The 52,082-nt window shown below is 31.7% G+C and overlaps 1 protein-coding gene and 3 long non-coding RNA genes across 4 annotated transcripts; 1 reads left to right on the top strand and 3 right to left on the bottom strand.

Moving 5' to 3' along the window:
• Positions 1-24,536: 24,536 nt before the first annotated feature.
• LOC130674681 (uncharacterized) lies at positions 24,537-26,261 on the bottom strand. The gene is made up of 3 exons (XR_008991098.1): positions 26,103-26,261; positions 24,858-24,971; positions 24,537-24,713 (listed from the first exon to the last, which is right to left on the bottom strand). It is a non-coding gene; the product is annotated as an uncharacterized LOC130674681 (long non-coding RNA).
• Positions 26,262-31,482: 5,221 nt separating this feature from the next.
• Positions 31,483-36,519, bottom strand: LOC130674931 (uncharacterized). The gene is made up of 3 exons (XR_008991174.1): positions 36,370-36,519; positions 32,396-32,503; positions 31,483-31,665 (listed from the first exon to the last, which is right to left on the bottom strand). It is a non-coding gene; the product is annotated as an uncharacterized LOC130674931 (long non-coding RNA).
• A 3,248-nt stretch (positions 36,520-39,767) lies between these two features.
• Positions 39,768-43,187, bottom strand: LOC130674939 (uncharacterized). The gene is made up of 4 exons (XR_008991181.1): positions 43,037-43,187; positions 41,514-41,630; positions 40,554-41,422; positions 39,768-39,925 (listed from the first exon to the last, which is right to left on the bottom strand). It is a non-coding gene; the product is annotated as an uncharacterized LOC130674939 (long non-coding RNA).
• A 3,896-nt stretch (positions 43,188-47,083) lies between these two features.
• On the top strand, positions 47,084-49,821 carry LOC130674368 (PGC-1 and ERR-induced regulator in muscle protein 1-like). Its single transcript, XM_057479680.1, has 5 exons — positions 47,084-47,492; positions 47,724-47,804; positions 47,873-48,457; positions 48,747-48,911; positions 48,998-49,821. The coding sequence occupies exons 1-5, from the start codon at positions 47,202-47,204 to the stop codon at positions 49,190-49,192; spliced, it is 1,317 nt and encodes a 438-aa protein (XP_057335663.1). The 5' UTR covers positions 47,084-47,201; the 3' UTR covers positions 49,193-49,821.
• The last annotated feature ends 2,261 nt before the right edge of the window (positions 49,822-52,082 follow it).

The raw sequence follows: 52,082 nt of genomic DNA, 5'->3' as shown, positions 1-52,082 counted from the left end.
CAGTGGATAGCATCAAAGACTTTAAATCGGAAGGATGCAGGTTCGAGCCCAGCAGTCACCGGGATTTTTTCATCAATCAAAATCATGTATACTTCCTCTAAGTAATGATTCTAATACATTAATCACATTTCGGATCTAATTACAAGTGTCTTATATTTTTTTTCGCAATATAATATTTTTTTCACCGATGAAATCAGTGGATTCCCATATTCACTTTTCAATTTAGTGGATTCTCATATTCACTTATCAAATCAGTGAATTCCAATAATCACATATTCATTTAGTGGATATTCACTAATTCTGCGTGGTACGATTGTAGCATTGACAATTAGTGAATATTCACTTGAAATTAGTGAAAAATCACTTATTCATTTTTAGAGAGCATATATATGCCAACTTATAAGTTTGCATATATGATTATAAATATATATAATACATGTATTAACTTATAAACTTACGTATATAATTAATTATATTAAAGCTTACTATATTATATATAAGAAAATATATATCGTTTTTGGCCACTTATATGGTCCCATATTGATTATATATTTATCATATATGGTATTTTCATGCGGGTAAAATTTGTCAGTTGGGTTCCAATAAATAGACCAAAATTTATTTTGCTTAGTCGAGTGTTAAGCCGAGCTCTAGATGGCCCTCGGTCTCGGAACGCGATCCGATCGGATTTTTTCTTTGTCACTAGAGCATAAAAGAATCGCGGAACGGAAAGCAAATTGAGCAAAACGAGGTAAAAAAACGTGGCACGTATTTTATATAAAAGAGATCACAGAGACACACAAAACGGTTTTATCTCGACAAGAGTAGCAAGCATACCAGTGTGAATTTTTCACCAAGGATCGTACGCGTTCCGATTGTGAATCCCGCTCCCGCGGCATCCTTTAAATCCTCGGACCGACTATCTGCCAGCCAAACAAATAATAATAGCACCGATAAAAATAAAACAAAGCATAAGAAGAATGAAATGCGCAAAGATATCCTGACAGAGAATTAAGCATCCGTAAAATGGCGCAAGAAACAATAAATACCTTTTCGCCAGCTGCTTGCACTCTATTCCCTCCAATGCTTCCGTGTAATTTCACATATTTTTTGAACCCACTTTACTTGATCCTGCCTCGATTAAACTCGACTCCTGCTCGTGTACCAATTTATATTTTTTGATAAACGGAAATAACGAGGAAAAAGTTCTCGGCCGATCAATTTTAAAATTAGCGAGGGCTGAAAAAAAGCCTGACAAATTAGCCAGAGTAGGGGCCAGAATCACACCGAGACACCTCCTTCCCTCTAATTTGGCTTTTTATCAGCCTGTGGGTTCGCTGCTCAAGCTCTGAATTAATTCCTCGCGGTGATGGCTCGCAGATGAGAAGACCAGCGATGGCGGGGATTAAAATTAGCATCCGGTCATCAAATTCAGCCTGGAGGCAACTCAATTCAAGGGCGGGTTCGAGCGTAGGTTACTAAAACTAAAACTCCTCCGCCAAGTTTAAAACCTACGCCCCAGCAGTATCTCCGAGTAACAAACTCTTTTTTGTCAGTAACTACTATGTTGGCGCGGGTTTATTTACCCGGTTGTTGATGACAGATCGTCGCTCAAAGACAGCCGCGAGGTTAAAAAACCTTCTCTGTACAATTACCCAGCAGAGTTGTTAATATTATGCCAGGCTAAATAAATAAGCTGCTCACTGAGATGAATCATACATCGATTTCTTATTCACTCGCCTCTTTTTAATACCAAAGACATGAGCAGTCCGCGGTCGTGACCAAGACGACAAAACACGCCAGCTAAATTTCATTAGAAAGGAACACGGTCCTCTAGGTGGTCGCCCAAATGGAGACAAGCCCACGCCCCAGTTTCAAAACCTCGCTCTCTTAATTAATTACCCCTACTATGACTTGCTGACGTTACAATCTGGACCCAACCCATACTCTCTAAAAATGAATTAATAATTTTTCACTAATTTTAAGTGAATATTCACTAATTGTCAATGCTACAATCGTACCACGCAGAATTAGTGAATATTCACTAAATTAATATGTGAATATTGGAATTCACTGATTTGATAAATGAATATTCACTAATTGTCAATGCTACAATCGTACCACGCAGAATTAGTGAATATTCACTAAATGAATATGTGAATATTGGAATTCACTGATTTGATAAGTGAATATTCACTAATTGTCAATGCTACAATCGTACCACGCAGTATTAGTGAATATTCACTAAATGAATATGTGAATATTGGAATTCACTGATTTGATAAGTGAATATGAGAATCCACTAAATTGAAAAGTGAATATGGGAATCCACTGATTTCATCGGTGAAAAAAAATATTATATTGCGAAAAAAAATATAAGACACTTGTAATTAGATCCGAAATGTGATTAATGCATTAGAATCATTATTTAGAGGAAGTATACATGATTTTGATTGATGAAAAAATCCCGGTGACTGCTGGGCTCGAACCTGCATCCTTCCGATTCAAAGTCTTTGATGCTATCCACTGCGCTGACCTACGCATGTGATCGCGTGAGTGTAAATAGTATATTCGTTATGATACCAAACAATAACTGATGAAGAAATAAAAAATCCGTGATGTTATGATTGACGTACTCTTCATATAAATATATTAATGTTCTGTACTTCTATTTTTTTTTATTTTAAAAGTTTTTTTATTAAAATTTTTAAAAATAGCACCATAATTATTAATTATATTTATATCTAGTAAAATATTTAATTATTTGCTAGTTAAAGTTACTAGTGAAATTGTGAAATTCATAAATTAAGAAGTGAATAACAGTTTCACTTGTAGAAATCATAAAATATCGCTAGTTCAGTAGTGAAAATCACTAATTTGCTAGTGAAAATTATAGTACTAAATTTATTAGTGAGAATTCACTAATTTGTTATTTAAATACACTGATTATGAAGTGAATACTGCTTCACTAACGTAATTGATGAAATTTTCACTAATTCATGTTTAGAGAGTAGCCCAGGCTTTTTGCCAGAAATGGCCCCACCTAATTAATTAGCTGTCATTATTCATTTGCTATCTCACTGCAATTGCTGATAATTGTCCTATCGATTACGATTACGATCAACAGCTGGCAGGATTCAGCTCGATCGAGTCTTTTAGCGAATTCCTCACGGATCCGTTCGGCGAGCAGCTGAACCGAGGATCCACGAGCTAAAGACCCTCTGCGCGTGATGGCACGACCAAATGGACCCGCTAAATGTCACATTCGCTCGATTCCCATCGGCAGACCTTCCTCGAAGGCATTATGACCAACGGTTCTTTTTTTGGCCACCAGCCAGTACCCGATCCACCACAAAAAGCTGTTACTTTTTGCTCAATGAACTCACGAATCGATGTCACCAATTTGTTATTTTTTCTAACATCGTTACAACTTGCAGGTTTGCAGGTTCGCAGATCGGAAAAATTGCTCGCCAAATACAGGATTTTTTTGTCAACGTACGAAAATCATTACACTTAAGTCGATCGTTAATAATGATTAATGAATGACAGAAGAGAACATATGACGAAATGCTGCTCTCTCAAAAAGACCACCCAGACTATTTTGCTCTGGTAAACTACTCGTGAAGGAGAGTCTGTTCTGGGAGCCCGTGAGATCGATAGTGGGTTGCGCCCACGCTCGTTCCTCTGTTGCCCATCATCTCTTTCTATCTATAACCTATACATAAATAAATCTCCATACATATTAGCATGACCGTGTTCGTAGCATGTGAGTGGTTTGGCGAATCCCCAAATGAAAAGAGACCCACCTGAGTGCAATCGCCATTAAGATATCGGGATAACCTCTGGCTCACCGACCGAATTAGAGAACTACTTGCGAGGCCTTTAATTGAACCACTGAATAATGATCCTTTATTCGGAGATCCGGCTACCGGCTACTGTTCCTGGTGGTCCCAGGGTGCCCAGTTGCCTTTTTTCATCTCAACTTGCTAAGGACACCGAGTAGACGAGGCCAAAAAGGACTTTTACACTCGTTGTCTCTGTCCGGCTCACGGGATTTCAAGGCTTTTAAACCAGCGATGACGTCTCCTGATGTCGAAGAGACCAAGATTAACGAGTCCACTTGTACACATCATTTTTCAAGATAGATCTGCTTGAATTTTCTACCCTCGATATTTTCTCCTGTCATAAGCCCGTGTTTTGATCCCAAATAATGACAAGCTTGTGGATATGTATAAATATTATAATATTAATGAGATATATATGTGCCGGGCTGAAGGTTCTTATTAAGTGTAAGACGCCCACTGTGCTGAGCAGTGTGATCGAGCTTATTGCGATAAAATGTTGATATCAATGAACAAGGGAGTTGGGTAATTAACGAATGAGATGCTTGTCCACCCATCGTCGACTCCTTATATTTAATTTATCGCTTTCTACACTTTATTGGACAAAGATATTAAATTAAACTGAGGCCCCCTATTGCCTCATTCCAATTTCTGTTTTTTGATTGCTACTTTTATTGCTTTTCTCCCGTTTAATTTTTTTGTATCATATAAAAATTTTTTTATGGCTTCTTATATGTTTACACAAATAGTATACTAATATAAACATATATATATACATATATTTTTATGGGGATACTTTTCAAAGTCCAGTTTTCTCGAACTACTCCTGAAATTTCGCTGAAAAAATTAAACTCTGGAAATTTTCGGGTCGAAAACCGAAAATTCGATTGTTTACTACTAATTTCCGACTCGAAATAAATAATTTGATGATACTTTCACTCAAATACACATAAATTATTACGTAAGAATGATTTCCCAATGGATTTCGAGTATGAATATTAGGGTGGTCGTTAAAAATTAAATTTTCTCAGCCGCCCTATAAAAAACTTCTTTTTAGTGAAACAATACCTGGGGAATTTGGTTTTTTCTTTTTAAGTAAAAAAAACACGTGCCGCAGGACGATCAAAGTTCATTTTTGGATACAATCGCGTTTTTTGGAAATATCTCATAAAATATGCAGATTAAAGGAAAAAATCATAGGAACAATTTTGTAGGAAATTAAATTTTTGACAAAAAAGGTCATGTTTATTTTTTTTTTAAAATGTGTATTTATGAAGATATTTTGAAAAAACTTTTTTAGATCTTATCAATTGAGCATTTTAAGGATTACAAATGTTTTTTTTAAATATCTCATGAAATATGCAGATTAAAGGAAAAACTCATAGGAACAATTTTGTAGGAAATTAAATTTTTGACAAAAAAGGTCATGTTCATTTTTTTCATATAATGTGTATTTATGAAGATATTTTGAAAAAACTTTTTTAAGATCATCAATTGAGCATTTTAAGGATAACGAATGTCAAAAATAACGTTTTTTCTTAAATATAGACAACTTCGTAACTCGTAACATATCAATCATTAATGCCTGTTATAGTTTCTATATATTTGAAAAATTTCATTTTCAAAATTTGTAATCCTTAAAACGCTCAATTCATAAGATCTAAAAAAAGTTTTTTCAAAATATCTTCATAAATACACATTTTATAAAAAAAATAAATAAGACCTTTTTTGTCAAAAATTTAATTTCCTACAAAATTGTTCCCATGATTTTTTCCTTTAATCTGCATATTTCATGAGATATTTCCAAAAAACGCGATTGTATCGAAAAATGAACTTCGATCGTCTTGCGGCACGTGTTCTTTTACTCAAAAAAAAAAAATCCAAATTAAGAGGCCATTGCGGAGAGCAGCGTCGAAAATTTGCCAGGAGAGGAAGAAGCCAGAAATTATTTACTGCCTCGTGAAGTTGATGACTTCGACACTGCGTCAACAGGATCAGTGTTGAAGTGTAAGAAAACGCTACCGGTACTTCAGATAATTTGGCTGCGATGCTCCAAGAATTTTTACAAAAATATCCTGCAGGGATTCTACACCAGGATTCTGCACTTAATCCGAGAAAATTTAATTTTTAACGACCCTAATAAATATAATAAAAAAATTTATGAAAACAGAGGAATCAATTAGCAGCTTTTAATGTTCGATAATCAGGTAATCAGGTGCGTAAAATTGAATAACGTGAAAGCGGCTTAAGATTGTGCGATCGTGCATCATACAAAATGTTAAATAACCAAGTGCACATCTGACATTATATCCACGCACACACACCTCGACATATAAGTGCGCGCGTGCCAGGTATTAAATCATTGAACGCGCGAGATGGTTAAGCCGGTTTTCATATCTAGATCTTTCCAGTAAAATCATTATGAATTATCATCAATGCTTACAATCATCATTCAAAACATTTTAAAGTAGTTACACCTTCCTTTCAACTACAGCATCCACTCAGCTTTATTAGTTCTAAATCATAGAGCGAGCATCGATTGATCACGATCCCGATCCCGATCCCGATCCCGATCACGATTTCGATCACTAATTAATAGCGTAATAGCAGTAATTTTAATTGTACTGACAGTAAAACTTGATCGCTGTATCAATCACCGTCTGGTTGTCATTAGCGATCAGCAACTGGATCTAGAGCATTTCCTTCCATTTACTAATTAGATCGGTGTCTAGATCGAACAATTAATTTTATAGAAAACCGCTCGATTTATTTGTAATGACAAATTGCGGCAAATAATCGCAGCCCCGTGACCTGCATTGACTTTTTTGTTGGGAAAAAATTTTACTGACTCTAATTAATTGCGTAATTAAAAATCGCTTAATTGACACACTGCTGTAATGCACAATTACATAGAGATACTTATATATGTGTATATATTTAGATACAAATGGATAAATTGTGTATCGTGCAATTAAAATTAAACAGACTGATACGCGTGACTGAAACGACGATATGAATTGATAAGACAGCAATGTCTTGTACGATATGCAGACCAGGAGTGACCAAGTTGCTTTGCCATCAGTCCGTGGAATTGAACCGATTCTTCTCACCCACGTTGCCGATTCTTATCTTGTTAATTAGAAATGACCGTGCATGTTGATATATTGATTAGCATTTAATGTTTATATGTGGGCGTGGTTTATGTTGACCCATTGGTTATATATTTTTTTGCGTAGGTGTCATTTATTTATATTTTATAAAATATTTACTTCTTATCCGCGGAATCAGCTGACGTGAGGGAGGGGGATTTTTTAAATCATGATATCTCGGTGAGAAATGATCGGACGGTGATGAAAAAAATTGTAATTCTGTATTTAGAATGTACACTTTCTGATTTCGTGTTCCGGAATTACGAAGCTAAATTTTTTTGTCTCATTTTTTAAAAATTAAACTGAGTAGTATAAAAAAAAATGGATTTTAGAGGGTGAAAAAATTTATTTTGAAGCTGAAACTTCAAAGAATTTAGTGAAGTCATTAAATTTCAGCAAAAAAATTGATTTTTAACTCAAAATATCCAAAATTAAAAAAGACCTAATTTCGATTTTTTAATTTTGATGACCAATAACTTTGTAAAAAATTTTTTCCATAAAAAAAACTGACGGCATCTCAAAGTAGACACTTCAAGCTTTTAAATTAAATTTTAAAAATAATTTTTGTCACATTTTTTAAAAATTAAACTGAGCGATTTTGAAAAAAAACGGACTTTAGAAGGAAAAAAAAATTGTTTTGAAGCTGAAACTTCAAATTATTCACTGAAGTCATTAAATTTCAGCAAAAAAATTGATTTTTAACTCAAAATATCCATAAACACAAAAGACCAAATTTCGAAATTTCATTTTTTAATTTTGATGACCAATAACTTTGTAAAAAAATTTTTTTCATAGAATTAAATTTTTAAAATAATTTGTTTCATTTTTAAAAAATTAAACTGAACGATTTTGCAAAAAAAATGGACTTGAGAAGGAAAAAAAAATTTGGCTTGAAGCTGAAACTTCAAATTATTCACTAAAGTCATTAAATTTCAGCAAAAAAAATTGATTTTTAACTCAAAATGTCCAAAAACAAAAAAGACCTAATTTCGAAATTTCAACTTTTTAATTTTGATGACCAATAACTTTGTAGAAAAATTTTTTTCATAAAAAAAAACTGATGGCATCTCAAAAAAGACACTTCAAGCTTTTTAATTAAATTTTCAAAATAATTTGTCTTATTTTTATAAAATTAAACTGAGTGATTTTGCAAAAAATTGGACTTTACAAGGAAAAAAAATTTGTTTTGGAGCCGAAATTTCAAATTATTCACCGAAGTCATTAAATTTCAGCAAAACAATTGATTTTTAACTCAAAACGTCCAAAAACAAAAAAGACCTAATTTCGATTTTTTAATTCTGATGACCAATAACTTTGTAAAAAAAATTTTTTCATAAAAACAACTGCCGGCATTTTAAAGAACACACTTGGAGCTTTGAAATGAAATTTTCAAAATAATTTTACGACAATTTGGACCCAAGTTACAGCCGTCGGAATAAAATCGATATTTCTGAGATTTTGTTCCTAAGGGCATTCCCCTTCGCTGAGCAATAAAATTGAATAATTTATCAAGTAAACATAAAAAAATATTATTTATAAGTTATAAGTGAGAAAATGAATTATAGCAGCACATAAAATTATAACATTTCATTTTGGAAAAATATTATTTATAACTCATAATTAATTATTAGTTTTATCTTCATCGAAGAATGAATTGTGGGACTTTATGGCAGCGTATATACGTATACATATATACAGTATTTTGCTGTACCGATCGGGTTCAATCCACGCAATAATTCATCCCATAGATGTGAATTTATATGTTATATTATCCAGCGTATATTCCCCGGAGTGTGTTGGTATCCAGCTGCGTGACATTAATTGGAAAATTTATCTCCGTCTCTCCGTCGCCGTGGCTCACTAATATAATGTCCACCCAATATATATTAAACTTCTCGAGCCACAATTCCGAGACCAAGATATCCAAGTCCTCAGCATCGAAATTGACTCGTCAAATTGGCCATCACGGCCGCGAATCCTCAAATCGCGAATCCGCGGAAACTTTCAAGAGAACTTTGGCCATTAAATATTGAGCCGCGTTCAAAAATTAACCAAAGCCGCTGTCGATCCTAACGAACATCAAAGGAAGATGGCAAACTTTCCCTTGTTAAAAATTTATTTAACCACTCAGGCATATTTAATATCTGCATTTATGGATGAGATACTCGTTTTACTCAGATATTGCTCTGGTCGTCCGATCGCAGTAGGATTTAATATAAATTGCGTTGAAAGACATCGTTATACAACGAATCCAAAATGGTATATTTTATTCAGACTATCATTAAATAAATGTAAAACGATGCCATCATCTCAGTATTTTAAATCTTGTCAACAAAAGTCACGTCACGTTTTAACAAGGAAATATTTGTTATTAAAAGTACATGAGTTTTTGAATGTTTCATTTCATCACGATCACGGATAAATGATAAAAAGTGTAATTAATAAATCAATGACCTCCGGGACTGATACACAATACCAAGTAATCAACTATGTCCCGAGTCCCGGGAGATCGAAACATCCGGTCGGGTTAAAAAACATGCCTCTGGAATACCGGATTCTGATCTTACGATGACGGTTTATCGATCAATGTGATCAATGTCATCAGTATTGAGCACGTGGCTGCGAAATTAAATGAATTGCGGTGGCGAAAAACTTGATCCCTTTCATCAGTTTCTTTGTTCTTGTTCTTGTTCTTATTCTTATTCTGCTCCGACCCGACAACTTCTTACTCAAGTATTCTCATTGCTGCTGCTATTGTTGTTATTTACTGCAGGTGATTGAAAATCTGGACAGTGGACTGGCCAGTGCCATCTAGCTCAAGGACAGCTGCCGAAGAAGTTACTCAGGCATAATAATTTTTTAATTTTTAAAACACGTGAGCCCCCGGGTTTGGTCTAATCGCATACAAGACTAGACACTAGTAAAAATCACTTGGGAGCCGAATGGCAAACACGCGATATGTGGAACTAGAGTTTTGACGATTGATAATTTACGTTGGCAAACAGCTGCCTAATGCAAGTCACATCGGAGAACCTGCAATGGAATTAGACGGCTCTCGATTACTGGTTTCGCACTATAACCATACAGAAACTAACCAATGCAGTTATTTACGATGCACTGAACCTGCCTCAGTAAATTGCCGATGAGCAGTGCGGTTATTAGCTGGCGCTTTGTTTGCATCAACCAGAATCGAAATTGAAGGCATGCTTTGAACCTAAATGAGCATCGAAAATCTACATTAGACTTTCTAGGACATGATCACTTCCAAAAGTTTAAAATGAACCAACTTAGACTTACAAAGGCGTGTTCTCTAATTATGAATTAGTGATTTTTCACTAATTTTAAGTGAATATTCACTAATTGTCAATGCTACAATTGTACCACGCAGAATTAGTGAATATTCACTAAATTAATATGTGAATATTGGAATTCACTGATTTGATAAGTGAATATCAGAATCCACTAAATTGAAAAGTGAATATGGGAATCCACTGATTTCATCGGTGAAAAAAAATATTATATTGCGAAAAAAAATATAAGACACTTGTAATTAGATCCGAAATGTGATTAATGTATTAGAATCATTACTTAGAGGAAGTATACATGATTTTGATTGATGAAAAAATCCCGGTGACTGCTGGGCTCGAACCTGCATCCTTCCGATTCAAAGTCTTTGATGCTATCCACTGCGCTGACCTACGCATGTGATCGCGTGAGTGTAAATAGTATATTCGTTATGATACCAAACAATAACTGATGAAGAAATAAAAAATCCGTGATGTTATGATTGACTTACTCTTCATATAAATATATTATTGTTCTGTACTTCTATTTTTTTTTTATATTGAAAGTTTTTTATTAAAATTTTTAAAAATAGCACCATAAGTATTAATTATATTTATATCTAGTAAAATATTTAATTATTTGCTAGTTAAAGTTATTAGTGAAATTGTGAAATTCATAAATTAAGAAGTGAATAACAGTTTCACTTGTAGAAATTATGAAAATATCGCTAGTTCAGTAGTGAAAATCACTAATTTGCTAGTGAAAATTATAGTACTAAATTTATTAGTGAGAATTCACTAATTTATTATTTAAATACACTGATTATAAAGTGAATACTGCTTCACTAACGTAATTAATGAAATTTTCACTAATTCATGTTTAGAGAGTACTGATGAAATCGCAGGATCACTTGCATCAATTTTTTACTAGCCTTAGAATTTTTTAAATCGACCCTCTGTTAGTCCCAGTCTGCCTGTGGGGCCCAATATACCCTTGGGTATCATTAGCCCACGGGAGAGATGACTGACCACTTGCATCAATTCTCCAGTAGTCCGCGAATTCAACCATTTTACCTTTTCCCTTTCGTAGTATTCCTTGCAAGTCCTGCCTTCTGTTAAGTCTAGTTTCGGTCGATTCACGATTTATGTCCAAGTAGGTCTAATTACGTCTCCATAAGTCTAAGTAGGTTCAATTCAAGCCTTTGTAAGTCTAAGTAGGTCTATTCCAAGCTTCTACAATAATTATGTCCCAAAAAGTAGCTTTTCAATGCTCATTTGGATTGAACGTATGCCTTAGATTTCGACTGAGCACAAAGCGGCTGGAAAAGTTGCCTGAGGCAGCATTAAAAGAAGGCTTTAAGTTTTTAGACGGAATAAATTTACTGTAACTGGAAATGGTCAAGATGTTCCGGTCAGACAAGGTCGTTATCACAGCGTGTGGCGCGTGCCTACCGTCAGCGTCTGTATTTAATTCAAAAGAATCGCATCGAGGTATTAAATATTATTGTGTGCCGTAGATGACAATAGCAAGCTGGGCTCAGGTAGCGTAGGCGGTCCAGCTCGGATGCCATTCTATTCTCGCGTAACGTATTCTACAACGTGCTACATGTTTTCGATAAAGTCTGGGTTGTCGAGCTTTGTTGGCTGCTGGCTGGACAGCCGGCGGGTACTGCAGGACGTTTCGAGGTTTCCATGACCACCTACTGGGAGAAAACGTGCTCGAGTCTACTTCCGCCCCAAGGCACACGTTCTCGCGAAATAGCTGGCACATACCTTATGTGTCACTGGCTTGCCGTTTTTTTTTTTCTATCTACTTCTTCTTGTTTTTGGTTTTGCTTACTGGCAGCTACTTCACAACTAGGCAACTTGCCAATCCCGGTTTGCCGGGCGCCTGCATCAGTTCTCGTAATCAAAACTCGCCCACATGATTTGCTGCTCCTAGTTTTATTGCTGATCTCTCAGCATGTTGGCATGTGTGTATGTGCGTGTGTGTGTGTTTTAGACTTATTCGCGTTGAGATTAATCGGTTGTGAATTGTAGGAAATAGAATTGAGTAGGTCAAGCATGTTAACTTGAGAGATCGGAGATAAGCTTTCCAGTGTCCTATCAGCCAATCAAGAAGTAACACTGGATTATTAGTTTTAGTTATGGAGATTGATGGGTTCATGCTGATGAGGAACAATATCCTAGGACATTGACTTGGTATTCATGATACTGGTTCTGGGAATAAGCGGGCGGGTTTCACACCCGTATGATCATGACCAACTGGATAAGAAGGCCTACGCAACATTCGTATCGATCTCATGAGATACTGGCTCCTTATTGGTGTGTCGTAATGAATTTTAAACAACCTCTCATGCATTCCTGGTTGTTAGTGATGGCTGTCATTGAATCGTTACCCAAATGTTTGAGGATTGAGTTGATGTTATGTATCAGGATGCTCTCTAAAAATGAATTAGTCATTTTTCACTAATTTCAAGTGAATATTCACTAATTGTCAACGCTACAATCGTACCGCGCAGAAATAGTGAATATTCACTAAATGAATATGTGAATATTGGAATTCACTGATTTGATAAGTGAATATTCACTAATTGTCAATGCTACAATCGTACCACGCAGAATTAGTGAATATTCACTAAATGAATATGTGAATATTGGAATTCACTGATTTGATAAGTGAATATGAGAATCCACTAAATTGAAAAGTGAATATGGGAATCCACTGATTTCATCGGTGAAAAAAAATATTATATTGCGAAAAAAAATATAAGACACTTGTAATTAGATCCGAAATGTGATTAATGTATTAGAATCATTACTTAGAGGAAGTATACATGATTTTGATTGATGAAAAAATCCCGGTGACTGCTGGGCTCGAACCTGCATCCTTCCGATTCAAAGTCTTTGATGCTATCCACTGCGCTGACCTACGCATGTGCTCGCGTGAGTGTAAATAGTATATTCGTTATGATACCAAACAATAACTGATGAAGAAATAAAAAATCCGTGATGTTATGATTGACGTACTCTTCATATAAATATATTATTGTTCTGTACTTCTATTTTTTTTTATTTTGAAAGTTTTTTATTAAAATTTTTAAAAATACCACCATAATTATTAATTATATTTATATCTAGTAAAATATTTAATTATTTGCTAGTTAAAGTTATTAGTGAAATTGTGAAATTCATAAATTAAGAAGTGAATAACAGTTTCACTTGTAGAAATTATGAAAATATCGCTAGTTCAGTAGTGAAAATCACTAATTTGCTAGTGAAAATTAAAGTACTAAATTTATTAGTGAGAATTCACTAATTTGTTATTTAAATACACTGATTATAAAGTGAATACTGCTTCACTAACGTAATTAATTCAATTTCCACTAATTCATGTTTAGAGAGTGGAATTCCGCTGTCGCACAAGCCTTCGGCTGATGCTGCCAGCTCTCGTCCCACGGCAATTAAACAGTATTAGGCTCAAACCAAAGGCTCCACTATTTGAATACCCAATTGGCGAAATTTCGAGACAAAAAACAAAGTGCGTGCTCATAAAATAGACGATAATAATTTCCTGGTTTTGTTGGCTCACCGTTCCCAGGTTAGTTTCTCACTGGTTACAGTTGTGTTTTGCGTACAAACCCTCTGGCAAAATCGTCTCAGCGAAAGAACGCTCGCCGCCCTCGTCGATCGCGTTTCATTTGCACGAACGCCTCACGGCTAAAAAATTTAGTTTGTACCTCGTGCTAAAGTCAGCGTGAAGTCGTAACGACCGGGTCTCCTACTCCTACCAGCTTCACTGCTCTTATCGAGAGCAAGACACGCACAATTTCGCCTTCAGGCAATTATTGCAAGGCGCCTTTTTTTCGTAACTTCATAACTTTGTACTGGTTTTGGTTTTTTTTGTAATCACAGTATGTTAACCCAGAGAAATTATCAAGTGAACCCAACCCGAATTCCACTTAAATAATTTATCTTACAGGTTATTTATAATTATTATCAATTTAAACGAACCGTAAACTCTGGAATAATGGCTTCTGTAATAAAAAATTAAGATTGTCGCTAATGAACCCATAAAAAAATTTAGCTCCAGTACCAGCAGTACCTCGGGGTGGTAAGAGACTGAGTAGAGGCAGAGCCGAGGCACGAGACATTAAGCCTTGATGAAAGTAATGAACAATCGTAAAGGTAAGTTGAATGAGCTTGGCATTTAAATTAAACGAAGCATTAGTATCGCTCGGGGCAAACAAACCACAAATCATCCAGCTTCGTCATCTAGCCCCGACAATAAACAAGCTAAAAATAATGTATTTTATCAACCAAGTCATGGTGAATTACTACGCTTCCTTGCAACAGCTCGAACAATAACTCAGCTACGGTCGAGAATAATTCCCTGACTTGGGGTAAGAAGCAGAGCAAAAAACCATCGGGTCCATTTAAAATCCTCTTATGTGGGTGGGGATCGTCGGAGCGTGGCAGCACGTGTGTCTATGTTGGGACGGACAGTTGATGGGTTCGATGCCTGGGGACAACGATTACCTTTCATCCAGAGGCAGCCTTCATCCTTTCCATGTGGACGTCGTCGGTTAGACGGAGGTGAATGTGAATGTCGATGTGGATAAATAGCTGGACGGATGTCCTAAATGTCGAGCGTGAAGATCAGAGACCAGAACCCGTAGACTTATCGGTCTTTTTGGTAAAACGTTTTTACGGCCGAAGATATCCCTCGGGGCCAGTCTAGGAATGCTGGCTTTTTGCCGTCTTTGTCTTCAGTACATCGTCTCTTGTACGGATCCTAGTTTTATTTAAAAACTTTTTTATGCTACGGGCATTCTATTAAAGAGGTAGGTAGAGGTAGAGGTAGGATATGCTTATCTCGGGTGTCCTGAAACCCGGCGACGCGACTACAGCCTTGCTCGTTGCGACGATTAAACCCGTCAATCAACAGGCTTTTAAACGTCACTGTCTCTTTGTCTTTTATATTCTTGCTCAGATACTTTTATTTTACATTAGCTCTTAAAAATTTTTTACGATAAACTCAAGGATTTTTACCTGACGCACACTCTTATGTTCGGACAATGGTGTTCTTATAAATAAAAAAAAAAAGTAGCTTTAAATTTTTTTACGAACTTGGTCTGGAAAATTTTTCAAAAGTCGGATATTTAAATTTTTTAGACTCAATATTTTTTCAAGCCTTCGACTTTTGCCCCTTTTTTAGTGTGCAAGGCAGTAAAAGTCCATATACTTCAAACAGCAATTTGGCAGCAGTAAAAAAATTTTTTATTTATAGCCGCTAAATAAAAATGTTTTTTTTTTAAATTAAATATTTACATTTAATTAAATAATTATTTTTTAAGTATTTTATACACGCAAAAGATTAATTTTTTAAATTACAAGGGAATCTAATACGAGGGAATAGAATTTAAATGAAGACTATAAATATATATATGTATGTATATATATATATAACTAGCATCGCGTGATGGATTTAATATTTTAAAATCGCATTAGTGGAGGCTTTAAGTAAACATCGTTAAAAAAATTTAAATATTTCCTTTTTATTTGCTTAGACTTTTTTTTTTTTTTTTTTTTTTTGGACCATAAAAAAATGATTTTAGAAAATTCTAAAGGGCTTTAGTTGTGGGACGATATTACTTTTAAATAAATAATAAAATAATTATTTTAGTAGCGAGTGGAATAAACGTGGGTAGAGGGCCCAGTACATTATGGTAATTTTTGAAAAGTTAATTAGCGGCGTAAATCAACGGTTACACGAAAATAGCGTGTCGGAGGTAAATCATCTACAGATTAACTTGAACTTTAACATAAAATATATTATACAGAAGTATAGATATGTTAAGTACTCGCACGTTTTCGGAAAAAAAAAAAATTTCTTGTCGAATTTCATTGGTAAGATTAACATATATATATTTATATATATATATATATATAGATGTATTTGGAACATGAACATAAATATTGGTAACTGAAGATACATTTAAATTTAGATCTCGAACAACTTTATTTAAGCGGCGTTAAAAATAAATCATATTTAGAAAATTAATTTTATGCACACCCTGGTGTGCACAAAATAAAAATGGAGAAAAAGGGATGAAATACGTGGAATTTTTTTGCGAAAAAAAATAGTAGGCTGGCACATGGTCTTAAGAATTTAAAAAAAAATTTTACATGGCGAAAATGGATGAGTTGGGCCGGATCTAAATTTTTTTTATTGTCTAATTTCATTAGTACGCTTAATATATATAGAGTTATATATATATAGATGTATTTGGAACATGAACACAAATATTGGTAACTAAAGATACATTAGAATTTAGATCTCGAACAACTTTATTTAAGCGGCGTTAAAAATAAATCAAATTTAAAAAATTAATTTTATGCACACCCTGGTGTGCACAAAATAAAAATGGAGAAAAAGGGATGAAATACATGGAATTTTTTTGGGAAAAAAAATCGTAGGCTGGCAAATGGTCTGAAGAATTTTTGAAAAAATTCTGTATGGGGAAAATGGACATATGGGATAAGTTGGGCCGGATCTAAATTTCTTTTATTGTCTAATTTCATTAGTGCGTTTAATATATATATATATATTTGTATGTACAGATGTATTTGGAACATGAACATAAATATTGGTGACTAAAGATACATTTAAATTTAGATCTCGAATAACTTTATTTAAGCGGCGTTAAAAATAAATCATATTTAGAAAATTAATTTTATGCACACCCTGGTGTGCTCAAAATAAAAATGGAGAAAAAGGGATGAAATACATGGAATTTTTTTGGGAAAAAAAATAGTAGGCTGACAAATGGTCTTAAGAATTTTTTAAAAAATCCTATAGGGCGAAAATGGACATATGGGATAAGTTGGGCCGGATCAAAACTTTTTTGAAAAATTTGAAAATTAACACCGGGCTAAAAAATTTTAATTTGGTGACTAAATAGTAATTTTGATGAAATTTTTATAAGAAAATTAATTAATTAACATTTTCAATGTCACTAATTAAAATATTATTTTTTCAAAGAAAAAAATTTTAAAAATCAGCAGTAATTTATTTTGCATCACATTTAATTTTTCATCAGTCAGATGCAATCACCCCCCCCCCCCCACTTCTACCCATAAAAAATAAATTATAAAAAAAAATTTCCCAATAATTTACGAGTTACAATTATTGGCGCAAATACCGTCGGTTGGTGAATAATTTAAAAAAAACTTTCTAAAGCGCGTGGCATTTCACCTTCTGCAGAGCTCAAGAGCTCGATACGACGGGGCTCAGTAAATGTGTAAGGAATTTTATTTATATTTTTTATTTAAAAGGTTTTTTCACGATGTTTCATTAACCTTTGACCGGTCTGAGGTCCAGGATGAGCAAGACCAGGTTTTATTCTTTACTTACTTACTTATGTATGCTGTGTGTATGTATCTCGGGAGCCGGCATATTATTAAATATAAGGAAGCTTGCCAGAGAAGCACATAAAAGAATACAGCCCATACCCAACCGACAACTCGCTGTACTGAATATTCATACCAGCAAACCGTAAATATTCTTACTGACGATAAATTCTTCGAGAATTCCTTTTCCAGTGAATTACTCGGTAATCGAGTGTAACCGATTTACTTCTTGGGGCCGAAAAAAAATAACCAAAAAAATTCAAGTGAGAGTTCGTTGTTGTTATTATTATTTTTTTACGACTTTTAATAATTTATAAATTAATTATTTAAATATTTTATTATGATAAATTTTTATTAGTGTCTCTGATTACACGACCGATAAAACCACGCGAATTCCCTGGGAATTTTTAGGTTCTTTAATTCCCGAGGATCATGTTACATTTTTTTTTATTTTTTTTCTTGAGTTTAGTTGATGTTAAGGATAAGTAAATTATTTGTTACGCCTACTGTTGGTTTCAGTTGTTAAATAAAATACTTCCGTGTATTCAGATAAATAACAAACTAATGGTTGGTAATATAATTGTTGTATGCAGATTTAAATGTTTGTGTGAGTGAAGAGTTTGAATTAGTAGCCAATAGTCGAATAGTCAATTTTATTTTTTAAAAAATTTTTGACATTTAAAAATTTTAAAAAAGCGAGCAGGTGGTGTTGCACCCACTGTCACGCTCAGTGCATTCGTGCCCACAAGATTATCCCCTTCTTCAGCAGATCTTCACTTGCTTCATCCCAACTCGTTTCTATCGATCTTCTATCTCTCGTCAACGATAAATTTTTGATTGCTTTGCTTCGATAGGCAATATCTCGGAAAATTTTTGAGAAAAATATATATTGTATGGGGTCATTGGAAAGGTTATTTAATTTCCTACTAATTTCATCTCTTGAAAAAATACCGTAGATTCAATTGTTCAAAAGTTATAGGCATTCAAACAATTTGTTGAGTTGTTTCAAAAGTATCGAAATTTTTTTCAAATTCTTTAAATGCCTATATCTTCTAAACTATCGATTCTAGCGCATGTTACATGGGAATCAAAGTTGTAGGAAATTAAATTTTCTATAAATTTAATCTCATTAAAAAATTTCATAAAACCAATCCTTAACAAGTTACAGAGATTTAAACAATTGGTTCAATTATTCAAAAAATAATGAACTTAGTTTCAAAAACTTAAAATGCCCATATCTTTTAAAGTACAAGTTTTATCGCACTTTTTATGGATATCAAAGTTGTAGGAAATAAAATTTCCTATAAATTTGGTCTGATTGAAAAATTGTATAAAATCATTCCTTGAAAAGTTACAGAGATTTGAACAATTAGTAAAATTGTTCAAAAAATATCAGTTATTTTTCAAAAACTTCTTACGGCTATATTTGCTAAATTATTGATCCCACATAAATTTTTATAAATATCAAAATTATAGAAAATCAAATTTCCGTTCCAAAACCCTGCTACAACGTCTAATTATTTCAAAAAGTTACCAAGATAATGCTAATAAAAATTCCATAAAATCAATCCTTAAAAAGTTACAGAGATTTAAACAATAAGTTCAATTCTATAAAAAATATTGTATTGGTTTTCAAAAACTTCAAATGCCCATATCTACTGCAAATCGTTGACGCTAACAATTTTATCAACGAGTCAATTTCCGGTCTAATATTAACAAAAATAGTTCTTTGAACAAACAAACTAACGCGTTATAGATCAAAACCTATTGAACTCTAGATAAAAACAAAAGTATGCAAATAGTGGTTGGTTATATAATTGCTGTATGTAGATTTAAATGTTTATGTAAGTGAAGAGTTTGAATTAGTAGCCAATAATCGAATAGTCAATTTTATTTTTAAAATTCGTTTTTCAAAAATTCACAAAAAAATGACACTTTACTATCAAAATAAAAGTGATCTTTTGTTTTTGACAAATGGCATTTAAAAATTAAAAAAAAAAGCGAGCAGGTGGTGTTGCACCCACTGTCACGCTCAGTGCACTCGTGCCCACAAGATTATCCCCTTCTTCAGCAGATCCACCTCATCTTTTTCTCGATCCTCTTCACTTGCTTCTTCCCAACTCGTCTTCTTATTCTACTCGCGCTTTACTTTTATTTTAACTCCTTTATGCTTCTGGTCTGGTAAAATCCAACCGATTCTTTGGCTTTAAGTGCTTTCTTATGCGGTAAGACCGCTTTGTTTCCTTTAAAAATTTTTATCTTTATTTTTATTCACCTTCTTCCTTTTTCGACTTTTAGACTGAGTAGTTCCTCTTTAGAGTTTCTTTGGCCAGTACTTTCTCTTTCATTCTTAACTCAGCTTGTTGTGTTAACCTGAGACCTGGGACCAGAAAACAGAGTAGAGTCGAGTTTTATTTAAAATAAAAGCAAAACCATCAAAGGCATAGTGAAAAAGAGCTGAGAAGAGTTGAGGTATTTTGAGCGTCTGCAAGCCCCCATGCTTACACGCCTCGGCTTTAACATTTATTTAGACCCTACCGGGGTAATTACCACGTCCTGTGGTTTGCTGGTGGTTTACTGAGGTGCTTGTCAGTCCTACAGGTGGTCTTATAGACACCAACACGTTTATTTTTATTTTTCATTTTTAAAAATATATTTTTTTAATTACCTCAATTCATTATTATGCCATTAATTATTTTTAATTAACGATGACATGTAATTGATATTTAAAATTATTTTTGAAATTCCGGAAATCATTTTTATTCATTCATGGGAAAGAGCCCCATGGACCCAGTTTATGACTTAACTAATTAGTACTGCGGTTTTTGACCAATTAAAAAATTCAATTATTTACTGTTAAGTATATACTTTTTATAAGTACAATAACTTGGGAAATATTAAAAATATCGAAAAAATTTATCAGACCTTTTTTGTAGCTCTTTAGATTATCTACAAAAAAGTACATATTAATTTTCACCGTCAGATCAATATTTAAAGCTCTAGAAGCTTATATAGATTAATAATGATCAAAAATCCTGCAATAGCTAATTTATAAATTTTCAAATTAAAATAATTGTTCAAATATTGAAAATATCGAAAAAATTTAACAGACTTTTTTTGTAGCTCTTTAGATTTTCTACAAAAAAGTACGTAATAATTTTCACCGTCAGATCAATATTTACCGCTCTAGAAGCTTCTATAGATTAATAATGATCAAAAATCCTGCAATAGCTAATTTATAAATTTTCAAATTGAAACAATTATTTAAGTATTGAAAATATTAAAAAAATTTATCAGATCTTTTTTGTAGCCCTTTAAATTCTCTACAAAAGAGTACTCAATAACTTTGACCACTAGATCAATATTTAAGGCTCTAGAAGCTTACATAGATTAATAATGATCAAAAATCCTGCAATAGCTAATTATGAATTTTCAAATTAAAATAATTATTAAAATATTGAAAATATCAAAAAAATTTATCAATTATTTTTTGTAGCCCTTCAAATTCTCTACAAAAAAGCACTCAATAACTTTGACCATTAGATCAATATTTACGGCTCTAGAAGCTTATATAGATCAATGATGATCAAAATCCTGCAATAGCTAATTTAAAAATTTTCAAATTAAGATAATTATTAAAATATTGAAAATATTGAAAAAATGTATCAGATCTTTTTTGTAGCCCTTCAAATTCTCTACAAAAAAGTAATCAATGACTTTGACCATTAAATCAATATTTACAGCTTTAGAAGCTTATATAGATTAATAATGATCAAAAATCCTATAATAGTAGATTTCTAATATTTAAAATCAAAATAACTTTCTAAGCTTAAAAAATTAAATAGCAAAACCTTCAACTTTTCTAAATATATTTTAAAATCTTTTATAAACAGTAAATGCACAAAGTAGCAAACAATAAACACAAATACTTACTCTCCATGGCTCGACATAATTTGAAAGTAAATAAAAAAAAAAAGAATGTAAACTTCCGAAAAAATAGTTTACAAGGAAACGAGCAATAGAATATCTAATAAGATTGTAACTGTTACCAGCAAATCTCACAAAATAATGACCAAACACGTTTATACATTTTCCAGTTCGGAAAACCGCCCACACTACCCAGAACCCAGAACCACTGGCAGACATTTTTTGTTACAATCGACATACAATATAAACTAACACACAACACTACTACAGACATAGACTACACCCATATCTAACCACCGACAGAACATAAAATAACTTATCCTATAACCAGCATTTATTATGCAATTGCATTCATTGTCACTTAAGTGCTTACAGTAAACACATATCCCAGTACTGGTACTAGTACTCCAGTATACCAGTGTACTAAAATACTCATCAAATAGTCGGCATTTAAAAACAATAAAAATTTTTATTTATTGATAACCCATCAGACAATTTAACTTCACAACCATCATTTAAAACGATAGTTTTATTTTGTCTGGCTGCGTGGGCGTAAGATCACACGCTGGGCTTATAGTTAAACAATAAAGCCAAACAATATTGTTCACCTCACGCAATCCACGTTCGCTCTCACTCGATCAATTACTCCCGCTGTTTTACTTAAAAAAAAAAAAAAAAGTAGTAGTTTGTTGAACAAAAGTCTTTTGAATTTTTTGGGATTCCTTGAACCGGCACCTGCGTTACGAACTATTTGAGTATTTAGTCGGTCTGCTACTGTAATGTCCCTATCGCGGACTTCGACACATGAGTCAAAGACATAAAAGTTAAAAAAAAAATATTTTATAGTCTTAAGTGACCGCCCGAGTGCTTAGAAATATTACACGGGTATTTTGGACTCATTTAATTTAAGCGAAGTTAGGCCTTGAGCAAACTCGCGGATCTGTGCGAGCTGGGAATCGCGTCTTTGTTTTTTGACCTAGACAAAACATATATATATTAAAAATTTATTTATATGTTTTTTTTGCACACTTCTATAAAAATTTGAAATTTGAATCCTTATTTTTGAAAAAAAATTGCTGTGGGCTGCCAGCGTAAACAAAACAATACTTCTGCGGAAAGAGGAAATAGCAATTTAGTGGGACAACGGGGTGCCATAGCTAATCTAGAAACACGAATTGGCCATTTGGTTTTAGCTGGCGCCTTGATACCCGACCGCGGGAGATTATTTTTCATTATCGCAACATCAACAAAGAGAAGTAATATATACATATATATCTATATAGTTACATTCCCCTACCCCCTACCTGATATAGTTGAGAAACTATCGTGACTTTTTCTTTCTTACTCAGCTTGACTCGGCTGTTTATTATTTTTATTATTTTACTACGCGTTATTTTACAACTCGATGTGATGATAGAATCCCTGGATCACTTAAATGCTCATCTTATCTGAAATTGAATCTTGAGTAAACAAACCGTGTCGTAGATCTTATCATTTTATTTATTTTTTTTTAAATTGTTTTTTTATTATTTAATAACAAAATAACGATGATTTTTTTAATAGCTTCGCTTCGATCGGTAATATCTCGGAAAATATATGAGAAAAATATATATTGTATGGGGTCGTCGGAAAGGTTATTCAATTTCCTATTAATTTTACCACCTGAAAAAATACCGTAGATTCAATTGTTCAAAAGTTATAGGCATTCAAATAATTTTTTGAATTGTTTCAAAAATATCGAATTTTTTTCAAATTCTTTAAATGCTCATATCTTCTAAACTATCGATTCTAGCGCATGTTACATGAGAATCAAAGTTGTAGGAAATTAAATTTTCTATAAATTTAATCTCATTAAAAAATTTCATAAAACCAATCCTTAAAAAGTTACAGAGATTTAAACAATTGGTTCAATTATTGAAAAAATAATGAACTTAGTTTCAAAAACTTAAAATGCCCATATCTTTCAAAATATAAGTTTTACCGCATTTTCAGTAGGTATCAAATTTGTAGGAATTAAAATTTTCTATAAATTTGGTCTGATTGAAAAATTCTATAAAATCATTCCTTGAAAAGTTACAGAGATTTGAACCATTAGTAAAATTGTTCAAAAAATATCAGTTATTATTCAAAAACTCCTTATGGCTATATTTGCTGAATTATTGATCCCACATAAATTTTTATAAGTATCAAAATTATAGAAAATCAAATTTCCGATCCAAAATCCTGCTACAACGTCTAATTATCTCAAAATGTTACCAAGATATTGCTAATAAAAAAAACTGATTATTAATTCCAAATCTCCATAATGAAAAAAAATCATTTAATAAATATATGAACGAATATATATTACAAATATTTCTCTTCAGGCTACAGACGCTTTAGTATTAAATAAAAAAAATTTGAAGCTTCTCAACCAATAAACTTAGTTGTTTAGACACGCCTCGGCGTTTCTTAAGAATTCTCGCGGTTCTAAAACGTCTTGACGAAAATTACAACCTATTTCTGTTTTCAGTACTTGCATCTATGCTCATAAAACGTCTAATTGATGCCCACAAAATAATCTGATTTGTTTCGGCTCACAAAAAAAAAAAGAAAATAGAAAAAAAACAGAGGGAAATTAAAAAATACTTAAAACTCGGCTCCACAGGCGGGAGGCTCAAAAATACTTTATATTTATATTTTTTTGGTCAAGTAAGCAATATACTTAGGGTAGAAAAAAGTTGATCAAACCAAAAAATACAAATTCTTCACTTAACTAATTCTATTTTTGAACTGAGTAAGAAATTGGTTTTGGAGTAGGAATTTTTTCTTAATTGAAGATATGAAATTCAAAAAATTATTTCACTTCATTCAAGAAATTTTCGGTTTTCATTTCATCTGCCAAAAAATTTTTTGATTGAAAAAAAATTATCGTGAGTGAATTTTTTTTTTGTGTGAAAAATTCAGTTTATTTATTACGGAAGTGATACATTTGCCTATAACTTGTAACAAAATGAACTTCCCATTTATTAGGGAAAATTAAACCGACAAGTACCTTGTCTGAAAATGTTTGAACAAACATAAGCCTCGCAGCAGCCGTAACCTTTACTCGGGTGACACTAAAAAATATAAATTTCGTATAATTAATTATGAAAAATTTTTTGGTTTAGTTTATTTTAAGACATCTATCAGAGATGCTATATATATATATATATATATATATATATATATATATATATATATATATAATTAAAATTACATACCCATCTTCCTGTACAATCCGGAATTGCATTAACGGTTGCGACCAATACGATCATCAAAAAAGTGAATACCAACAGTTTGAACATTTTGGAAACTTTTTTCGTTCTTCACGATTTCTGTACAGAACAAAAAATTTTTTTTGGATTAAAAATTATATTGAACTGCAATCGGCTGGTCATTTCATTTAAATCGATCTTTCATAAATTTGAATACATAATTTATTTTGAACATAGAAAAAAATATTGTTTGGTGCAAAACATATTTTGAACTATGAAATGAAAACAAAAATTTTCTTAGGACTAAAAAATTTTTTTTTGACGCAAGAATGAGGGCTGCGATGGCACAGACTATACGAATGTCCAACCTCGATGCTGCTTAACTTTTGTTATTGAAGAATCGTAGTCTGCTCCGCTCGTCTATTAGTCACTTGTAGTTTTGAAAAATTCGTGGCTGTATTTATGATTACTCATGAATTCTTATCCGCCATATTTCATAGTATTAATTTATAATTATATATAAAAAAAAAGATTTGAATAATTCAACTATCGATTGTTTAATGGACATTAAATTTTCATAAAATTATATAAAATTGTATAAAATTTTATGAAATCGTATAAAACTTTATAAAATTTCATACAATTATATCAAATTTCATTTAATTATCACTTCCCTCACTAAGATCTTACTTTATAAATTTGTATAAGATTGCATAAAAATTTATACAATTTTATAAAATCTTATAAAATTTCGTACAATTATATAAAATTTTATCTAATTATTACTTCCCTTTTAAGATCTTACCATATGAAATTTGATAAAATTATATAACATTATATGAAATTCTATAAAATTTCGCTGTACAGTCTTATAAAATTGTATAAAATTTTATATAATTTTATACAATTGTGTAAAACTTTATAAAATTTTCTTCTATTTTATACAATTTTATAAAATGTCACACAATTTTATAAAATTACATTCATTTATTACGTTCCTTACTCAGAGCTTACTTCATAAAATTTTATTGAATTTTATAAAATTGTATAAAATTTTATAAAATTGTATGAATTTTTATAAAGTTTTGCTGTAAAATCTTATCAAATCTTACAAAATTGTATAAAATTTTACATTATTTTATAAAATTTTATAAAAAAATTTTTTCCCGGGTTCCCGATTTTTCGAAAATCGTCGATTTTCTCAGCGGGAAGTTAAAAAATATGAAAAATGATTTAAAAATAAAAACTTACAAAACGATGTCAACTTTGAACACTCGAGCGATGCTGAAGATGAAGACGTCTGCAACAACATCGATTAAAATCTGAGCTTTTATATACGTCTAGTTCTCAAGGATTATGTATATGTTCATAAACAATAAATATACTGTGATATACTGCAAATTGCCGACGCTAGAAATTTTATCAACGAGTTAATGTCAGGTCTAATATCGAAGAAAAAAGTTTTTTTAACAAACAAACTAACGCGTTATAGATCAAAACCTATTGAACCCTTGATAAAAAAATAGTATGCAATTAAAACATCATACAGTTGTGTGGAAATTTCTTCATATATTTATCAACATAAATGTCATTATTTATTCTTAAAAATATGTCATGATCTTGACCATTAACCGCAGAGTAATAAAAAAATATTCGACACTTAAAAATAGTATAATAAATAAAAGTGGGCGAAAATTTCAACCTTTTTCCATTTCCATTACTCGGATCTAGACTTATTAAACATCTAATTGATGCCTACAAAATAATCTAATTTGTTTCGGCTCACAAAAGAAAAAAGAAAATAAAAAAAAAACAGAGGGAAATTAAAAAATACTTAAAACTCGGCCCCAAAGGCGGGAGGCTCAAAAAGGCCACAACTTTTAATCGTAAAAATATAGTTTACTTACATTATATTATTTAGCGTGTATACTACGCTCTGTGGGGTGCATCGATGACCCCCGCGGTGTTTTAGAACCAAAAATCACCGGGCCATGAAGTTTCTTTATACCCGGCACCTGTGACTCGGATATATTTTTATTCATTACAATTAAAATAAAATCATTTAATTTTTTTTCTAGTCCCTACAAATTAAATTTTCTAATTATTAACTGACATCTCTAGGGCAGGTAATTATTTTTTTTTTCAATTAATTAAAATGAAATTAAAAAATGTATATTTAAATTAATAAAATAAAATGATTTTAGCAATTACCCATACAAGAGCTGCCAGAGTTGAACAACGGGCCCCTACTTGGCCCAGCACTGGGGAACCTAGCTTTGGCACACCTATATTGGCCCAGGCTTGGGCCAGGACTGGGTAACCTAGCCTTGGCCGTTACAATGATTACCCGGGCTTGGGCCAAGACTGGGTAACCTAGTCTTGGCTATCCAATGGCAGGCCAGACTTGGGCCAGTACTGGGTAACCTAGCCTTGGCTATCCAATGGCAAACCAGGCTTGGGCCAGGACTGGGTAACCTAGCCTTGGCCGTTACAATGATTACCCGGGCTTGGGCCAAGACTGGGTAACCTAGTCTTGGCTATCCAATGGCAACCCAGACTTGGGCCAAGGTAGGATTACCCAAGTTTGGATATACCTATGGTTTATATAAGTAGATCATATAAATGTACCAGTTCAACGTTAGTAGGTTCGTCGAGTAGCTACCGTTCGGACCCAGTAATCAGACGGACGGCAGTTCGCGCCCAGAGTCCAGCAGAATTTCCACCGAGTTTTTTTTTCATCATTTACCTCCCTTAGATAATTAAAACGTCAATGATCATGGATTCTACGAGGTTATAAATAATAAATTTTTTTAAATTAAATTTATTCGTTTCCTGGAAGCCTGGGCCAGGTCTGGCAACCAGGCTTGGCCCAAGATTATCATTCCAGGCTTCTACGAAGGCTGGGCCAAGACTGGCTTACAAGCCTGGCCCAAGGTTCGACAAAGTTGGGCCAAGTCTGGGCCAAGCCTGGGCCCATGGTACTTTCCTCTCTGGGTAGTGAGTAAATATCAATCATCAATAATTTTAATTACTGTCCTCAGTAAAAATATATAAGGTTGTTTTGACGTCATTAGAAGAGATAATATTTATAAACAGCTTGTAATTGGACAATCAGTTTCTTTAATAAAGAAGTGATACGTTTTCCTCTTAATTGATGTTACAAGATGAACTTCTCAATTACTTGCCTGTGTGCATGTTCGCAGGTACCTTGGGAAAATATGGATGAACAAACAAAATTACGGCAGCAGTTGTACATTGCAATAGGCCGACACTAAAAAACCCATACAAAAAAAAAGAATCAGCCCATTACTGGGTCGTGAATGGCTGCCAATGTTCGAGCATCGGCCGAAGATCGGCTAAATATATATGGCTTCAATTGCGCTTAATGAATTGTGAAGTCATATTTTATGACGTATGAAGATACAATTTCAATGATAATAATAATATAATTTTGGATATCTCCATCAATTAAAAAAAAAATTAATATTTTAAACAAATGAAATAAATATTTAATGTTGCTAACAATACGGCTGATAACGGTATGCCAAGCATGGCAGTCGCAAGCATTGGCCAACGAACGGCTGTTAATTGTGCGCCGTTTTTATCAGCAAAACGACGGCTGCCAATGATTCACCATGCACGGGCCAGTAGAGTTAGCCATTTATTGGCCAATCATTGCAAGCCAGGCATCGGCCGATCTATGGAAAAATTTCGAAGCTCGGCGACTTTGTATAGGAATATGAATTTATGTATAATTAATTATGAAAAACTTGTTAGTCTAGACTAATTTACTTCAAAAGATCTATCAGAAATACTGTATATATGTAATTTAAATTACGTACCCAATTCCCATAACAACCGGCGTTAACAATCGCTACTAGGGATGTGCAAACATTCGAATTTACAAATTATTCGTCTCGAATCGAATCGAATAATTCGAATTATTCGAACTATTCGAATAATCTGAATCCGAACCAAATAATAAACTAATTATTAAATTAAAGAAGAATTCGTATTCGTTGTAATTATCAACATTTTTGACTTCCCGCTAAGAAAATTTAAATTTTAAAAAATTCGGGAAGTTATTGGTTTCAGTCCGATTTTCGAAAATCGAATTTCTAAGAGATCTTGCAGTCTGTCTGACATAAAAAATTTAAAAAAATTTTGCCATGTAGCATGTTTTATTTAATTTATGTAGAATTTTCGAATCAACATACGAAATTTACCTTTTCATTCCAGATATGACCGGATGACACTTTTCTTACAATAAAATTTTTATTATTTTAGTAATGAGTTCTATGAAAAAAATATTCAAATTGAGTCAAATACACCCGAACAAGACAACTTTTCCATCGAAATCGATTAATTTAAGAGCACAAGACAATTATTTGAACTATTCGAATTATTCGAACAATTCGATTCGATTCGATTCCATTCGAATGATATTCGCACACCCCTACAAACAATTAAGTTTGGATTTTATTTGACAGGTCGTGTTTCGATTTTCTTCATGAAGACGAAACAAGGCTTGGATTAGGCTTGTCGCCCCTGGTCAAAAATAAAACTTGATTTAGAGTTGGTTTACCAAGTCGAAATTTGGAGCCGTTTTTCACAAGACAAACTCGACTTTTTTTACGGAGGTATGAAATATATTAAGTTTTCGCCTTGGTTTAGACTTAACTGGCTTACTTAGTCACGATTTAAGTCGAAAAAGTTTAAATCAAGTCGAAATTTACTTGGTTTAGACTTATCCGACTTAAAATGTAAGGCGAAAAAGTCTAAATCAAGTCGAAACTGACTTGATGTAGACTTATTCGACTTAAATTATAAGTCGAAAAAGTCGGAACTAAGGTGAAATAATTTTTATATATTAAGGCGAAAGTAAGGCGAATAAATGACTTTTTCTTTATCCCTTAGTCGAAAGTACGCACTTCCCTCCCTAATTTTAAGGCCTAAAGTCTCATTTCCCTCTCCTAGTGGAGTTACACGCGCCCCACTTACATCGCCGGGAGCAAAAAATTTTTTTGTGCCTACGGAAACAGCCGGCTGCTGCCATCTACTGAACGTCTACCACTTTATCAATAAAATTTTTGACGATAACATCATAGATCGTTGCTTTATTTATATGTACGTCAGTGTTTTCGTGTCTCGTTGTTTGTGATATTTTAAGTAAACAGTGTACTTGCAATAATAAAATGACTGAAAAAGTATCATCTGATGACTCTATGGACGAGGATGAGGTGATAAAAGATTTTGATGCTGAGGCGAGGTTAATTATTGAAAGTTTATGTATTCATTTATATATTATTTATTGGCAGGAAAAAAATCTTGTTCATAGGCATAAATTTATTTCTTTCGAAAAAAAATAATTATTTTTTATTTTTATTTTTTATAAGTATAATTATGTCTTTTTTTTTGTTTTGTTTTTGATGCCTGCCCCCGCCGACCAGACGCACTCGCTTCGCTCGTGCTTTCAAATGTCGCGGGGCAGGCATCAAAAACGCAACAAAAAAAAAAAGGGAGACGGAAAAAAATTAAAGTTTTATGTATGTCCGAAAGAGGCGCGTCAATAGGGAGCAAATAAAAAAAACATGGCCGACCTGTCAGCTGAAGGCAGAACGTGGTTGTGTTGTTTATAGTATTCAAAAATGTAATTAATAAACGTACTTTCGACCAGGTATAAAGAAAAATCGTATACACCACACGGGAAGATAGTTAAAAGCCCTGCCCTGTGTGTCATGATGCCCTCGGCTTCGCCTCGGGCATCATATCACACAGGGCAGGAATTTCAACTTTCTTCCCTTGTAGTGTAATATACTATTTTTCGACTTGGTTTAGCGAGTCAAAAGTAATGTGAATGACTACCGTGCTCAAAGTAAAGACCAATAAGTTGTAACTAAGATGAAAAAAGTTGAAAAAGTTTAAAAAAATTAAATTTAAGTCGAAAAAGACGAGATCTTATCAAAAAATCGTCGGCAAATCGATAAGTTCAAAAGAAAATAAGGCGAAACGAGCCTGAATCAAGTTTTATTTTTGACCCGGGTTGCCACACATGTTCCTAATAAAAAATTAATTTTGGATTTTGTTTGGCAGGTCGTGTTTCGATTTTCTTCATGAAGATGAACAAGGTTGGGATTAGGCTTGCCGTATTTCAGTTTTCCTTGTGAGGCGGAAACAAGATTTGAATTAGATTTGCCATATTTCGGAAAGCCAATGAGGCCTGAATTGGTCTTTCGCATACGGCATTGGGATTTTTATTCCGGTAGTTGTTATAATTTCTTTAAAAAACATAATATATTTGTAAGCAGCTTGTAACTATACAACTTACAAGTGATTTGCCCTGGAAAGATCAGCAAGTTACTTTTCACTCATATATTTAAATTTAAAACAAATTATTAAACTTAAAAAAAAAAACTAATAGATAAAACAAATTTTTTTATGACTGTTGCCTATTTGAGAAAAATGCTCATTATACAAAAAAGTATAAATTTTTAATACAAGTTATTCTATTATTGGACTCAGTATGGAATGGTTTTTGGAGTAGGGTTTTTTCTGAATTCAAGAAATTTTTGGTTTTTATTTCATCTGCCGAAACATTTCTTGAGTAAAGAAAAATCATCGTAAGTCAAGATTTTTTTTTTCAATGCAAATGTCAGTTTATTTATTAAGGAATTAATACATTTGCCTCTAAATTGTTGTTAGGAGATGGAAGTCCCATTTATTTGCCGCCCCATGAAGGCATGCAGTTACCTTGGGACATAATGTTTGAACAAATATGATGATTACAGCAGCTGTAACCTGCACTCGGATGACACTAAGAAATAGAAAATTATGTTTAGTTAATTTTGGAAAATTTTTTGGTTTAGTTTAGGGGAGACCGGGGCAAGATGACCGACCCGGAGCAAGAAGGCCCACCTCCAAAATTAACCAAAAATTTTTTTTTCTTGTTTTCTTTTGATTATCACAAATTTAGATTATTTACTCATTTTTAGCCCGATAAGTGAAACTTGGGGCAAAATGAACCACTCAAAAATTCTAAAAGAAAATGTATTTCATAGTATTATAACCTAGTCATGATTAATTTAATAGAAATATCATTTTTTGGTTAATTATATGGATTTAGATTAAAATAGAGCATTTGAAAAAGTTAAAAAAACCAATAATCAATTTTCTACAGAAGTGAAAAAATGACTCGTATTATATCAAAAAAGGTTATTTCGAGTAATATTAAAGTAAATACAGTTGTTAAAGAGAAAAATATAAACATTTGTTACGCGGGAAATTTTTTTACAATTAAAAAAAAAAAATTTTTTTTTTCATTTTTTTTCGGAGGGGGCCGTCTTGCCCCAAAAAAAAAAAATTTTTTCAGGAGCTTCACCAAAATTTTAGTGAATTGAGTTCAAGTTGGACAAGAGTAAATCGACTTGATGGTTAAAAGCCACAAATAATAATAACCGGCTTAGGTGGGCCGTCTTGCCCCGGTCTCCCCTACTTTAATAGACATCTATTAGAGATACTGAATAAATATAATTATAATTACGTACCCAGTTTCCTGCACAGTTGGCATTAACAGTTGCCACCAATACGATCACCAAAAAAGTGAATATCAACAATTTGAACATTTTCGAAATTTTTTTCCTTTTTCACGATTTCTGTACAGAGCAAAAAATGTTTTTTAGATTAACAATTATATTGAACTGCAATCGGCTGGTCATTTTATTTAAATCGATCTTTCATAAATTTGAATACATAATTTATTTTGAACACAGAAAAAACTATTGTTTAGTGCAAAACATATTTTGTACTATGAAATGAAATCAAAAATTTTCTTAGGACTAAAATTTTTTTTTGAGGCAAGAATGAAGGCTGCAATGGCACAGAGAGCACAGGGCTCGGCCCTAACGAGCCTCGGCTTTATACTACCCCTGCTGCAAACATTACTCACCTCGACCGTAATGTCGCGATGTTCGCTCAAGGTACATAACTAACTATATTGTATGGGTCATTTTTGCTAGGGAAGCGAATTTTAAAAACCAAAAAAAAATTCAGATTAAATATAATTATCATGTTAATTTAAGTTGAATAATTAAATTTACAAGGCAATTTATCGATAAAACAGTGAATGAACCCGCATGAAAAAGCTATATATTGTTAAAAGTATATAGAAAAATACATGGTGAATCTGTGATAAATATATAGCGGCAAAAATATCTAGATTGAAAAATATATGTTTTTTATTTATATTGGATTATATATTTATGATAATATATTATGATAAATATATATATTTACTTGTATATAATGTTTTGCATTTTTCTATATATATTATCTCATATAATGCTCAATATATTCTTATCACATATGGATAGTATATATATAATTTATAAGTATAATATAATAAACTTGATATATATATATATCCATATATTTTGACTCATATAATTACCCGGGAAAAAAAGTTCTTATATGATCATATATAAATCATATAAAAGTGACTCATATAAAATCATATAAAGTTTTATAATGAAATTGGTCCTATAAAAACTTATATGACTTTATAAAATCTTATATAATCATATAAAGTTAGATATACCCGGTAAAAAATTATTTTACCTAATCATATATACAATAAATTTTATATGATTAGATCTCAAAATTGGCAGGATTTGATGATATATAATTATATATAATCATGCATGAACAAAAAAAAAACACATCTATCGGTTAACTGCTATTTTGCCAAAGGGCCACCCATCCAATTAATGTTCTGCCTCAATGCTGCTCAACTTTGATGATCTCTTGATTGCCGTCTGGTTCTCTAGTCTGCTTTACCCTTATAAGTATTTGACAATCTATAGCATTACTTAAATCAAATGATCAAATTGATACATCCTACATCAATAATGTACCAAATATGATCAAATTTTATCACATTAGTGTTTTATATCAAACTACAAGTTTCTTTAAGATAACCTGCTTATAAGACCATAGAAATTTATATGTAAGAATCATAAAACTATATAAACTTTTATATAATCATATATGATTTTATATAACCGTATTAAACTCTTTTGTAATCAGACAAATTTATTTATAACTTCATATAAAATCACATAAATTTGTATCAATTATCTGAATTCTTAGAAGAATTTTATAAGGTCATATAAGATTTTATATGATCATACATGATTATGTATAACCATATAAAACGTGCTCTTGTAATTTCATAATGTTATATATAACCTTATATGAAGTTACATCGAATTTTATAAAAATTTTATAAGATTATACGAATTATTATAAGAATTTTATAGGATCATATGAGTTCTTATATAATCATATATGACTGCATATAATTTATAACATTTTATCTGGTAATGTCATAAACTCATATATAACTTTATAAAAAATCATATCAACTATTATAAGATTCTTATAAAATTATAGAAATTCGTATAAGAATTTTTTAAGATCGCATGAGCTTTAATATGATCATATATGATTATATATAAGCATATGCAACTTTACCTGGTATTGTTATAAAGTTATATATAACTTTATATAAAATCACATCAATTGTTATAAAATTCTTATAAGATCATATAAATCCATATAAGAATTTTATAAGATTATGTAAGCTTTCATATAATCATATATAAACACATATGTTTATATGTGGTTCTATAAGAACTTTTTCTCGGGTTTTTATAAAATCACATCAATTTTTATAAAATCCTTATAAAACTATATAAATTCTTAGAAGATTTTCATAATATCATATGAACTTTTATATGATCATATATAATTATATATAAGCATATAAAACTTTATCTAGTACTTTTATAAAGTTATATATAAGTTTATATAAAGTCATATCAATTTTTATAAAGTCCTCACGAGAGTATGTTAATTGTTATAAGAACTTTATAAGATCATATAAGCTTTTATGTAATCATATATAATTTTTATATATTTCTTATATGATCATATATAAATTGTATATGAACATATATGTTTATATATGATCATATAAAATCTTTTTTTCCCGGGTAGTAGTATATGATCTCTATATAATTGATTATATATGAAAGAATTTATATGATTAAATATATGGTTTACGGTATATTGGAATTATATTTTTCCAGTATATTAAAACTTGTATTTTTCGCAACATATTGAAAATTTTATTTTTTCAATATACTTTTTCAATTTCTACACAATTCCACAAGAAAAAGTACAATTTATTTTTTTTTCTCCTTCCCCGCATGAAAAAACCATATAATTTTAAAATATATTGCGAAATATATTGAAAATATCGGATCATATATAGCGGCAAACTTATATATAATACTCGGTATAAAATTTAGATAATAATATATTTTATAGTGTTTTCAAATATATGAAATTATATTCTTGGCAATATATTTTAGAATATATGTTTCTGTTAAGTATGTTTCCATATATTTTTTAATTATGTGTTCAATATTATATACCGAAAATTATACTCCAGTATACATGTTTCTGACATGTATGCTTACATATATTTTTCACTTATATGTTGGATCTCCCGGATCAAAAATAAAACTCGATTTAGACTTGGTTTACCAAGTCGAAATTTGGAGCCGTTTTTCACAAGACAAACTCGACTTTTTTTTACGAAGATATGAAATACATTGAGTTTTCGTCTTGGTTTAGACTTAACTGGCTCACTTGGTCATGATTTAAGACGAAAAAGTTTAAATCAAGTCGAAATTGACTTGGTTTAGACTTATTTGACTTAAATTATAAGACGAAAAAGTCAAAACTAAGGTGAAATAATTTGTATATATAAAGGCGGAAGTAAGGCGAATAAATTACTTTTTTTCGACTTGGTTTAGCAATTCAAAAGTAATGTGAATGACTATCGTGCTCGAAACAAAGGCGAATAAGTTCAAACTAAGATGAAAAAAGTTGAAAAAAATTAAACTTAAGTCGAAAAAGTCGAGATCTTATCAAAAAATCGTCGGCAAATCGATAAGTTCAAAAGAAAATAAGGCGAAGCGAGCCTGAATCAAGTTTTATTTTTGACCCGGGATATGGAAAAGTTCTTTTCATTGATCTTAAATTTACTGGCAATAACCTAAGAGAAGTTAAAACAGTGCTATATATTTTACAATATATTGGAAACCATATATTTTGCAATATATTGGAAAACATATATAAAAAATACTATACATTAATTAATATACTATTTTCAATATAATATATCAATATAAAAAAGATATATTAAAATATATATGTAAAACATACATAAAAAGTCATATATTGATAAATATATTGATAATATATTCTAGCAACATATTTTTTTTCAATATATTATCATATATACTACGGCAAAAATATAAATATTACTTTATATATTGTACAATATATCACATTATAATATTCATATATTCATTATATATGTTTCCACATATAAAGTTTTTTCATGCGGGAATGGATAAAAAATATGAAAACTTAATTAAAAATATAAACTTACAAAACGATATCAACTTTGAATACTCGAGCGATGCTGAAGATGAAAAAGACGTCTGCAGCAATATCGATTAAAATCGGAGCTTTTATATCCGTCTGGTTCTCTTAGATTATATAATATATATATATGTTGATTTATACATTCGAAATATAAATATTCCGTGATATGTTGCAAATTGCTGACGTTATAGATTTTATCTGAAAGTCAAAGTCACTTATTGAAGAAAAATTTGGTTCAACAAACAAAACAAAGCATTATCGATTGAAACCTATTGATCTCATGATAAAAAAATGGTACGCAAAGAAAACATCAAGCCAGTTGTTTGTCAATTTTTTTATATTCTTATCTACATAAATGTGATTATTTATTTTTAATAATATGCTATGACCTCAACCTTTAAGCGCAATAGACAAAAATATTCGAGACGTCATTCAACAATTAGAACTAGAGCGTTATCGATAAAAATCGACTGAATTCGTAATAAAGATATAATATACCCGTATGAAAATAACATATATAGTCAAAATATAAGTAAAAATATATGATAAATATTAGAAAATATATGTGGCCAATTTAACTATATTTTCTGATATATTTTTTTTTATATTAAAAAATATAATATTCATCATATACGAGTCCGTATATGTTTAGCATATATAAAAAATATATGTCAATCATATACAAAAAATATATTTTTATCATATATGAAAATATATATTCTTGTCATATACGAAAACTATATTTTTATCATACATAAAAATATATATTTCTATCATACACGAAAAATATATTCTGATCATATATAAAAACATATATTTATATTGTGTATGGAAAAAAAAAGTTTCTTATTCGTATGACCAACTCCAATTAAATTAGATCTAAATTTGAATATACTCTTTCAATTGCAGTTGAAATTTTCAAAATTAGTTAATTTGATGCGAATATATATACCCATATACATATACATACACCGAATAAAATATATACTTAAATATAACAAAGAAAATATATGGTGCCATATATAATATAAATTATATGCTACCATTTATTTCATTTCATATAAAAATTTTATATTTTTTGAATATAAAAGGAAATATATCAACACAATATATTATAAGGTAAATGTAAATGTATATATAGCTTAATATAAAAAACATATAAGTTACATATATGGAATATATATATTTACTACTGTATATAATTTTATATTAAATCGGCCAAAATCTCTATATGATTTTTTATAATATACAATATAATATATCATATATTTTTTTGTTGCAAACATATATGATTTTATATATTTTAACCATATATTTTTTTTTCATACGGGTATGAATCGTTTATTTGAGAAACTCCATAAGTCAAGAAAACAAAATTTTTCAGGAAACACAAAAAACATTTTTTTGGAAAAACTCGACATTAAAATAATTAATAAATAATTGAATACAATAATGTTAGCGTCTCTGAAAAAGATTTCAATAAGAAAAATTTAATTTTTTAACTGAAACTACTCAAAAAAATCTGGGCGTCGGGCCAGCCCCATAACTTCCCGCTGTTTTCGAGCTCAAGAAGCTTGAAAACATCACTGTGAATATATTTTCAAGCTCGAAGAGCTCGAAAATGTTATTACATGCAATCGTTTTTTTATGAGCTTTTCAAGCTCTAACAAGTTACGTTTTATGCTAGAGTTTGAAATGTTAAGACTCGAAAATCATTAATGAAGTAGCGGCTTTTTAAATTTTTATTCTCGATTATGTTCTCTGAAATAAATGTATTGAGGCAGAAATCAATGTCAGTGATCAAAATCAAGATTTGAATGAGTTTTGACTTAGGTCAGAGCAATAATCTATGGAATATCCGAGAAAAACATTAAAGACTGGGTTTTTTCAATTTATTGCTGACAATATGTTTAAAACTAAAGAACAAGTTATATGACATTATCTGATGATCGGAAGAGACTATAAAGAGAAAGAGTTGGTATGATTTCAGACATATTTGAGCACATTATATCTGTTTATATATGAACAGATCAAGTTATGTATGATCAGACCTGGCCAATTTTTGGATCTGGTCATATATAGACAATTATGCATGATCATATATGATTAGACAAAATCTTTTTTCATCGGGTAAATAATGTATTTTTATTCTATTTTAGTCTAGTCGAGAAGTTGAGTTAAATCTCATTTAATAAATCATTTATTAACTAGTAATAAATCTTATTTGGCTCAAATAAATACTTCTTACAGTGCAAGAGTTAGAAAATTAGGAGCAGGAAAATTTAGCAATGGATAGCAGGATAATCAGGTAATTAGGTAATTAACAATTTGCCGATAATTTTAATTACTTTATTTTACGTCATTAGAAGAGATAATGTATATTCATGCAGCTAATAATTATACAATGTAATTAATTTACCTCAGGAAGGTCAGCAAATTACTTATCGCTGGTATATTTCATTTAAAATCGATTTTTTAACTTAAAAAAAATAACAGATAAAACGAATTTCTTTTATGATTGTTGCCTATTTTACCTCAAGATCGGATTTGCCCAGTTGGTAATATCATATTTCAGATGAAAATAAAAAAAATCAGTAAACGTTTTTAATGAACTGTTTTGACTGTCCAACGTGCCTCATAATTATTCACCAATCATAGCTCGGCACTTTTTATCAATAAAAAATGTTATCATCTCTAATATGGTGGCTCACTTTACCCCATATTTCTGTAAAACTCGACGAAATAAAACTTTTTTTAAGAATAAAATTTTTTGATATCTTGCCTAGCTTTCAAGATATCAAGAATTTCTTATGTGTGTACGTGTATGTATGTGTGTATGTGTGTATGTGTAGCGTGTGTGAGTAGATAATTAGTGGGGTCCAGGGGCAAAGTCCTGGTAGGGTTCAATTTTCCACAAAAATCATTTGGTGGCGCCACGGAAACCGTAGACTTGTTAAATATTGCCGCATTGTCGACAATAGCCGAAGGCTAACGCGGCAAACGCGATACTTTATGTTACTTTTCACTAACAGATTGGGCATAGAAACTACATCATAAAAATTTTTGGTGTGAAAATGGCCCCCGAAGATTTTGCAGCTCTTTTTATCTCTTCAAGCTCAAAGATTGTGATGTCGCATTTTCATTGCGAAAATTCAAGTAATGAACAATAAAAAAAAAAAAACTGCTCGTTCCAAGAAATCCTATTTTCTGTGTAGATTTATTTCTAAATATATTTAAAAAAGCTCAAAATTTTTAGTGAATTAGAATTTAATGAGTCGGTTCATTTTTTAAAAATGAAACACCTTTTTTTTTCAAATTATACTACGGGTTACATTAGGAAATTAAATAAGTTATATTACAAGATATTTATCATAATCAAATTTAATACATATATTTATGTACATTACGATTTTGAGAAATTTTGATAAAATCGTAATGCGAACTCCAGTCGATTAATTTTGGTGACATTACCCGTTTTGCCATTGGCACTTTCCTGGAGAGTTGTAACGAGAACATACATAATGGAAACAGCCACAGGGGTAACCTTCACTTATGTCACACTAAAAAAAAAATCTTCGTAATTCTAAAATCAATTAAATATAAATGTATCTCTAATGTGAACTATCGGGAGTTAATTTTAAAAAAGTATTTCTTGGTACAAAAAATTATTATTCGCCCCTAGAGAAGTATTGCTATCAATTCATAATTTCTTGGGACAAGAAATACTTTTTTTCTGTGCAAAAAATGAGTCAATTAACCCAAAATACGGAGTGAATAATTATCTCGGAAAATAGTTACAGTCGACTCTGTCTAAAGGTTCCACGCCGGGACCGGACCATTGCCTAAAGGTTCCCTCCCCACCATCAGCACTTCCCCTACAATATATTCCCCTCGAGCGCCGAGGCGCACGCCAAAACGAATACATTGCGCAGTAAACATAACCTCAAAAAAACGTACATTTAAAGTTAGCGCTCGAAAACTGAATTGTGATTCGTCACTCGAGAAAGCGGGTGGGGGAATATCCGGGAACCTTTAAGCAATGTATCCTGGAACCTATAGACAGCGGGAACCTTTAGGCAGAGAACCTTTAGACAGAGTCGACTGTAGTACGTAAACAGATTTTTCATTTCACATTTTTACGTCAACTTATTATTTATAAATTATATTGTTATATAAGATTTAAAATACCCAATTGCCGAGACAACTGCCAAATGCCACTGCAGCCAACAATTGTATGATTAATAAAATTGAAAAAAGGACAATCACTATCTTTGCCATTTTAATATTATTTTAAATATATAAGTATATATTCATATGTATGACCGTACGAACAAAAAATTTCAAATGATTAAATTCCTTTCGTGTTGGTAGTATTATCTAACCCCACGTAACGAAAATATACATGGTGCCACTACATCAAGATGGAACCCGCGCATGCGCGCTAGAATTATTTTTTCTTCAAGGCTCAATGTGTTTATTAATTTATTGCCAAAAAAGGAAGAAATTGAAATTTTTCTCACATGAACCTCCTTAATAATTTATTTAAAATAATCCCCATTATTGTTAAGAAAAAAATATATATATTTATATAAAAAAGTTTTGAACTATAGGTATTCGGTATGAAAATTACAAAGTAATTAATTTTATCGACACTGATAAATGTTTTAAATAATGTCCTTGCTGGTATAACAATAAATTGCTTATTTATCTACTTATGTAAGTACAGTAATTACGCAATTATTTTTTTTTTAATATTTCGACGTAGGCTCGTAAAAAATTGTATTGCTGTTGGATTTTATTTTATTTTCTGCCGAATAAATATCGATAGATATAAATTTGTTAAGAAATTATTAGATAGAAATTGAAGTTGAATAAATACAATTAGAGCTTTAGATATCAGTATATTTATTGACAGTCATACATTTGCGCGTTAATTGTTGTTTCAAAAATAAACTACCTGATTATTTTCCTCCGTACTGGCGTTCGCAGACGCCTTCGGAGAAGATGTTGGAACAAACATGGCGATTGCAGCAGCTGTAACCTTTTATCGGGTGACACTGGAAAATGGAAATTTTATTATATATAATTAAATATTAATAATTTTAAAGTTTTGTTTACTTTAATAGGCATTTATTTAAATTTTCTTACCCAAGCCCCACCACAATTACGATCTGCGGCCGCAAATGTCGCCACCAATGCGATTATCAAAAAAGACAATATCATAACTTTGAACATTTTTGGATTTTTTTTTGTTTCTCACAATTTCTGTGAAAAAAAATATGTTTTAGATAATCGATTACATTGAACTGCAATTGACTGATAATTTGGTGATAATCCGCGATTTAAAAATGTCGGATAAAAAGTCGCGGATTTAATGTCTTCGGATTACGAGTGACGGAACCGATAGTTTTATTTATATCGATTTTTATTAATTAAAATGATAAGTTTTTTTATAGACATTCTTTATATAGGGGAAGGGGGGGGCAAAAGGGGGTAGGGTAGGCCAAACGGGGTACCCCCAAAATTTTATAAAAAAAAATTTTATATTTTAAATGGTTTTTAAACTTTCCAAAATCACTTCTGTAAATATAATTAAGCGTTACTTTGAATTTTTTTTGATAAACTTTTTCAAAAATCATTTGTCAGTTGAAAAATATTAATGACGTTTATTTCATGATAAAAACTATTAAAATTTTTTTTTCTTCTTTTGTATCCAATAAACATGTAAAATATAATTTTTCTTTATGTAAATTACTTACAAAAAAATTCAAATTAATCAAATTCGTTTAAAATCCAGAAATTTTTTTTTACCTTTTTTAGGGGGTACCCCACTTTGCCCGCACAAATGAAAAATTTTTTTTTCAACGGTAACTGAAAATTTCTTCTATTTACTTTGAAAATCATTAAAAAAAAAAGATTCAGCGTATTTGAGTCCTCGAAAACTTGGTATTTCCTTTAGTACCCCCTTTTGCCCCTCCTTCCCCTATATACTTTTTTTATAAGAAAAAAAAAATCCCTGATGACAAAATATATGACACATGTCTCAATACTCAATACATTGATACAGATTATATGACATATATTTTTTCATATGGAATCTTTACAAAAAAAAAAAATTTTTTTTTAAATATTTAAAAATGTATATCAAATATAACTTTTGTGTAAATTAAAATGAATAAATTAAATTTAGAATTCAATTTATAAGCAAATTCGTAAAAAGATATTAAAAAAAAAATATATATATACATAAATATTTATGTTAAAAAAAAGCAAAATTAAAAGAATAAAAAATATGGGTAACACGACTAAATATCCACGTAAAAATTCCCCATAAAAAATATCCGTAACATCTATGAAAAATAAAAAATCATAAATTTATTTGGCCTTTTTTCAGGAGTTTCGTGTGATTCTGTCACATGGAAATTTTTCGTAGACATCAAAATTCGTAGATAATTTTTACGTGGATATTTATGGCTGCCCAATTTCAAAACACAGTGACAAATTTTTCGAAATCGATTTTTTAGTATTTTTAGATCCAGTGGAGTCTTGTGAACATGATTTGATGTATATTTCAAAAATTTTATTTTTGTCAGTTACTGTGTTTTGAAATTGGGCAGCCGTTTGGTCCTGTCACCTAAAATATGAAAACGGATTTAAAAATATAAACTTACAAAACGATATCAACTTTTAACTCTCGCGCGATTGGAGATGAAGAAGACGTCTGCATTGATCGATTAAAATCAGAGCTTTTATATGCATTTAGTTCCCTTGGATTATGCATGTTTTCATCAAAAAACATTACTCTGTGATGTAATGAAAATAAATTACGCAAAAATTTTTTCTCTGAACGTCAATGAATGAATATTCACTTATCTCCACTAATACATTGCTAGAGAGTTATCTAAAAGTCAAAGTCAGGCGTAGAAAAAATTTTTTCAGCCAACATAGCTAACGCGTTATCGATCAAAACCTATTGAACCCTTGATAAAAAAATAGTATGCAAATAAAACATCACACAGTTGTGTGGAAATTTCTTCATATATTAATCTACATAAAAATGATTGCTTAGTTTTAAAAATATGTCATGATCTTGACCATTAACCGCAGAGTAATAAAAAAATATTCGAGACTTTGTACCATAGACTTATCATTAGACATGAGGAGCCAAAAAAAACCACCATAGTTATTATATATCGTGAGCTTACTCTAGTTCACATGCAATTTTTACGTCGACTGGTCCATAGGTCTCGTTCCCATCTCGAAAATAGTAACGGTAGCGGACATTAGCCAGCACGAGCAGCCTCTTCATTTCTCTTTGTTATTATTCCTACTTTATTATTAGCCTCGAGTTCTCTGGGGTTTTTTAAAAAAATGCCCAGGGCTGTTCCCATGGATTAGCCCTCAGGAATTCGACTCAATATGGCGCCCATCTATTTTTTTTATCGGAAAAAAATTCATAATTGTTCTGTGGAGTCTTAACTTTTATGATAACTGGGGCAAAATGAACAGTAGACATTAGTCTGAAGCGTGGAATGATAAAAATAAATATTTAATAGGATGCGTCATATGGAAAATAAAAAACAATTGACACGAGGATCGTTGGGCTCATGGGTCTCGGTCACGACCTCGATAAAAATGCCAATGCCACAATATATACATCGAGCATGAGTATGGGAGTTGTGTCCAGAGATGCGGCTGATGCCTTTACGGAGGCGGCGTGTGGGCGAATTCCCGGACACGCGTCTACTCGTGAGCCAGATTAATAAAACGCGTATGCCGGCTTTCTCACGACCCGCGGGCTAAACTCTCTACCCTATTGTTCTACACAAGCACAATAATATCGTTGTTATTACTGTTATTATTATGATATGACCAAACAAAAACGATACTCAAAAAATGCACGAGAGAATCTGTGCTCTCTAAACATGAATTAGTGGAAATTTCATTAATTACGTCAGTGAAACAGTATTCACTTCATAATCAGTGTATTTAAATAACAAATTAGTGAATTCTCACTAATAAATTTAGTACTATAATTTTCACTAGCAAATTAGTGATTTTCACTACTGAACTAGCGATATTTTCATAATTTCTACAAGTCAAACTGTTATTCACTTCTTAATTTATGAATTTCACAATTTCACTAGTAACTTTAACTAGCAAATAATTAAATATTTTACTAGATATAAATATAATTAATAATTATGGTGCTATTTTTAAAAATTTTAATAAAAAACTTTCAAAATAAAAAAAAATAGAAGTACAGAACAATAATAAATTTATATGAAGAGTACGTCAATCATAACATCACGGATTTTTTATTTCTTCATCAGTTATTGTTTGGTATCATAACGAATATACTATTTACACTCGCGCGATCACATGCGTAGGTCAGCGCAGTGGATAGCATCAAAGACTTTGAATCGGAAGGATGCAGGTTCGAGCCCAGCAGTCACCGGGATTTTTTCATCAATCAAAATCATGTATACTTCCTCTAAGTAATGATTCTAATACATTAATCACATTTCGGATCTAATTACAAGTGTCTTATATTTTTTTTCGCAATATAATATTTTTTTTCACCGATGAAATCAGTGGGTTCCCATATTCACTTTTCAATTTAGTGGATTCTCATATTCACTTATCAAATCAGTGAATTCCAATATTCACATATTCATTTAGTGAATATTCACTAATTCTGCGTGGTACGATTGTAGCATTGACAATTAGTGAAAAATCACTAATTCATATTTAGAGAGTGGCCTAAAAAAAAAATGGTGTGCATTTTTAAGAAATAAATTGTTTTAAAAAAGTGAGTAACGAAATTATTGAAACGAGTGGACGAGCACAATCTCAATGGTCGTCGAAGCGGGTGGACGGCGATGGTTAAAGCTGACGGTTGGTTTGGCCCAGTGGAGCGGACACCCGGAGGAAGCACACCCGCCGGAACGTGGCACGCTTTGTGGGCTCTTCTGCCTCTGGTTCTTTCATTTAAATTCAGCTCTTCTCCTGCTTTACCATCCCGACGTGTGTCTTCCCCTCCCCACACAGACACACACTCACAGAACACATGCACACCCCGATGGTGTGCATACCCAAAGTATGACTTACACAAAGGCCTCGAAATTCGATAGAGAAAGAAATGTAAGAAACGTGGAACTGCGCACCACTAGCCGGAACCGTCGATGCTGTGTCCATCTTTACCATCTTTTATATTTGCATACTTTAAAAACGTCATTTAGACATTAGAACACCGCAATATCTTAATTATTTATCTAGAAAATCGACTAGTGTGAATCCTACATGCAAACAACTTATAAAACCTTGTTCACTTTTTTACAAACTCACGCACTATTAACTGCCTCAGCTAACCGGATACAAATTACAACCATTTAGGCACACCCTTGCCACGCAATAGACTAAATTATCGATTTTCAATGCACACCCGTTTATGATCTGCTAATAATGTTAAATTTCATCAATCCCGTCCACTGCTTGCCACTTTTCATCATTAAAACCACCATGGTGTGCATAATGGTGTGCTCGAGAATGGTGTGCATAAATTTAAAAGTACCATAACTCGGGCTGTTTTGATGCGTTTTAATTCAATTTTTTTGTTATTTATAAGGCATTAATGCGACGCGTATATTTATGGTGAGTTACGTCGGGGGGTAATGAGCGAGTCGAGGCATCGGGCGTTTGGAGGGCATACCCACCGAGCGCGTCACCGTACTCCGTAACGACGAAACCGGAACGCACAATCTGCACTTGGTAATTGTTTTGTGGCGACTCTACCGAGTTTAAACTCATTTTTTTATAAATAAAATGGTGAGACTGTTAACCTCGTAACGTTACTAAATTTCATAAATTTAAATAAAATTTTATCTTTTTTCTTCTTCTTCTTCTTCTTCTTCTTCTTCATTACTATGGATGTGGATAAAGGGATTGTAAATATATGTAAGGGTCAGCTGGGATGACCCTACGAGCAGTTAGACGAGAAAACCGATGCCCCCAGTGTACACGCGATAACGCGTCGTGAGGAGGTTGCTGGGGTCAACCGGGTCAAGTGATACTGCCACGCGGCGCACGCAACCGTCTGATGCCTGCTTGTTTTCATTTCTGTCTTTATATTCAACGCTCATGCGTATGGAATCGTATTAACATGAAATAAAATACCAGAAAAATTTTTAAATTCAAATTTCAAAAATAGGCTTTCGAAATCCCATTTTCCGAAGTTACTGTCAAAAATTTGTTTACTTTTTCTTGCTTGCTGGCATCTTGATGAATTTTGTCCTCATTTATAAAATTTTTTCTTGACAGAAGCACCTGCTGCAAATCCTTGCACACATTATCCTTGACATTATTCGGCTATTGCGCCTCGGGGAATCAACGCATATAAAATCAACCACGCCCTCTCAACACTTAGTGTCGTTGTATATATTACTCACCTTAAATTATTTTTATAGATAAAGTAGAGCATTTTATTTAAATCATTCCATACTTTATCTTATCTCATATACTATAGCCGCCAGATTTTTTTTTTCCAGCCGGGCCATAGGATCGAATTCCCCCCCCCCCCCCCCCCCTAGCAATTTTTACTATCGTCTCAAAGTCAACTTATTATTAAAATTGCAATTTTTTTTTATACTGATATTTTAATATTTTCGCATTCATACTTCAAACTTGAAAACGTCAGTTATCGATAAGGATAATTAATATAATTTGAGTGCATCGCGAACGATAACAACAAGTAAGCTATGAGTGAGTTTCAATGCCTATGAAGAAAAAAAATATTTCATTACGTAAATAGTCATATTTCTGAGGACGAATATAAAAATGAAAATTTTGACAATATTCGCAATAATAAATTTAGAGATTTTTTGTTTGAGTGCACAATTGAGCGGTGAAGTCGATGCAGATGATTGCGACCTTCAGACAGTGGCCTCCTTGGGAGCAAGTGCCGATGCTGGGGGAGAAAATGAAGTTGATGTGCAAGCAAATTTTCCATCGTGCAAGTGTCTGAGGCGTCTGGATCTTCAAGGATCTTTGGGGGCCACAGGCTCCGCTAGTGTTGTTTCAGACGGTAATACTAAAAAGGGTGACGTTTTTCAAAGTATTTCCGTTATTGTAAGTCAACAAACATTTTATTATTTAACAATGAAATTGCACACCTCTATAATTTTTTTTATTGTTCAATACGAGTCATTATAAAAAAATTTTATAACAAGTGCTCGTTGGTCTGTGATCGATAAAAATTCTACTGGATATAACTTTTGAACTCCATTTTGTTTTTTTTTTCTATTATAAATATACTACAATTATATTTATCATTAATTACGGTTATTTATAAAATTAAAGATACCGGGGGTTAATTGCATCGAAACAGAAACTTACGAAGAAGAATCAGTTGAAGGAGAGTCCGAAAGTGCTACGAATATTGTAAGTTAAATACACACATAAAATATCTGTTTTTGTAATCTAACTAACTTAAAATTACAATGTCTAAGGACTCAGGCACTGAACCTATCGAACCTGAGCCTACTGAACCTGAATCTGTCGAACCTGAGCCTACTGAACCCGAACCTACCAAACCCGAACCTACTGAACCTACTGAACCCGAACCTACTGAACCTGAACCTACTAAACCCGAACCTACCGAACCCGAACCTACTGAACCTACTGAACCTGAACCTACTGAACCTGAACCTACTGAACCTGAACCTACTGAACCTGAACCTACTGAACCCGAACCTACCGAACCCGAACCTACTGAACCTGAACCTACTGAACCTGAACCTACTGAACCTGAACCTACTGAACCTGAACCTACTGAATCTGAACCTACCGAACCTGAACCTACTGAACCTGAACCTACTGAACCTGAACCGACCGAACCCGAACCTACTGAACCTGAACCTATCTTACCCGAACCTACTGAAGCAGCCCAAGGTTATAGTTATATTGCAGATATAAAAAGAATAGACTTAATAACGGATGAAAATGATTTCATAAAAACAGAAGAAACAAATAATGAAGTAGATGTACCCCTTGAATTTTATGAAACAATGGAGAAAGGCAATGATTTTAAAATAGTAATTATTATTTTTCAATTACTCTAATAGTTACACTGAAATATACACTGAAATAAATTTCCGGAGTGAACGCAAAGCGATAACTTTTTTATTTATTTAATCCCCTCGGAGTGAATTTTACTCCGAAGGGGCAGCTTGAGAAATTTTAACAATAAAATTCACTCCCGGAACTCCGGAAACTCCGGAACGGAGTAAAGTCGGATTGAATTTAAATTCGTATCCACTCCCGATTTTTTACAGTGTATATATATAGACACAATTAAAATAATTATTTATTCATAAATAATAGTACTATGTCGAAATGTATGTAACTCGCACTCTGGTTTTCGAGTCATTTGGTAATAAAATAAAACGTGCATGCGACAATTCATATCCTGAGAGAAGTGTTGAAGCCAATGTTTGGAAAATTTTCAATTTAGCTGTCATGGGTGGCAAAGAATGTCCCATTGAAAAGGTATTTCAACAGCAATTCAAAATTTTTTTACAGACCACTTAAAGTATCGATAGGTAATAAAATAGTTTATGTGTATAAATTTTTAGGGTGACAATTATAGTATCCCTTGGAAACTTGCGCAAACAGAACTCACGTTCAATGAACCAATACCGTGTGGAGAATACAGCTTGCAGATGTATTCCAATACACCCAATGGTCAATACGCAATAGGGATTACATTTAGATGGACGATTTCAAAAAATGATCATAATTGCACTGATGAAGTTCATGACTTAAAATAATTATTTCTAACAACGGAAATTCTTATCAAGGAAAGCGCGAATAAGATTTGAATCTAATTTTAAATTTCAAGTATCCCATTGGTTTTAAGTTTTCTACGAATGAAAAACTGAATTTTAATTCATTAATTCAAAAGTGGAAATAAAATTACCGAAGCATAATTTATATAAACTGGACAATTAATTATTTGTAGAGATGCTTAATCATTTTGAGCCACTTGCCAACAAATTTATTAAATTCCCTACAGTAGTCCCTCAGAACAAAGGAATTTTTCGAGTTAAAAATTTACAATAGACAAAAAGAATGGATTTGTAAAATTACAAGTGTAAAAAATATAAACTCCAAAGCAGATTCCGGTTCCATTTCGATGCATTTCAGGTCGCACCGCACACATCCGCTTTTGATTTCCGTATCAACAAACAGGTGGACGTTAAAACCCTCTTTGGACTATGGCTATTTCCGTTCATGTGTCCGTTACTGTATACATCGTCGATGTATTAAACATACACATATATATCTATATATACTTACGTATATAGAATGGATTTAAATTTGCATTGAGGATATCCCGTAGTGGAAATACTTGTCAACTGATTCAACCTAATGGAATAAGTCCCAGGCTTTGAAATAAAAATCAAAGACGTGTTCAAACTTTACTATATTTTTATCTGTGTAATAACATATACCCCCTATTATATAAATAGTATCATACATTAACATATATGATCATACATGAAGTAATATATGGGCTCATATATAATCATAAATGAAGTCATATATAATCATACATGAACAGATATGATCATATCTCAGCATTTTTTCCCGGGTAGTCTATATATTAAGTGCGATTGTGTATAAGACGCGAATTAAGACGAGCCGGAGCTCAGGTTGTCAAAACAACGAGTGTCTTATACAGAATTGTGCTACTACACAAAGAAAGTATTCTTGTTTGAAATACTATAGTATTTATTAATTACCCGTGGGTCCATATTTCAACATCACAATTATTTTTTACACTATTTTTTGTATTAAACGTCTGCTAGCAACAATTATACAATATTCAAAAGTTGGCGCGAAAATGAATGTTTAGTTAGGTTAGACGGTGCCGTGTGAGGTGACGACTGCGGAAAGTCGTATAGGGCTCACAGCTATCTAATAGATAGTTACTGGAATGATACGGTATTGTTACCATAAGCCACTATATTTAAATGGAATTAAAACCATTTTTATATAGTGGAAACCTAAACAAGCAAACATACAAATAACCTTCTCAATAAGACAATTTATAGATAAATTAAGAAAAATATAGATAGCCCGAACTGGGAATCGAACCCAGACCAATTCGGTATCGCGCCGAGTGCTCTACCAGTTGAGCTATCCGGCACTATACTATATTCCATTCAATTTGATCTATAACTTATTGAGCCACATCGTCCATCGTATGGTAATACACCATTTAAATATATGTCGCGGATTTTACGTCACGGATCTATTGTCCACGGATTACGATTCGTGTCACCAAGCATACGTATTGTTGTGGTAACGATCTACGAGTTACTATACTTTAGATCGTTCGAGGAGCAATATTTTTTTTTCCGTGCACTTTCTAAAACTAAATTAGTGAAAAACCACTAATTACTTGTGAATATTCACTAATCTAAATTGTCCAAAGTATACGACTATGAATTAGTGACTATTCACTTTTTGAATTAGTAAAAAAAACAACATATAGAATTAGTGAAAATTTCACTAATTGAATTAGTCAAAAATGTACTAATTCACTTGTTGACGAGGATTTATTTGGAAAAATATTGTATCGTTGCTAATAATATTGTATCAAAATATTATTATTATTATGATTATTATTTGTAATTGATTATAAAATTTTTTTAGCAACTTGATCGACTAAATTAACAATGAAAATTACTTTCATACGGTAAATATTTAAATCATAATTATAACTCATAACCTGAATCTATTGTCAATGATGGTTTTGATTCAGGTTCGGTAAAAAAAGTTGGAGTAAAAATATAAAGCTATTAAAAAATAACAAGATGTATTATTTAGCAACTAAATTAGGTTTTATCTAATTAACTTACTTTAATTAATACTGTTCAGTTGTATTTAAAAATTATCGTAATTAATTTTGCCCTGAATTTGATAATTCAATGATAGAATAAAAAGTCCTTAAGCGAGGCGCCACTAGTAATCATTGTAGAATCCGGGGAATCACTAATGAATTAGTGAATCTAATTCAAAATCACTAATTTTGTAGTGAATTTTAAGATCACTATTTCAATTAGTGAAATTTTCACTTATTTAGTTTTAGAGAGTGAGTATCTTATACAGAATTGTACTACTACACAAAGAAATTATTCTTGTTTGAAATACTATGGCGTCATGGTAATGCCGGTCCATATTGGCCACCTTATGGAAATTGAAATAAACACGAAAAAATTACTATGACCATAGTAAAATTCGGTTGCGTAACAACATATCCGCGACATAATATCCACGACAAAATATCCGCAACATAATATTCGCAGACAAAATAACCACACGATAAAATATCCGCGGAAATAATATTCGATGAATAAAATATCCACGGACAGAATATCCTGAAAATTGATGTAACAAAGGTATGAATTCATGACATCAAACTTTTCATAGTTAAAACAACAGTAAAAGAAAGTTTATCGCCAAATATTTAATCAATTGAATATATTTTATTATCCTCATATATAAAAAATATTTTGTCAAAAATATTTTTAATAACGTTCAAAATTTAACTGCTAAATTTTTAAATCATCAATTAAAAATCTTTATTTTCCTGTTAAATCATACAAATATATATATTACATATATATAAATTTAATATTTATGTTACATCTT

The sequence above is a fragment of the Microplitis mediator genome, chromosome 9 (assembly GCF_029852145.1).
Source record: "Microplitis mediator isolate UGA2020A chromosome 9, iyMicMedi2.1, whole genome shotgun sequence".
Classification (NCBI taxonomy): domain Eukaryota; kingdom Metazoa; phylum Arthropoda; class Insecta; order Hymenoptera; family Braconidae; genus Microplitis; species Microplitis mediator.
This window is presented reverse-complemented; position numbering and strand designations above follow the sequence as displayed.

Coding starts and splice junctions, on each gene's coding strand:
- LOC130674368 (XM_057479680.1), top strand. CDS start 47,202: ATGAAAATTTTGACAATATTCGCAATAATAAATTTAGAGATTTTTTGT. Junction 47,805..47,872: donor CCGAAAGTGCTACGAATATT/GTAAGTTAAATA, acceptor ACAATGTCTAAG/GACTCAGGCACTGAACCTAT. Junction 48,912..48,997: donor AAGAATGTCCCATTGAAAAG/GTATTTCAACAG, acceptor ATAAATTTTTAG/GGTGACAATTATAGTATCCC.